Raw genomic sequence first — 72,089 nt, 5'->3', positions numbered from 1 at the left:
CAGATCTCAATGTTTAAACGAATACAAAGGAAAGAACGTCAATTACACCCACAACCAGTTCTAACAAAGAATCTTAAATGTTTCAAATGCAACCGAACTTTTAAAGCCAGGGTTGGACTCATTAGCCATTTATTAACCCATCGTTAGCGTTTAATTGCGAAGACCATCATCTTCGAACACGAGGAATAGCCATCATTAGTGAAAGAGGGGAAAATGTCAGAAATGCAAAAACTTTCGTTTTATTCTGACGTTTGGAATGAATGATATTATTTTAGTTTTTATCATAGCGAATAATATTTGGTTAATATTTGACTGGTGCTCAAACGAACGTGGGTGCGACGCCTCCGGGCCCCCCATCAGCTAAATCCGGCTCTGGGCCTATCAGTTGGGCACTTTGTTTTAGCTCGAGATGGTCGTGTACCAGGCTCATGGTGACAGGGCGGTGTTTACTCATACTTGCCCACGCTATAGCCTATGATTAGCAAACTAGTTGTCAAATGTCGTGGGAATTAATTTGAGAACAAAGTCACAACATTGCGGTGAGTAGATCATTGTGGTGACAATCTTATGTTGGCATTTCCTGTTACTAAGCAACTATGGAGTATGGAGCAACACTTATTGTTTGACATCTAAACTTGTGATGATGTTGTCCGTTGGTAAATTCTCATCGAAATTATTTGGAATCGATAGTGCGCAACTGATTAAAACTGTTTACAATAATGAATCGATTGCTACAAACTGCTAGTGGTTGACAAGTATCGACATGCGCAGTTTTGTGCACAGTTCACATAAGGCCCTTTAGCAAACACCGACCAAATGTGTTATAATTTGTACTGATGTTTACACAACGCAGTTTCAAAATTAAACTAAAGTAAATCAAACATGTGAACGGAAGTGTGTCTGGGTGCTGTCATCTCTATCAGACGGAACTATGTGGGAAGTAACAACTAACAACCTTCATTACCTTAATCACCACCCCTTTTTCTTGGCTCACTTCCAACCTCCTGGTGGTTTGCTTCTTACTTGAGGAGGATATGGATCTGTAGACGGCAAGAGGATACTCATCGGGTCCGATTGTTCTCTTGGTTTTCATACCACCCCGATCTTTATGTCCTGAATATGTGTTTGATATTATATCTTCCAGGCTCTGCAAAGTGTTTATTATTCCAAAGTACAGTTAACTAGTTGAAGCAAAGTCTTGCAATATTAGACTGTAAAATAGCTTAATAATATGCTTTTGCTCTTTAGAAAACTTTCTATTGTTTAGCCATGACGTAGCTAGGTTATGTCACCTTTCATGGCACTTGACCGGAATGTGGCTTCACTCAAAGTAAACAGATTTATATCGTCGCTGTTTGACGAAAAATCAAGAAAGATTTGTATGAGCTCAGTGGAGGTAGTCGTCTCTGTGACCTGGATTTCAGTCATCACAAAGTTTTCTAGAAAAATATGTTATAGTGATGCATGATACCTTTGTTGTCACCGTGGGTTACTAAAGACTGGGTTACTACATTAAATTGAGCCTACTGTAGTTACTAACAAAAAAGTTAAAGTAAGTTACATGTAGGCTAAATATAACCGCATCCACATAAAATCTATTTTAAACTTTTCACTTTTAAAACTTTGTGTTCTTTCGTGCAGTAAATTACAATAGAAATTACAATAAAAATTACGATAGAAATAGCCTACTTTCTGATGAAAAATAATTTTTCCCACAAAAAACATCGGATTTTTAATAGAAATTTTTATCCGAAAGTTTTTCTAAAAACTACAGCCATTTAATCATGCTGTATGTTGTACAGTAACATAGAATTAATTTTTAGATACTGTCAAAAGTTTAATGACAAAATCCGATGAAGGTCATGCCCAGGAGTACGCCTGCAACTATTGCCAGAAAAGTTAGTGATTGCAATCGCCTACTTGTAATGATAAAACAAGTCAAATGTACATCTATAGATATAGGGTCAAGCTGACAGGTATTCCACAGCTGGAAAGGTTGATCAAATGCCGTGGTGTCAAAGCTCACCATATTTGACTTGTGGGTCAAAAAACGATCAGATGAATAACGTAGGTTTCAAAAAAAAAAACAATTCATTCATGAATGTTGCCTGGAGTGTATTGTGAGGGGATTTAAGGAAAGACCTTCTGAAAGTCCACTTCACAGTATTGGCGCATTGTCTATTGCAGGGGTCACCAACTTTTTTTGCATGCGGGCCACTTTGGCACTAAGGAGAGCTGTGGCGGGCCGCACTAATAAAATTTTAGGTAGGTTGATATTATGCTAGAAAAGAACGAATTTCTTACCCAGTATCCAGCGTTACATGTTGTTAATATTTGTTTTAGAATACCGCAGCAACACAATTAGTCGAACAACGCTACTGCCAGGCCAAGCTCATTTAACAACACTTTTGACTTCTTTAACAATGTTTAAATAAACGAGGCCACTTGTTTTGCGCACTTGTAGCTAGGCGAGCGGTTTCCTCAGAATATTCATCGCCAAGCAAGAGTGGTGTTGTCACTTCGCTTCACAAATGATATCTTGCAATTAACAATTTCAGTAAACAAGAAAATGTTTGACACATCGCAATACAAGCAACAATAGTGACCTGCAAACATATCAGCGAAAAATAGGCTCCAATAACATGGAGAAAGAAACCAGGCACCATGAAACAAACGTTTGTGAAAATCACCGAAAAATCGTAATTCATGAACAGTCTTCCCTCTAAAAAGCAATGAGTTGGTTTTTCATCCTTTTTGTGAGAGTCTATAAAACCGTCTTTCTTTTATTATAGACACTGTCACATGCGGTGCTTATTAGCGTGGCAAGAATTTGTTGATTAACAACATTTTGCAGTAGCCTACTTGCTTCGGCAGTACATATATATACTGTACTAAAATTGGAACAATACAGAGAAGATTAGCATGGTCCCTGCGCAAGGATGACTCGTAAAATCGTGAAGCGTTCCATATTTTGCCAATTTATTATAAATTGAGTTGGCACACCGACCTATTTTGCCAACAAAAACTTGCATAAAGAGAATACTGGTCGTGAAACACAATAACGGTTAAACGCACACACTTAACATAAAATAAGCAACCCTATGCTCACAGAAATTCGAAAACAGACGTTTTAATCAACCACTGGGACAATGTGGCTGGACATCGCATTGGAATAAGCAACCCCCACCTAGAACTATAATCTGATTGGTCGGTCGGTGGAATCGTATGCAAAGCGAGAATATGCGAGAACAAAGCGAGAATAGGAAAGTATTTTTTGCCTTCGTGCTCTTTAACTCCTCAAGAAAAGTAACTTATTTTTGGTTATACTTGTACGCTGATACCTTCCGCGGGCCGCAGCGATACAGCGTGGCGGGCCGCCAGTTGGTGACCCCTGGTCTATAGTGTCTTTTTGATATAGCTTTCTCTACAACTACCTCTCGTCGACCACCATCCTTTAGGCCTAAACAACTTTACACTCAATATTGTCGTTGAAGCATCTTCAGCAGCAGTTGTCAGCCTGAGGTTTTCGATTGGTTGTTGCAGCAGAAGCATACCAAGGGCAAGTCAATCTACGTGATTAAACCGAAACAAGCAGACAAAATAGACAGCAAGATTAAAAGGAGTTAAGCTGAGAATCTTAGAATGGTGGCTTAAATCGAAAATACAAAATAACGTTTTGCAGATAGAAACCAAAGACGTTTTTTCAGTTAAATTATTACTTATGATTCAACTTGCTGTTCTTTAAAGCATTGATTATGATTTAACATCAAGGCCCTTACCAGGAGAATGGAGATCAGAATACACAGCGATGGTGGAAAGGGAACTTTGTGACTTTGCTTTTGTGGCAGGTGAAGTCAACTTTGACTTGGAAACAACACTCTTCAAGTCTGCAATGGTTTTCATCATTTTCTTCGTGGAAGTTGTAGATGCTGACGATACTGATTGCTGGTCTTGATCGGATGATGAGGACGGAGCAGTTGCCATCGATGACGATGAGGAACCGCTAACATAGCCGGACGACGATATCACCGACTCAGCAGAGTAACTGAGTGCTGAAGCTGGACGTATCTTCATATTGTTTTTAGTGGATTTTGAAGGAGTGCGGGAGAAAGGCGATGCCGCTTTTGACTCCCGCAAAGAGTCAGCCAGTCTCATTAGAACGTCCTGTTTCTGTTGGTCGCTGGAAAACTTTAACTTGTTCATGTATTCCCATGCAAGCTCAGGTTCCGCTATGTGGCGACCACAAGTACCTGATGAGCGAAATTGTGATGTCAGGGCCCCGTCACTGTCGAGATTGTGTTGCTTGAGCCAATCACATAGGTCGTCTGTTGACCAATCAGGTATCAATTTCATCTGCTTGACTTGAACAAACTTTTTCATCCTGCTTTTCGGCGAAGGTTCTGATGGGTCCAGCCGATTGAATACAACGGAGGAGTTGCTCAAGGGCTGTACTTGACCGGATTTGGCCCGCTGAGACAACTGGTGGCCTCTTCGCAGTATCACCGTCGTTCCGTCTACCTTCAAGTGAGATTTAACTCTCACTGATCGGTTGGACTTCCCTGAAAATTTCACGGCTTTTAGACAAATCAAGTGATTGCAATCATGTTTTGCTAGATATACTTTACTGATTTGGAGCTGTATAAAATGTAATTCTTACTGGCCCATATTGGAAAATTTGAAATAACGAAATATCAGAAAATCTTATTAACAAAAAAGGTATTAACGAACATGACGTCACGTAAACTTACGCTGAAACCGATCTCTTGATACTTCGCCACAAGAAGCGCTGTGTGGACTGTCAATGCTGTTGTCGGTTGCAGTTTGATTTAAATTAAGGGAACGCCTACGTGCCGTGTGCTGTAACAATAAACACTGTGCAGGAATGATGACGTCACAACAAACAAGATTATATTTAAAATAAAGAAACCAAAATTTCAAATCCTTTTCAAGGAATCGATGCAATGATCATAGAAACATAAAAATCCCTCAACATTTCGTTTTTAGCGTTGTTCTACGCTTGTATCGTCATCAAAAGATCATGATCGATTTGTGAACTTCTACAGGCAATGGTTTGGGTCTATACAAATAGAGATATCGCCGAAAGTTACGGACAACAACAGTCATGAGGTGGGAAATGACCTTTTTTGAAATGCGGAAATTTAAATTAATCAAAATGAGTTGACACAAGGCCCGCAGAGAACTATGTTTGATCATCGCCTGGTTTGATAAAGATCGATCTTTGCGTCACTTTGCTGATGCAATGCGGTTATTTAGCTCAAACTCAATGCATTTAGATTAGAACGTTTTACTACCAGTTAACTTGCAATACTTAAAGTTTAAATAAACAAACAAACAAAACCACATAAAATGTGTTGATTACATCGTCAACTGGGTTTCAATGCTAAGTTGTCATGTAGTTATCTGTAGGCTAATAACCATAAAATTTAATTCACAGTTGTCAATGCACGTTAAAATTACGTTGAATTGTTGCGGTTTAAAAGCTAATTTAAACACTAAACTTGAGACAGCTCCTGAGGTCAAAAGTTAATCACCGCATACCCGAAATGTTAGCACAACTCAAATCAAAATGCTCGGTTTTGATTTAAAATGCCAGAAGATTGCTGCTAAATAAAGATGTTACCGTGACTTATTGTATTGAACGGATATTTTTGTCAAACCTGTAGCCTATTAACATCAACAAAATTGTTGAAATGGAGCTTCCATTTTATCTTATCATTATCACAAAATCTCTCGGCCTAGTAAATGCTTATACGAAAATGACTGGTTTCACTGATGGTATTTTGAAATATTCAGCTGCTGCAATCGTTCTCTGAGGTAGTTCATCATCAATCAATTATTTATAGCATATTTTTCAAGCATTTTATTTTTTCCCAAGTCTACATGATCCCAAAGCAACTCCACAATCGTCTATCAACGCTGCAAACCATGGAAAAGAATTTTCGTTAAATTTTATACAATTTCGAAGAGTGACCAGAAACAATATAAAAAAGTCATGAAGCAACTTTTATTCTGTATCAGTTATGCCACAAAAAAGGTGATTAGAACTCCAATACTTTAACAACGTATTGGGAAAGTTACTTGTCCATGTTAATGACACAGGTTCTGAGGTCACACTATTTCATGCTTCTACCAACCCATCACAGAGAGTTTTGTATGACTCACGACATGGTTACCATTTTTTGTGGTTTTGCATCCAACCGCCTTTTGGCTTTTTCTTTAACGATGTAAAATGTGCACGGTGTGTGATGACGTCAACCATATTTCTTATTTGGAAATTTTTGTTATTATTTTTTCTTTGCGGTTATTGTAGAGTTGTAGTGAGATTAATAACAGACAAGCTGACTAAAATAGTAAACTTTAAGGAACAGATCCATGCTATTTTAGAAACAATAAGAAACACTCCAAAACCCATAACTTTGTTTTCGCTTTGAGTTGAGATAAACGGGATTTACAAGAGCCAGCTTGAAAGGGTGTCCATCCATCCAGGAATGAACGATTAAAAACTACCTCAAAAACTCAGGGCTCAGCCATTTTATTTAGCTTGTTCACAGCAACCTACACGAAAGCGCAATATATTTTATAGAACCGCCCAACACAAACTGATGACGCGGATTTACAGTACTTATCGATCAAGATTACGTGCACAAGCAAAAGCACTTAAGCGTTATTGAACTGAATTTACTGTAGGCCTATGTCTATAATATCTTTGTCTGCTGGGTTCTATCAATAAATAGTCTACAACTGCAACGCACCACTTTAATTGCAAAAGTCTGCACTCAAACCCGACAAGCATAGTCCCACAACATTGCAATGCTTTACGTAAACACCTGTTTACCTGTTGTCAAAATGACTAGTCAAGTCTGAAAAACAATTTATTATAGTGTTACCACGATCATGTGAGAATATTGACCGTCATTGGAAGAAATTGATCGGAGAATCATCATTATTATTTTGGTCAAAACAATAATTAACAAACTGCTTTCCTCAAAAAATTCCATTTACTTGACGACAACACAGAAGACATTGTGACAAAACAATAGCCAACAACATCCTGAGCAACATGGAATTATATGATTCCATAATGACTGTCACAATATCACAGGCACACCGCAACAAGGCTACAATTATTAATTTCAATGATAAAAATTAGAAAGTTTCTTTGATGGTGCATAAATCGTTGAGTGAGGTGCCTTTTAACTATTAGTCTACAAAACATTTCATAGAGAGCGGTGATAAAAACATACACAACAACAAATTCTCAGAAACCACCAAAATATATTGACTGGGTTGTATTTTTGCACGTAAATAAATTTAAATCAATAATTTTATGTCTTCCTCTTTCGTTTTCTTTTACACTGTATTTCGCTTGTCTATAAACATTAGGATTAGTCTTTTCTAATAAAACTGTTGCAAAATGGGTAAAGGCGGAACAGTTACTGGAATATCAATAACATTATCTAATCTCTACAGCATGACCCCGAAGTTAACATAAAAAACCTTCTCTCGGTATTTTACAATAAAATATCCCTACTGCAAACTGCCTGCTTGTTATCACTATGATGTAACAATAGCCTGCAGACAACTACACAGCAGCCATCATAACCAAACTAGTCCTCAAACTCAAGTGTCCACTTACCAACAACCACAACCAGTAATTACAACCAAAAGTTTACCTGAAATTGACTATCAAGAAAAAACTTTTTCAAGGCCATCATCATACGACAATATAGTATTAACTAAAGAAGGTTTGCAGAAGCTCGGCCATTGCTAAAGATAGCTTTGAATAAGCTTACTATTTTTGGGCAGTAAGCTATTTTGGAAAAATCGTATCCCAGAAACCTTGTAAAGTGTTTATTAATAGCCATAAAAATACACAATACATGTTCTTCAAATAAACAATTCATAGACCTATTTGTGTTGTCGTACACACCTCCACTCAACTTTCACAAATAATATAATTGTGGACATTTTGAGGTCTACGTTTATGTAATGTACAGTAATTTAAACTAGATATCAATGCCACGTAGAACAAAGAAGCCAGATCCTACGAACAATTAAAACAACACCTGTGTTGTAAGAAGGGTTGCCATCGACATCGAACCCCCTAATAAGGGCAATCAAAAAAAAAATTAATAAGTCTTTGCACTTATACGAGTCATGGCATATTACATGCCGTAATTTTGACAGAAACAATCTGTTCTAGCAACTCCTTGTTCCTACAAAATACTTCGTGCATCTCACGACAGCTCCGGTCTAGGTTTATTTTACTTGTAACAGGGATTTGACTGTCATTTCACTAAGTCTGTTCCTTTCTTAAGCCCACTAAGCCTAAATAAGAGAGAACACTCGCTCCACAAACGCATTACCGGAAGGAAGAAGATGATGCTAACCAACTGTAGAGCAAAGGCAAGTAGTCATCTCCAATAAAGATTTTCATCTACTTATCCTTAAGTTCATCTTTGCAGAACACATTATCTGGAATTTTCTTGAGCAGAACATTAACAGCAGAGATCTCATCGAACAATTCATTCTTCATTGCCATTGGCGGATCAATTTGCTTCACCAACCCCTTAACTTCCTCGTATTCAATTGTATGATCTCTCAGCAATGTCCAGTTGATGTGCGTTGGATGCTTATCAAATCGATACCACTTGTTGATACATTCCAAAGAAAGATAGAAGTTTTGTAATTGTTGAAAATAAGACATAATAAGGACTCAATTCAAAAGCAAGAACATTTCGTAGAAATAAGGACCATAAATTTTTCTTAGACACTACCCTTCAAAATAAGGACAGATCTTAGAAATAAGGACGGTATGGCAACCTTGGTCATAAGCTATGATTTCCTCGTGTTTACAGATTGCACATCCAATATTATTGATTTATTTCATGTTCTTACAAATATATTTTCAGACTTATTCCTTCTTTGTTTGAGTTTCTTTCTCGCTACTCTGATACGATAGTCTATATTTTCCTATTGCAAAGCAAGAAAAACTTATGTCAAACAAGCTGTCTGTCTACGTCATTTTTTGATGTCGATGTGAGTTTTATTAGCAACTTTTGAAAGTGCCTCAATAAAAGAAGGATGAAAAATCACACACAGGAGGGTAAATTTACTTATTACCTGATCTGGAGATCTTTTACCGATCATCGAGTAAAACATTTTTCAAGATTAAGAATTTGTGTTTCCGAAGGGCATCTTCCACTTCCCGGAAGGTTGGTTTAGAGTTTCGATTAAAGGAAACCTAATTGAGAGTTAAGATGAGGATGAAGAATACGAATAATGCACCGGGAAATGAAATGGGAGCCAGTGTGAACCAACAAATAACATTTGAAACTTGCTATAGTGACAATGCACAACTCTGAACTGGTTAGCACCACAGGCCCAATGCAAAAATGATGTTGCAACAATGCAACATACATCACGTTGTCAATTGGCAAAACTCACGGGAGATGATATCCTGCAAAGTCAATAACTCATGTCCCGCCCTATGGGCATGACAATGTAATAAATCCTTAAGTGGTCGGCAAAATAAATGCCAAATGCTTTTCGCGTTTATTCATCACCTTTGACATTTCAGTAAACTTAAGCTAAAGCTCAAGTTGCAACGTGAAATAATACAAACTTTTCCAATATGAACACTGAACCCATAGGCCTACCATCGTTATACATGCAAACAAGGAAAAGGCAATGCAATTAATAAATGCTGTGGACTACTGTGTTGCATCGTATTGTTCATGTGCGCACAATGGCACATTGCACAAGCGTTGGGCAGCACTGCTTTGTCTCAAAGTAGAAAACTCTCGATGAGGCAAATGCAGCTAAAACCAAAGCAATTTGTTTAGGTTTGACTTGCATAGATGATGGAGTAGGCTATTTATTAGACATACTGTAGAACAATGTAGACCTGTACGACAGTGCACATACTAGTAACAAGCATACTAATCACTTTGACAAACCGAGGAGACTACGTTGGCTACAAACATTTCTTCAAACAAATTTGTTCAAATTTGAAATACGGACATATCTGAAAAATGTTTCTATTGTCTCCACACAAAATTCACTTTCTCTCTATGAAGATGTGAAGAGTTCTGCAAGAGTAAGCCTCTAAGTGAAAATAGATATTTTCTTTGTTACTTTAACGTTAGAAGAAGTAGAATCATTGTGAACGAAGGTACTGGATGTTCATCACACAAATCTTAACAAACATCTTCAAGGGATCCACGCATGGCAACCCAGTTGTCAACACGACAGCATCGAGCTAGCAATGGCGTCGCATCAAGGTTGGCTCAACGTACCCAGTCATTGACGCAACATACTGCTTTTGAAAACAAAACATTTGTTTCAAGTGTGACCACCTCTAAGAAATGCAGCAACAACAGCACAGTAAATTTCTTCACCAACGGCTGCAAAAACACCATTAATATGTTAGCGAAATGCAATATCATCAAAAATCTGAAAAACCATGAAGTTGCTTCCATATTGGCAGCATTTGTATAAAGTTTTAACAAATTTCCCAATATGGGCCTGAACTTGTCAAAGCTTATGCGATTACGCGGAAGTCAAATTACAACTCATCAATTTAGCACCGTATTAAAGTCCAACCATTAAAATTTAAACATAAAATAGTTTTCCGATTCTTAGAATGTATTATAGCTTATCAACAAAATACTTTATTCAATTTAGTCTCATTATAATAATAATAATAACAATATTTATATAGCGCCACATTCACAGTCAAACTATGCTCCTGGGCGCTGTACATGACAATGGTGATAATTAATACGGTACTTTCAGTCATAATGTTCATTGAAATAGAACGTTTTCAAGCGATTATGCTAAACTAAATCTCGAAACGTAGCCGGGAGACACCAATTGAATTCAATTATATATCGTTGATATCTGCTTCTTCACCGCGATTGCACAATACACAGCGAACAATACAATAATTCTTTAACAGTATTGTAGCTAACACAACTTTTACGGCCTGGGATACTTCCTTTAACATACCGGTATTGAAAATTCAAAAAATTGTACTAAGGCTAGACAGTTGCAATTAATTTTATACTTTTTGAAGTAGAAGTGATGCTTGTTTGTCTACATATCTAGTTTACACAAATTTAAACCCTTCACTGACAGGTCAGAGAGTGGGTCAATTTCTAAAAGCGACAAGAGGTTACCGGTGACTCATAGCTTGACCGAATTTCTAAGATGCAACAAGCTTCCGGAAAGAAACCACAAAAGTACAATATATTGTTAAAATTACCAAGTTTTTTTGTTTTCTGTGTTGCATTTAATTTTATTTATTGTTTTCATGAGGCAAAGTTATCCATATTCAAAAGCGAAGTAACTGGAAAGCTCGACCAGGAAAAGTTCTGTCAGTATATTGCAGGCCCTGATAAAGTTTACCTGATCCCTTGAAAACTTGTTGAGGCTTATTTACATCAAAGCAAGGAGGAAGTAAATTGTTAATGGTGAAATTGCACTGTAATCCGATGAAAAATCGTACTAGATTGTAGGTCAGAACATAATTATGTTAAATAAATGCACTCCAAGTACTAAGCAATGAACGAACGGACAAAAGTGTTAAAATTACGTCAACACAGATTCAGTCATCTCTTCAAAACTTCTCTATTCACCAGATAAACAACATCAGTGGAAAAAATAACTGTTTTTTAGACAGCACTGTCTGTTAGAAATATAACATAAAAACCTGCTTTTTCACATCATGATGCTTTCAACAAAAAAGAAACAGGTTTCAAAAAAGCTGAAAGTGAAATGATACTTTTAACAATACGGTTTGGTAGGAATAATATTTCTACATTTGCGAAGAGAAATTATTGTCTTTCCAATTTTCGTGAGAGCTTTGCGCGAGTGATGTAGTTTTAAAACATCCAAGGAAGCTCGAGCGCGAAAACCAAAAGATGGTGGAATCGAACCAAAAAGCCAACTTCACATTTCCCAGAAAGTAACACCATGACCACCTCAAAGCGATATAGCAACCGAAATTGTTTGTTGATAACTACTAACTACAATGGTAGTAAACTGGTGCAAACGTATTGCCGAATAATCCACAATTCTAGAAAAATAAACGAGAACTACACCAACAGAACAAACAAATGAGGACCTCAGCAGCTCAGCTGTAGATCATCACCTGAAGCAAGAGAATGACTTACTGCTGTTGGTAACTTTCTGTGCCTCTAACATTGTTCAAACGTAAACAGACAATAAATTATACAAAGATTATGCCAACCTGGATGTGCATGATTTGGGGAGTGTCTATATAAACATCCTGATCATCGACTAACAGTCTAACTATACGCGACGTATAAGACGAAGCACAAAAGCTGGTGATGACCGATTATAACATCGTACCGTTTCCAAATCGTTGCCCTTATTACGTCACAATCAATCTAATGAATAGTTAATAGCGCGATTTCAACGTACACAAGATTTACAAATAAAAAGCATAATAATCAACTAATGGACAGATTGCCGGTGTGGATAATGCGACTTGCGCTTTTTAATGTACAATCACTTCAAAATTAAGTGGAATGTTACGAAACACATAACTACTAATCAGCTGGCATTCTTAGAAAAGTTAAAAAAAATTTTCGATTAAAGCTTTCGTTGTAATGTATTAACATCATGAAAGGTAACTTTCCTGGACATCTTCGTGTAGGTGACAAGTCAGTTTTAAACCGGGAAGCTATGAAATTGTAATTGAAACAAAACCAAGGTTCATTTGGTTTATTTACTTAATTTTCATTTTAAGCTTTTCAAACGATGCTTTGACAGTTCTGCTAATTTAGTCGCAGAATTGTAATGAAGCGTTGTAACTGTTTTATATAAAGTAGACTAACTACGATTGCCGTCACAAAACGATAATTTGTGAAAAATTTCACTTAAGACAGAGTGAAACTGTTCACCAGGCATTTGATAAATAAAATGACGCGCTCTTCTGGTGACTATTTGTCACTTAGTTTCCTCAGCACTTTCCATTAGGCTGTTACGTATTACCACATACAGTATGTGGTTCTCTTTGTTTCATTTTTTGCGGTTTATTTTTTGGGTAATTGTGGCCGTGCTAACTGCAGACATACCCGTCACCATTCAGGACGTTTTAAACTTTTCAAGGTTTTTTACCTTTTCTTGTTAATTAACGCGCTGGTATATCAACTATTGTAGTTCCCCAAACAACAAATCAATCGTTTTTTACATTAATTCAACGTCTGCAGTCGTTAAATCAATGTAAAAAATGGTTAGTTTGCTGTCTGGGATAGCAGTAGTAATGTTTTAGTCCCCAACGCGTTAATGACGAAAAATAAAATGATATGAACTGTATACTAAGACTAACTAAGAATTGTACAACAAAGCATTTGTTTTGCCTTTCCACTAGTAACACTTTCCTCATGAAGTTTTCATAACTTATCAAAACTCTTGGTTTCATAGTTTAACCCAAGAGTGCAGCAAAAGTTTTACCATTTTAACTTCAACAGCGAAATTGAATACGTGAATTCAAAAAGGGCCCAATTCCACATTTTGCCAATTTTCACTTTTTGTGTTTTTTCTCCTCTTCTTGGTGTCCGCTAAATGATGCGTGCAAATACGGCCGATTTACTATAACCAAAACGTGAAAAATGTTCGGTCAATATTTCTACTGAATGCAACAAGGGCCCAACTGGTGGAATTGGGCCCTTGTTACATTCAGTCAGCTAAAGCGAAAACAGTGTTGGCTTTGTGTAGTCTGCGGGACTTTGCTCGTGGGGCTTTTACAGCTGTAGGTAAATATAGCAACAGCTTACTATTTATGTATTGAACATTATTTTTGCATTTTTAGATTACTTTCCTTTGAATAAAGATTATTAATATTAGAATTGGCAGCACTAGTTTAGTTTGTCGTACAGTCTACTGGTCTGTGGTAGCCTACTGGTTGAGTAGCCTACAGCATCAGCCTTGTCGTTATACAGTACGGTAGCCTTCAGTTTATCTCTGATTAAAAAGGTTAATTCCTATAAAGATGTCTGAACCAACAGTTACTGATGCAACTTGTGAAGAAGCTAGTGAAATAAGAGGAAGAAAAAGAAGGAATGAAAAAGAATGGGGTCGGAATGCTGCTAAAAAATTGAGTGCTGAAGGAAAAAGTTACACGAATAGCAAAGGAAAGAAGATCGATGCAAGAAAAACTGGAAACAACTGCAGGTATAACAGTTCGGCATTATCAAGCATATATAACAGAATGACAGTTCGGCATTATCGAGAGGATGCAGAGAAGACGAGACCATGTGGAGTTGTACTCCGGATGGAACGAAATGATACGCGAGCGTTTCCAGCTAACCGTCATAAAAGGAAATCAAATAAAAGATTTCAAAGCTGCGCTGAAAATAACACAGTTCAAAGTTTTTAACTATGATGCTCTTAACAAGCTACAAATCGTAACCTCTACAGATATGAATGGGACGATGGAAAAGATGTTTCGCCTTTTAAAGCCAGCATTCACCCGGGTGGAATACCTCACTGAACCCCTATACAGTGGTCCATGTTCAGTTAATCCTAAGAAAGTAAAAGATGTGCAGTCACTGGCACGATATCTGGGAGAAGAGGGAAGAGAATACATGAAGACCTTGAATGCGCACATGCCTCACAGTGAACCCGAAGAAAATTCCGATTATGAAGAGTGACCATGACTTTGAAATGTTGTAAATATTGCTGCATGATAGTTTTGCCTTTCTCTGTGTAGTTGAATCAATCTTATTATATTCTGTGCCCACTTTCTTATTAATAAAATAGTCAAAAAAGAGTTGGTAACACATACAATCTTGTTGATTTGTAAAAGGGCCCAATTTTGGTGGATTAACTTCCCCAAAGTTTCGTAGCAGAACCTCCCACTGGTGAAATTTTCATGCTTATTACTACTTACCAGTATACCTAAACATATAACCAATATTGAAGTTCCAGCACTAAAATATATGGCAGTAAAAAATAAAACGCGTTTATCTCAAAATCACATTTCTGGTAATTGGGCCCTTGTTGAATTCATGTATTCAATTATTTAATTAAAATTTATCCCTGGTCTACATCAGCCGAAGGAAATAGAAGTGTGGTAAAAAATACGACATACAAAATATGAGGGTTTCTGATTTTCTAAGTAGGCTATTCTCTACCTCACAAGAAACTCGATAGCTAATAAAAATCATTGCCAACTGCACCAATTTACCAATAACAGAAGTTTATTTCAAGAAAACTGCTGTACTTTTACTTTTACATTGTAAAATTTGCTGTCTTTGCATCTCAGACAATGACCTCACAGTCGACATCTGTTGACCACACAAATGGCCAGGCAACAAATTGACAAACAAGATATATTACGAACAAGCTTGGTCAGATCATGTTTTTTCCCTTGCGAATCACAGTCATTGCTTCCCAAAGCACATCGAGCACTTGCCAAGTCTGAAGTTTGAAACAAAATTGTCTAGGGTAGGTCCAACGATTAACTTTTTACCAAAATGAAATTATTCTCAAGAACTTTAACTTGAAATTTGAAAACCCCAACGCTGACTTAGGTATCTACACTTATAAACTAAAAAAAGAACAATTTTGTAACAGGACACATCCACATGCTCACTCGATCAACAGTTTACCACACCGGCTACAATACGAGTAGGCTAGAACCTACAACACAGAACGCACAAGCTGCATGCATATGATGGCAAATCCACGCGAGTGCCAATGTAGGCTGTCAGCATAATACAAACCGATAACGCTTCAACTGTTGGACTGGTGCGATGAAAACAGTAACACGAAACAAATAAACTACTACAATTTACCAACTTTTTGCATCAGTCACCCACTCATGTAACAATCATCCATGAAGATTTCCTAAACTAAAAGTAAATAGCCTATTATACAAAAACAGTTCTACTGTATTATGTGTTGGCTAAGATTTGTCACAAACCAAACTAGCAAAACCTTGTCTAAAATTTAATAATGGTAGGCTTTCTGGACAATCTTATATGGACTTACAGTTTTGCAGACGTCGATTCAAAACATTTGACTCGCATGTTATTGTTCTTATGGCAATCAGACCTGCGAACTTGACCGTAATATTTATGCCTCATTTGCATAACAGAAAATACCTTCAAAACGTTTTGTGTCATTGTTAGTACATCGACTGCAAATTAGAGAAAGCATCCTACTTTCCTGTCCGGTTTTCTTTAAACTACAGAAAATGAACTTCCGCTTTCGCTGACAACTGGCTTTGGTTGCTACTTTATGACGTAACAATACCCTGTTGTCCTGACCAGCTGCTACAGACTATTATTGTGTCAAGACACGGCAGTTTTGGCTGACGTTTTCGTTGCGTCACTTTAAAACAGTCACTTTTTAACAGACACTATCGGTTGCTGGAGTTGACGCGTAATGGAAGCAAACCACTAAACTGATTGGGTAGCGTTTAGTCTTGACTTGAAAATCCGTTAGCGGATTTCTAATTGTTGAGTTGGCGGATTACAACAAACTGCAGTTTTGGTGGAGCGGTTGCTGTGCTCAATCATTGAACTATCAAGTTACAAACCAACAGAGCACGCACAAAAATTTGCGCAACTTATGTTTTCGGTTATTGGCCTACGTCTGTTTAGTTCAATTGTTGTTATTTCTGTCCATCTCAGCGAAAACAATACACGTCAACATAGCAAAGGTCGAGAAAAAGGTAGAAGCGACAAAACGCGAGCATTAAAACCTGCTTGAGACCGAAAAAAGTAATTAAGTTAAAAGAAAATTGGCACAATCACAACACCCAGCCCTTGTCAAGCATCTATAACTTGATTTAGCCCACATTGCACTGAAATAAAAAAATGTTGGAATAGATGACATCAGAAATTAGAATAATGCAATTCAATACATTTTCATTGCTATAAATATTTTTCATAAATGAATAAACTAAGTCGTCGTCAAGGCTCTATCCTTTTACCACTTCCGATTTTTACGTGATTTTACGTAGGCCATGGCCACCTAAACAATAAACATCTCCAGGTGGCCATGCGTAGGCTAACCAATTGTAACATTTTTTACTGCAATGAAACATAAATCAGTTTCTACTGTATAAGCTTGACGTCCCTGGCTTGACGATGTACGAGTAGCCTATATTGTATATCCAACATCGTTTGTATATTTTTGTATTATGCTACAGTAGGCTACAGTACTGTACATGTGTTTTTGCTTAGTACCAAATATTGTTAGTCCTAGTTTAACTAAACTCTGTTTAGGTCTGTAAGATTTCGTGGCATCTAAAAGTAGGAAGAAAAGGAGTAACAACAAAAAAGGTCTTGAAAACTTTGAATTAGTTTCTGCTTTTGGACAAACAGTGACAAGAATACATGGAAACAGAACACATATCTAAAAGTAGGAAGAAAGGGAGTTATGTGTTCTGTTTCCATGTATTCTTGTCACTGTTTGTCCAAAAGCAGAAACTAATTCAAAGTTTTCAAGACCTTTTTTGTTGTTACTCCGAAGAAATGTTGCAATTGTTCGACTTTAGATAATAGCCTACACATCTGTAATAGGCCGTCAGTTAATCTTCAGCTTTATACAAAAAGTAATTTAGTTGGAATTGTTAAATCAAACGATATTTTTTTTAAACCTAAAACTGTCAAGCAATTTAAAGATGCATTTGATTCAGTGCTGATAATATCAAACGCCAATAGTACAAAGTTAGTTTGTTTTTTATTTCTCTCGTAATTTCGTATCGGTTGCTTGTCTTTAAACTTGTGGCGATCAATGCTATCACAAAATAGAGATCTACTGTATAGTGGGACGCCCTATCATTATATCCGCATACTGCATCAAATAATAGCTAAGCAATGCTACACGATTCCATCAATTTTTCAGCTTTAGAATCCAGTAACAACTCAGACTTGTAGAACGTGTTCTAATGACTTAATTTTTGCATTTTCGATTTGTCTAAACTGTTTTCAAAATGTCCAAAAAAACTAAACTCTTTTCACAAATTTTCGGTTTGGCTGAACTCTTTTCTTTGACTAAACTAAACTTTGACTTTTAAAATAAAGTATCGCTTGTGTTGTAGTAACATAGAGTCATGAAATTGTGACGCCATTAATTTCATTGACACTCGGCGCACTTGATGACGTGATATTACACTACGCTGAGTAACCGCATTCACACTCGAAAAACATAAAATAATGTGAATAATAAGCTTTGGTTAGTCCAATACAAAGTATCAATTATAAATAGCGTGCGTAAAGAGTAATTTACTTTTATTTCAATACAGGAAGTATTCATTATTGCAGTCAAAAATTATACAGCCTCCATAAATCTGTTACTGACAGCAAAGTCCGTTATATTTACATTGATTCAACGTGTGTAGACGTCAATGTAAAAAATGACGAATTTTGCTTTCTGAGGTGGGACATGTTTAGAAAATTAGATGAGTTGATAGGAAGTTATTTGGGTGCCAGTATTGTAGCTTAGGTGGTCTACGGCATATTTGCATTTATTCTCAAAGAAAACCTATTAGACTTGCTATCTTATATCCGCGCTGTCAAATAAATGCGTTTTAAAGTGAATGGTTTGATAGGAAATAAATTGCTCTGCCTTCTGTTTATGATCGCGCGGTTTTAGTCATAGCATCAGTATAGCATAGTAAAGTATCATTCTCACGCATCCATCACAACCGAAATGTAGATCACAAGTTATACCAGCAACATGCGCATGGATCACATACTACACTGACACCGTTATTTGTTGCTATTCTGTGGAAGCTTCTTTTCGTGTGAGAAAAAAAAAGAGTTTTTGCACAAAAAGGTGAAAGAAGTACAAATAATGTTTCTCGGCAGTCGAGTGTTGCAAGAATTGACAGCGATGAACACGTGTTTCGCCCATGAGGCTGGGCTCATCAGCATCGCACCACTAATTCATGCCACATAGCTCTCAACCGCTGCTTTTGTCGGTCAATTGAATCGTTACCTTTCTGGAAAGAAAACGACGAGCTTTGAAATGGCGAAAAAAAGCCATATCTTTCCATATCGTTTCAAAACGTAGGCTACTGCTGATGAACAGAAAATGTTCATATTTTTGGATTTACAAAGCGTAATACTGAAAAATCTTCTTGCCACTTATAGTTTTGTGTTGAAATGTTCTTCGATGAAGTTCATTTGAATGCAACGACAGATCACATGTGACTAGTTACTAGTGCAGGAAGTAACACAACATTAAATAGCCTACATTGGTGCAGGTGGCATCCCGTTGAGCGGCCAGTCTTTGGGGTATAGTCCCTCCAACATATCGTCAAACAATGACATAATTGTCAGAAGCATTTCGCTCTCTAGCGCTCTTAGTGGTACTTATATAACCTCAGTTCAGGAATTATTAAACATATCTTATTTTTCTCTCAATAAAACTTTAACGTTTGGCTGCGTTGAAGCAATGAAAATACAATTTTTCTGCTAAAAGGCGCTTTTGTCTTGTCAAAAAGTATAAGAAACATGAATTGGTTGTTTTTGGTGAAGCGTTTCCAATTCTACTAAACAATGAAATTTATTTTTCAAAAATAATTTTCGTGTTTATCCCCTTTAAAATTCGTTTAAAGGGATTTCTCAAACAGCAAAGCGCATGAGAATCTTCGACAGCGTGATTAGTTTAAAGAGAATTTAAACATCTGTTTTCTGTTTTATTTACACACTTCATGTAATAAGCTGGGTTTGCTGTTTTTTTCATTCAGAGTAAACTCATTTTACTTTTACATTACTTTGGTCAACCAGTCGTTTAAAAATCTTTAATTTTACTTTATAAATTTATATTACCATCATATCAATGAAGAGTACACTGGCCTGTCTTGATAATTATTAATTTAATCAATTTTACTCCAAACAATGGTTGATGTGAAAGGATATTAAATGTGTTCCAATTGACGTCGGTGGAGGTTTGTAAATTAAACAATTGAATTAACGGTGAAGTCGTCTAATTCTGAAACACCAGTTTGCATTCTTGCACAACTCAGCTCAAACCACGTTCATTCTCTATTGTTACAAGACATTATAATTAATATTATTAGTGACATCATTTGTTTGCTATTGATCAAAGCCAAACATATAACGATGAATGACAAGAAATTAATGTAATTAGACAAGAAATCAATGTATATCAAAACGCGTTTAGCTACCGCAACTCAAGCAGAACTGTGTTGCTATTATATCAATCGTATGGATAATTTTTGTTGCTTGGAAGTTGAAAGCATCGGCCAGAAACTCACCAAATATTTGAACATTGTAAAAGTTGCTTGGTCTTGCCGGGTTGTTTTCAATCTTTTAAAATCTGAAAAAGTGTAACAACGAGGCTAAAATGGCTTGATTGATCGTTTCCGATAAATCGTCGGTACTTTCAACAACACATTTTAATAAAATATAACATTTTATAGAGGTACAACGGGAATGTTAGGTGAACGTTTCGAATAATCATTTTTAAAATTATATACTCGGTTTTCTTTCATTGATATAAGATACGTGATGCAATCCTCTCATATAAATTTAAATAGTCCAATCTGAAATCCATCTACAGTATTTGTGTTGTGGAAGCAACTACGTGGGCACTAAGATCAAGCATGTCTGGATTAGGAAAAGCATTAAAATAAACAAAAATTTAAACTCAAATTGATACTTTTATATGTAAATAAAGGCTTCGTAGAGTTCAGTGATTACGTAGATGTTAATTATGATGAATAATTAAAACTGAAAATCATGAATTAATTACCTTATTTGGTTGCCCGTCTTTCGATATATCGCTGGGGGTGGTTCTTTTTGTTAATGAATCCACAATCAAAACAGTAAACCAGAATAATTAATCACTTTTGTGAATAGCTTATTGTGAGTTTCTATTAGAAATATTAATGGAATAGTAAATCTTCTCATCAATGTCACGTGATTTGTGGGACCGAACTTTCTTTGCCCGCGGGTAACCCGGGTTCTGACTTGACCACAACAAAGTTTCGTGAAATGAATCACATATTTTCATGAAACCAAGATGGCTTACAATGTCATCATAATACAATAACGGAACGTTTTAACAAAGGTTATGTGAGTTTATTTTTAAGTTATAAGACATACAATTAACAATTTTGTTTTTATGACGATGTTACGGCTTGATTAAACCTAACATTTTCAACAACCTACTTCAAAGTATGGCTTTGTAAATGTCAATTCACATGTTTGAGAGTTAATTGAAAGGAAAGTTATGTACAATATCAACATTGCATTGTAACAGTCTAACACACTTTATTCAGTAGGTTGTCAGCTATCATATGAGACAAAATTCTTCGAATTTAGGAACAAACTTTTTGCTGAAGCCAGCTAAGACATTTTTTGAGGAATGTGTTGCATCATCAAACGTAATCTCTGTTTCGGTTGCTCAGAGCTCTTTTCAAGATTTTTTTTTTTATTTCAAAATAAATTAAATTTTTAAAATAAATTCTAACTTTTGTCTTACCAAAATTTGCTTTCTAAAGAGGTTATATCTTGTTAATTTATAAAGTTGTGAAGGGCATTTAGGTAAGGCAAGTCTTTATATTCCAACTTTTGAAAAGGTAACACATTTTCATTGAATTAAAACTGCTAAACATGAACTGAATACTTTTCTGGGTGCTCATTTGTTACAAAAGTGACTTCAAATTTTATGTTTTGATGTAGAAATTCATGGAAAGCAGAAATGCACCTCAGCGCAAAGTTGCTTCATCAACATTAAGTCAAAACCACGCAATATAGGCTACTCAACCTCAAAGATGAAAATCTGTCGCCGAAACTGTAGCCTATAAATCTTTATTGTGTTGATGAGTAAACATTATGTCCAATCGAGGACAGTTTAAGTTCGAAACGTCTTCGTAATTTAATTTCGTAATTTAATGTTCGAAAGTTTTATGTTATCTAATGTAGAAAGTAACTGCTCACACATTTTTTTTAACCATTTGAAATAATACTTCACTTTTTTCTCTTACTTCCCACCGCACTGCAGTACATAACTTCGTAAATTTTATTTTGTATATGATTCGCTCGGAAGATGCAGATTGTCATAATGTGCGAAACCTCAGTGAAGAAAAAAAAAACAAACAATTTGTATGTTTCTTTCTTACTTTCGCACTCATCAGATAAACAGTGTACTCGCTACTTCTAGAAATATTGCGAATAATGCTACTGCCAGAAATAAGAAAAAATAATAATGCCGGTGAACACCTAAACTTTTCAGTATTCAGGAATGCATTGTTACGTTATGTCATTCAATTCAAAAGACTTTATCAAACCGCTGACAGCATGAAAATACCTTCTTTTTTATGCAATACAACTGTCAAATTTTGTGCATCAAAACTTTAAATAATGTAGGAAAAACTTTAAGCCGAAATTTTGTTAAAAGTATTCTCTAAATATTTGTTCTACAGTAAAATGACTTTACATGTCATTAAAAACAAATACAAATTTTCAATTTTACAACTAACCTACTACTTCTATGTTTTTAGATATAATTTTATTCACATCACTTTTCCAATAAAACTGATAGTTTGCTGGATATACATTTTTTCCACCTCACCCAAGAAACACATCTCGAGCTGTCTAGCAACCAACCCTTACCCACACTTAATTTTAACAGCTGTAGGTTTGTAGGCAAACGAAAAGGATTTAAGGAAGACAAACTTTTCTGCATCTTCAACCATGTCACTCACTTTTTTACCACGATAAACTCAACTGTCCAATGATTTTACTTAATGATGTGAGTGAAAAGCACTTTAAAGTTTAAACAAAGACAAAAAATAGTAAAAACTATTGAGAAAGTGCTAGTTGGCAAGATGGTCCTATTTATTTTAGGCATGGCACTCGCATGATAAACTAACCAAAAACACGTTTAAATTACGCACTGTACAGTAATATTTTCGGATAGCCTATCTACACACAAACTAAGCTTAGCACAGCAACAAATATGAATGCTTCTATACAAACAAACCAACGTATTGTCTCCACAAACTTGTACAAGCTTACAACAACTCAGGTAATTATTACAAGTAAAGCTGGCATGTTATTATTCAATCTAATACATTTACAATTAAACCAACAACATTATGTAACGTTGCATACAAGTAAGCACACGTATTTTTCAAGCTTAAAACATTTTTCTTGCTAAATTAAATTTTTGGAAATCACAACACCATCTAACAACTTGCTGCGAAAACCTTTAAGGGGTGGTTTTACGAAAACCAAGAGCGGTAAATCAGTGTGATGAAAGGCTGTATTTATAAAGGTATAATTTACAAAAAAACATCACGTCATTGATTCAATATTCAATTCTGTGGTAAATTGAATATTATAAACAGAAACACGTCGTTTGTATGGAATGGTGCACCTTATAGTTAACATAATTAGTTTTTTAATGTCTAATGGATAGAATAGTTCCCGGCAACAGAACTTTAACAATCGGAAACTGCACTCTGCCAATCTCGGTGACCGGGCCTGGGTCAGTGATTCAAAGCCTCTACAAGTATGCAAAACTGCCAGGATTAAGCTCTGCAACAAGCTTTCCCTGTCCGAGGATAAAGATTCAATCAATCATATAATTATAAGTCAACCTTCAGGAGAGCTCACAAATTAAAAAAAAATGTCAATACTACTTCGAACATGTTAGTTCACTTTATCCAACGTAAGCCCAATAAACGCAAAGTTCCTTGTGACTTTGTCAACATTTTAAAACTGACAAACGATAAAATAAATTCAATCAAATCCAAATCCTCACATGGGCTCTCTTAGTGAAAACAAGCGTCTGCAAGTACTTTTTTAAAGTTTGCAATTCCTGTAGGGATTGTAGATCATAGGGATGCGAAACTACATTCGCTTTTGGCTTATCCGCAAGACTAGAAGGGTTACGCTTTTTTTCTGATTTACAAAATAATGTACTTTTTATAGGCTACATAAGAAGAGTGAAGTTGGTTTAAAGTAATTTAAGGTTTTTAATAGAAAGCAAGCCAGCAGAAAAGCGTAAAAATGTCAAATTGGCAATTGACCCTTCTAATGTTGGCGGAACAACGGAGTTGCGCGTCCCGTAATGTATTGTTCCTACAATTTCCCGTATAGTTCAGCAAACCTTTCAAACACGGAGCACTTACGTCAAATACATCGATCTCTGTGTTAAGCAGATCATAACATTCTTATTAGATTTCAGAAATTAAGCATTTTTATAAGATGTAGGCGCCATTGATAGAATCAATTTGGGATCCTGTTTCTCAAATATGACAATTTTTCAAAAATAAGAGATTTGCATCCTCAAGGAAAAGAAAATTACTTGCAAGTTCATTAAAGAAAGGGAAAATTTCCAATAAAATTCCAGACAACCGCTTTATCTGGTCTGGGTGTTTACCAGATCCGTGTCTTTACAAGATTTGACCAGATCGTGATCAGATCAAGCTGTTGTCTGGGAAGGAGCTATTCCTAAAAGAAGAATTTGGAATGGATGCAAGCACATCATATTACAATAGAACTTAAAGGAATATGCTGTGCTTATTCCAGTTATCAGATTCAATAGAAAGATTCCGGGATCTTAAAATGTAAAATCATACCAGGTCCTGGGTCAACGGTACCTGTTAAACCCCTTAGTTAACTCTGCTATGTAGATTACCTTACGTTGGCCTTGGCCTGAATGATGAAATAATTATTAAATATACTGAACTTTCGTTCTCCAGTGCAGTCAAATATGTCTATAGTTTCCTATCAACATTGTATTCATACAAACATATTTTCATCTGACGTGACCGCCAGGACAGAAAATATTGCTGTAGATGTAAATTACCAGACTTGGAAGCGAGTCTGCCAAAGATTGAGTTTTTTACGTTTTTGCTAATCTACGATTTGCTTAATTCAACTCAGCAGGTAAAATTTGATTGATTTATCTACCTATCTAACTTTCAATGATTTTTTATTCTACTGACTACTCACCTTTTGTTTACCCAACATAGCAATATATTCTATGACTGAGACAATCAGCGGAACATCACCTACGCGCAGAAATTATTCTTTTGCGTCTCATCAACCGGACGAGCTGTTTCTGACGTCAGCCAATATTGGAGTAACTGACTAAAAAACTTGTCTATTCGCCAGACTATCAAGTTTACGTTGTCCTAGTGACCTTGAAACCTTCGGTAATATCTGAATGTGTTTGCTTATTAAAAGGTAAAAAGGCGGCTAGCCTTCTCATTAAAAAATTCTTTTCATCAATTTTTTTTTTAAGCATCCTTGTCTTGAGATATGTAAGAGGGCTTTGCAAGACTTCTTTGGTTTCAACTCCACGCTACATTTGTGCCGCCTTGTTGATATACCTTACAGGAAGGTATTTATTTTATAAACCATTAAAGCATTACAATTTTCGTCTTATCATAAGTACTGCAGAAGTGGACTCGAATTAAACATCAGTGGGTGGAGTGGTTGCCGCCATGACAAAGCAATTATATAATTAAACAACTGCTTGAACAAACGATTATTGTGATATTGTTCTGGTATTTCTGTTTTTCCATTGTTTGTTAAAGATATTTTTACTTGATTAGTGGGCAACTGATGTTAGGCAGAGGTGTAGCCAAGACAAAATTTCGGGGGGGGGGGTGTAACAGATTGAACGATTAGGCCTATAGCGCCATCTACCATTTGTATATATGTGCGGTTACCATCATTATGACAAAATATATATTCTCACGAGTTACTGATGTATGCGCAAGACGCTAGTTTGATGAAGCTATAATTCAGTATAAGAATCAACATATCTTGAGAGATCAAGACGTTACATGGGGTCAGAACTTACTTGAACCTACGTATTGAAAGAAAAATTATCAATAGTCGTTTTTTTAGTCTTAAAGCATGGCAGATTTTAAGCAGCCTGCCCCGATGAACTTCTCCAGTTCAAGCACAGCAGAAGCATGGTAAAAATGGGAGATGTCTTTCCGAACCTATTATGTAGCCGCTGAGATCAGCAAGAAGTCAGCAGAGACGCAAGTCGCAATCTTGCTACACTGTGCTGGGACTGCAGCACAAGAAATCTTTAGCAATTTTGTCTTTTCAGACAATGATGATAATGATAGCAAAGACAATTACGACCACGTACTGAGAAAATTTCGGTTATATTGTGAACCAAAGAAGAATGAAATTTTTTCCATGTAGGCCTACAAGTTTTGGCATAGAAATCAACTTGATGGTGAGTCTTTTGATTGTTGGATTAATGATCTCAGAACACTTGCAAATGACTGTGCATTTCATAATCAAGCTGTTAAAGAGAGAAATCTTCGTGATCAAATTGTTTGTGGTATTTCAAACCAAAGTACATGTATTAGAGAAAAGCTGATGCAAACTTCAGACTTAACGCTGGCAAAAGCCATCGATTTATGTCACGCTTATGACGCAACAAGAAGCCATTTGTTGGTCATGAATAACACACAACCACAACATATCGACAGCATTAGTAGTAAACGCCAGCCAACCATGACGAACCGCGCAGCCTCTGCGATGCAACCCGTTCCAAAGCCAAGAAACAGTTGTAGATACTGTGGTAAAGTCCACGCACCTAGACAATGCCCTGCCTATGGAAAAACATGTCTCAACTGTGGTGTGCGTAATCATTTTAAATCGGTGTGTCGAAATCCACCTACGAAGCCGATGCATGACATCAAAGCCGAAGAATCAGAACCAACATTTCTACAAGTTTCTACCATTGATGAACAAGAAAGCAGCACGAAAATGCGAACTCGCCTGCTTATTGGTGATCCTGATGGTCACAAATATTCTGTATTGTGTAAGCTTGACACTGGTGCAGCTGCAAATGTTATTCCTTACAATTTTTTTGCGCAAATGTCCGGTCTTGAATTGCAGCAGACGAGCACCAAGCTTTGTGGTTTTGGTAATAGCGTTGTTAAGCCGCATGGCACCACCGTAATTAAATGCTATGATAAAAGCGACAATTGTTTTGACTTGTTATTTTACGTAACTGATGTCATTGATATTGCTATTCTTGGTGAACATGCATGTGCTATTTTAAACCTTGTTAAACGTATCGACGCATACACACAAAATGGCACTGGTACTATTGCAAATATTACCCATGAATATGCTGATATTTTTTCTGGCATTGGAGCTTATGATAAAGAATACCACATGATGCTCAAGCCTGATGCCAAAGCTGTAATCCAGCACCCCAGAAAAATCCCTTATGCTATAAGATCACACTTGCAAGAGCATCTTGAAAAACTTAAAACACAAAAAATCATTGCTGATGTTGATACGCCAACTGATTGGGTAAATAACCTTGTTGTGGTTGAAGAGAAAGACAAATCGTTGCGCATTTGTTTAGACCCAAAACCATTGAATACTTTTATTAAGCGTGAACGTCATAATATTCCCACACCAGCGGATGTCCAATCCCAACTGTCCGGAAAGAATTTATTTACTGTAATTGACATGAAAGACGCTTACTGGCATGTAAAGTTGACAGAAGAATCTTCGTACCTCACTACGTTTCACACCCCTTGGGGTAGAAAACGGTTTCTTCGAATGCCTTTTGGACTGTCGTCCGCATCTGAAATAATGCAGAAACGAAATGAAGAGACATTTGGTGACATTGCCAATGTGCATGTCATAGCTGATGACATCATCATAGCAGCATCTTCTGAGAAAGAACACGGTGAAATTCTCAAAGCTGTGCTAGACAGAGCTCGTCAAAAAGGAGTGAAGTTTAACAAAAAGAAAATCCAACTCAAAGTGAAAACTGTTGAATATATGGGTAACATTGTTTCACAAGATGGTCTGAAGCCGGATGAAAAGAAAATTGACGCTATTGTGAACATGCCCAAGCCCACAGATGTCCATTCTTTGCAACGATTGCTAGGAATGGCGAAGTTCGTATCTCAATATATACCCAATGAATCCTCCATTACAGCGCCTTTACGTGATCTGTTAAAGAAAGGAGTTGAATGGAAGTGGACTGATGCTCATGACGAAGCATTAACTCATCTTAAATTACTGTTGACAAGTAAGCCAGTTTTATCGTTCTACGATGTCATGAAGCCTGTAACAATCCAGTCCGACGCTTCTCAAAAGGGACTCGGAGCGTGCTTACTTCAAGATGGAAAACCGATTGCCTATGCTTCTAGGTCCATGACTTCCGCCGAACAAAACTATGCACAAATAGAAAAAGAGATGCTCTCTATCGTTTTTGCAGCAAAAAAGTTCCATCAGTACATTTATGGAAAAGACTCTATTGTTGTTGAGTCTGATCACAAACCAATTGAATCAATTATGAAGAAGCCATTGTGCAAAGCTCCGCCTAGACTTCAACGTTTAATGCTTTGTTTGCAGCCATACGATTTAAAAATTAAATTTGTTCCAGGAAAAGAAATGTACCTAGCTGATACTTTATCACGTGCTTATCTCAATGTTGTGCCAGACAATGAATTGAATGATGACCTTGTTCGTGTAATCCACACTCTTATAACTAGCCTTCCAGTTACGCCATCTCGCATGGACGAGCTTATTGAGGCTACAGAGCGAGATGCAGGTCTAAAAAAGGTCAAAAGCTATTGCAAAAATGGATGGCCTCGTGCACAAAGAGACGTTCCAGTCGAAGCTAGAAGTTACTGGAATATGCGTGACATATTGCATGAAGCCGAACATTTAATAATGGCCAACGATCGAATCGTTGTTCCAGTCGAGTTACGATCGTTTATGTTGAATTTAATCCATGAAAGCCACTTTGGAATGGAAAAATGCAAATCCAGAGCGCAGGACTTGCTTTATTGGCCTAGGATGTTATCAGACATCGAAAACATTGTTGCAAAATGCAATGTTTGTTGTGCTCATCAACGAAACAACCAACGTGAACCGCTAGTTTCTCACGAAATTCCAGATGGACGCTTTTTAAAAATTGCTATGGACATAATGACTGTTAAAAATCGCGATTATCTTGTTGTTGTTGATTATTATTCCAAGTACCCTGAACTGCTTTCCTTAGCTGACAAGACAGCAAAGACTGTTGTAGAACAAGTTAAAAATGTCTGTGCGAGACACGGTATTCCTGAAGAAATTGTCAGCGACAATATGCCGTTTCGAAGCAAAGAGTTTGTTGAGTTTTGTAAAGAGTATGGTGTTAAGAGTATTACCTCCAGCCCCGAATATCCTCAGAGTAATGGCCAGGCTGAACGCACTGTTCAGACGTTAAAGAAAATGCTCAAAAAAGCTTTTGATGCAGGCACTGACCCTTATTTAGCTTTGTTAGAGTACCGTAATACACCCATTGCTGGTCTTGGTTACTCACCTGCTCAAATTTTGATGAGTCGTCGTCTTCGCAGTAAATTGCCTATTGCTAACACTTTACTTGTGCCTAAAGTTGTTGATGTGTATGCTGATTTACGCAAACGTCAAAATCGCCAGAAGTCTTATTTTGATCGTCATACAAAATCCTTACCTACTTTGCAGAAAGGAGATAAAGTACGTTATAAAACACGTAATTATTGGAACAATGCTGTTGTTTCGAATGTATGCAATGAACCTCGATCTTACATTGTTCGCAATGAACGTGGACCTCTTCGACGTAATCGTAGACATCTATTGCAAATGCCCGCTGATCCGTACTGTCATGGTGATTTCAATTTTGATCCTGATGAAAACTGTATCGCAAATAATCATGACTTGAATCAAAATGTGCCTGATGTTGGAAATGAATCAAGTACTTCTCGACTTGAAAATAGGACAACGCGATCTGGCAGACAAGTTGTCACCCCACAAAGATATCGTGATTGATTTATTCACCGACTTGTGACTTACAAGCATTTGTGTTACTGTTCATATTTCACGATTGTATTTTTATGCTGTGTAAATAATGTTTGCCTATTTGAAGAAGGAAGATGTAACAGATTGAACGATTAGGCCTATAGCGCCATCTACCATTTGTATATATGTGCGGTTACCATCATTATGACAAAATATATATTCTCACGAGTTACTGATGTATGCGCAAGACGCTAGTTTGATGAAGCTATAATTCAGTATAAGAATCAACATATCTTGAGAGATCAAGACGTTACAGGGGGGAAATAAGTATTTTTGCACATGTTGGTCACAGCGGTAAACCATAATCTCTTCGTGGGAAAATTGTAACATAACATTCCCGGATCCGTTCGTCTGTATGTAATGACCGAAAAAGAAACACTCTTCTGAAACGTCTATTCAAAAAGTGTATTTCTGTAAAATTAGCCCGCGGCTATCGAAAATGAGGTGCCACGCGATACACCACTAAAAACTTGTCACTACAATCCAAACTACTTAGATAAAGACGGAATTTTCGTCCAGCTGGCAAGCACTAAGCAAACAGTTAAATATGCGACCGACTTTCAAGCAACAATTTTACAAATGACTAAAATACATTGCTATATCTCAAACTCACGTACGCAGTTGCTGTGACGTCATAGTGAAACATTGTGAAGCAATTCTCAACAGGTGTGATACAAGTCTTACGAACGATGGTGCAATCTTGGCTCATTTTTTAGGAAAAATTCCATGACGTAATACGCTAAGATTCAGTAGACCTGAACGGTTTTTATATGATGTTTGATTTAGTAAACAATTGTCTGGAACACATGTAGGTGAGCTCAGTAACGTTTCACCGAGGACGGAGAACTCACAGGTGGTTTGGGGGGCCCACCCCTGACAATTAAAAAAAAACAACTTAAGATTACGCATTCTAGGAGTATTTTCCCCAAATCAATGGTAAAACTTAGTCAAACGATGCTGTAACAGAGTATGAAGTTCTTATTTAAAATATTTTTGACGTTGCCCCCTGATGTTAGGTATCTTGAGCAACTCAAACAATGTGTGGGAGTACATTCCCATTCCCTTGATCTCATAAAATCCATTGGTGAGCCGCTATTTTTGGCGAAAGCGACTAAACTGTTTACAGTATTGTTTTTCAAGTGATGGGCCGGCCTAAAGATGGACCTTCAAAGCATTAGGCTTGGGCTGTAAACTAGGTTGGAGTAAGTATTTCTTCCTTGTGTCATTTTAGCAACGAATAAAGTGTCCTCATTTCCTATAGGTAAAAAAACTAACATACAGACAACCCAGTAATTTGCAAGAAAATCTTCTAACTACAGCCAGAGCACAATCTTGGGCGCCACCCCGAAATCCACCAATTTGTTCCTTTTTTTCTATTTTAAATAGTCAAAAACATTCAACCGACTAAAATGAGTGGGCCCCTACACAGCAGTGGCTCTCCGGCCGGCGAAATTTTTTTCCCACGAGCTTTCTGTCTCATTGATTCTAGTCCACTGGTTCCCAACCTGGGGGTCGCGACCCCCAAGGGGGTCGCGAAGCTGTTGCTCATGCAACAACAAAAGTGAATGTAAGTAGGACGAGGTACCGGTCCGCTAGTACTATGTGCCAGGCTACGTTTACATGACGTTTCATTGCGCCCAAAATGAAAATTTTCCGTTTCGGTTAGTCTGCTAGACTCGTAGTCTGTTTGCATGCGATGACCGAAATGAGATTCGTGGCGGTCTGGATTTCATGTCGGTAGTTTCAACAGAAATGAAACCGAAATGAAGCGGTTGCGGGTGATGTAAATTGTAAACACACCGCAATGAGATCCTAACAACGAGATTAGCTTTAGTGCTAGTAGTTTGTGGTCTGTTTAAGTATTTATTTGTAGTGTAGGAGGAAGAGAGAACTTGAACATTACATCAGGGCAATAACTTTGTGTTTTTGAAATCATAACGATAGACATTTTCAACTGGGACTGGAATGCTGGTTGTTTAATTTAAGTGAGCAATTAGCAATTGCGAACCGGCAATACAAAGTCACTCTCCCAATTTTGGAGTGAAATGTATGATTCATACCCACAGATTTCTAAGCTGGCTTTTCAAGTATTACAGCGCTTCGCTACGACGTATCTAAGTGAGAGTGGTTTTTCATATGAAAACGAAGGAAAGAAATAGAATGGATGTGGAAGACGACATGAGACTGGCTCTGTCTAACACGCAACCTCGAATTTCACGGTTAGCTGCAGACCTACAAGGTCAACCATCGCATTGATTTGTCAATAAATGCAAGAAAAACATTTTTAGTGCTGCCTTTTGTTGTATTATTTGTTAATAGTATACTTGCATTTAGGAAAGAATACAAGTGGGGGTCGCGGTATCTACGAATTTTTTTAAAAGGGGTTACCAAGACAAAAAGGTTGGGAACCACTAGTCACTCTAAAAGTAAGATTTTCCGAAAGTGTTTTGAGAGATTGGTTGATTCAGATTGCGAAATAGCTATTTTCCAATAAAATTCTGCAATGATAATAAAATATAAGCTTTCCCTAACCCTACTTTTTTTGAAAAGCTCTTGTGCACCGCAAAAATTAATTTAAAGAAAAAAAAAAGTTTGACTTTGACGGGTGTCGAATCCTCGTTCTCACGAACACTAGGTGGAGGATGAAACCACTGAACTAACGAGAAAATGTGCCAACGAGAAAATGTTGCATTCACACGGTTTTAATACAAACTTTTACCAAAATATGCAAATGAGACAGAAATCTCGTGGGAAAAAAAATTTCGCCTTCGGCCGTGGGCAGTTATCACGGCCCTGACTACAGTATAAACTTTGTGTACGTTTTCAGGGGGCACCAAAAAATTTAGCACAAAGAAAACTTTGTGCGAAAAACTGGACAAGGTAAAAGTTTAGGTTAGAAAACTGAAATAGTCTGGCGTCAGCGCTACCCCAATTTTTTTAACAATTTAACCCATATTTTCCTGAATCGGATTGTTTAGTCATATTTTCAAGGTAGCCTTAGATAGCATAAGCCTTGTAAATCACTTAACAAAGAGTTTACCGGCTTCATTTTTTAATCATAAATCAATTTCGCCATCACAGCATCTTCAGTTTGATCATGTCAAAAGCAAAAATAATAATAAAATTCTTCAAAGGTTTCAAGTTTAGGTGTTGTGGCGTAACAATTCCATGTTACGCCATTTCATAAAAACAATTGAACAAAAAAAGTTTTATGAAGTTATTAGTTATTTGAAAGTTTTTATAAAACTGCATACGCTCTGAAATAAGTCAGTTTTGTTGTCAACTAGTAGAATGAGCAATGTTTGTAGGCCTACTTCGAATATTGCATTATTTTCGAAGTTTTTGAAAAGTTTTACTTTTATTTTTTAATATCCACTGCTGAAGCCCTACGTGTGCTCAACGTTACCAAGACAAATAAATTAAGATTGGCCGAACAAAGCTAGCGAAAATATTTTGCAAAAAAGAATGTTATTTTGGTTCGGGGGTGAGGCACAGGCACGTGACCACGTCAAAATGTCAAATTATGTAAATCTGGTCACTCCTGCATATTTTTCAGGACCTTCTGATGATTCCCCTTTTAGGGTGAAACAGGCTGTAGAGCAGTGTTTCTTAAAGTGGGCAAAATCGTCCCCTTTTTCGCCTCCTGGGGGGCGAAAAAATCAAAGGGGACGATCGGGGGGCGAAAATACTAGAAAGGGACAAATTTATCAAACCACCAATAACAGTCCAACGTGCTAATCAGTTCTATGCACTATGACTATGGTACTATCAGTGTTGTACGTTGACGCTGAGGTTAGCGCCGTCAGTTTATTTTTTAGTTGACGGAAGTGATAGCGCCGTCAACTATTTTTCCGAATTTAAGCGTCAAGCGCTATGCGTCATTTTTTGTTTTCATGGAAAATCTCGTTTCACAATGGGAGTTTCACAATGTATTCTGGCAAGCGCGCAACTCATCCGAATTACCTGCTTTCGCGTTGGTTGGAATGGCTCCCTGGAATACAAGCGGAAGAAGTTCGCCAAATAGTAATCACTCATATCGTGAGCAGTATCGAGAACGAGAGATTAGAGAAAGAAAGCGAAAAATCAATGAATGTCTTCGCGGAGGTAGAAGAAACTTTATTTCAAGAGCTCTATGCCCCTGAAAAGAACGATGTTGGTACAGTGGACCTCGTTAAAGTAAGATTTATATAATAAATGCTAAGCCATCACAGCACGCTTGGAATAGTGATACCTTTCCGAATAAACGTTTTCAAGACTTTTTTATACCAAAGACAGGCAAGGCACAACAATAACACAGGGTTGAGCATTACAACATTACATATTTACAAATAGTTCAACATTCAAACGTTTTCGGCTTAACTTAAGCCCTCATCAGGAATCTGCAAATGTTTATAAACTACAATAAATTTCACTTCTTGACAGTGACTACCGTAACTAACTAACTAAACAACTAACTAAAAGCATCGAGAAACACGCAACAATTAAAAGCAATAGAGTGGAAAACATACAGACAGATGAAAAGCAAATTACATTAGGAAAAGGCAACTGCGTGACTAAGTTACAAATGAATTTGCACCACCGGGTACGTGATACACTAGTAAATGTTGAGAAGAATGGAGACGCCTCCCGCAAATAATTGTTTGTTTAAATTTGGGTTGTAGCGTTTGATTAACAGCGCTTCCTGACTTGTTTTTAAAATCAATAAAAAATCAACCAGGTTTGGTAACTACAAAAATTTTTATTATTTACTATTGTTTTTAAAAGACTTGTTTTTGAAATACAACTCACCAATACCATTCAGCGCTGCTGTAGAACGCATGTTTTCGTTTGGAAAGGACCCAAACGCAGCAGATTGTCAGACAAACGTTTTGAAATGCTTGTGTTTCTAGTTCTACAAAGAAATAACTAATAAGGTAAAGCAGCTAATTACAATACAGTCTCAAAACATAACATCTGCTCTTTATTTATAGCTATTGTTAGCCTACACTTGGTTGAAATACTTCAGTTTTGTGAGACCCTGGCTAAAATAGCGCTAGAAATTAGCGCTGACGCTGTCAATTTTTTTAAGAGCTGACGCAGTAATTTACGCCGTAAAGTTTTTAGGCAATTCGCGCTGACCCTGACGCCGTCAATTTATTTCATTGACGCGTACAACACTGTAGTATAAACTATAAAGTTTAATAAACCACAAATTCAATAATGGACATAGACTCATACAGTGCCGGATTAACCAAGTGCGGGGCCTGTAGCAGATTGATTTGATGTACGGTCAGAGATGTACGTATACGCCGCAAATTCTACGCCGCATAGGGGAGAATGAGGTTAGTTGGAAGGCGGGGTTAGTTGAAAAATCATCATTTTTTTAACTCTCGATAACTTTTTTAAATATTTACTGCCAACATGTGAAGTAGTTTATACATACACATAATCCATGTTAGTTTCGATTTGTTGGGTCAAGGTATGCCTGTTTGGCTGACAATTTTGTATTTTCTTACTTTCGAAATAAAATTTTTAGCGTATTAAAAAACATCTTATGCGTCGATATCGTTAAAGATAGGCAGAAGTTTTTTGGTGTGTGTTAGCTGTAGGAGTTCTACAACACTAAGAAATAAACAAATTTCAGTCCAATGCACCATGCTTGAATATTTTAGGAAAATAGTTTGTCATATGCTAATGGGGCTAGTTGGAAAAATAGTTGGTGGGGTTAGTTGGAAAATGTTTTGATAACGGTATGACTACCTATGTAGTATGATACGAGTATATCGTCGTGGTATGATAATAAGTAGTATAAGCTCCAATGTACTTGTTTTAAGCAGACATACATTGTAAAACTTTAATTTGAATAACTTGGAAAGTGCAATAGGCGGCATCACAAGTTTTAACAATGCGTTTATTAAAAAATGTTTTTGCGATGATTTAGTGTAGAATTCATTGCATTTTGATTTTAAAGCAAGTAAACATATTTGCTTACAACCCCATGTAAATGTTTGTTGGTTGAAAAAATAATATCCAGTTCATTAGTAGTCATTAAACTGACGTTTTTCAACTAACCCCAGGCATGGGGTTAGTTGAAAAATCAATTGTATGTTTGTTTATTTTAAATTTTCATTAAAAGCTGAATTGACTCAATACTTATTTTTGGTTGTATGATAGAGGACACCATAGGTGATAAGTTAAGCCGCTTCAAGTTGTTAGGTTATGCACCAATTTTTTAAAATTTCGCTTTAAAAAAAAACTTTCCTACTAGCCCCACTCTCCCCTACTTGCGGCGTAGACTTTTTGTTTGCGCTAACGCTTGCGGCTACATTTTTTTGGGTAGTTTGCGCTTGAGGCTACGCCGTAAAGTTTTCGCGGTTTTTTAGCGCATAGCGTCAACGCATACTTTTTAATGTATTTTTTTCGCTACAACACGCCAATACCTTCCAGCGCTGCAGTTAAAAGAATGTTTTCAATGGGCAAAGACATATTGGAACCAAAACACAGCAAAATGTCAGATGAACACTTTCAGATGCTTGTGTTTCTTCGTGGAAATTCAAAATAAAACTTGTTTGTTTCGAGTGGTTTATTCCGTGTGAATGTTTGGCACCTAACAAACAAAATTAGTTTACGCTAGTGTATGCGCTGACGTTGACGCCGCCAACTTTTTTTACAAGTTGCGTTGACGCATACGGCGTATGTTTTTTCGAACGTTTGCGTTTACGCTGACGGTGTCAATATTTTTTGCATGCGCGTACATCACTGTGTATGGTACAGAATACAGATGATGACTGGGAAGTAATTAAATGTTTTATAGATTTGATTTTCACTCTACAACAACAAAAGTCTAATGTAATGTTTTAATTGCAAGGAGAAACATAAAACTTCAACAATATCATTCAAAGGTCTTTTCGACGCATTTTGATCTCTGCAAATTTGGGCAATTTGGCATTTTGTTAACTCAATTGGTAAAGAATTTAATATGAAAATTAACGCTAAAAAGACCAAATCAATGATAATCTCAAAATCACCAGACACTTCAGTACTCCAAATTATAATTGACAACGAAATTATACAAAAACGAAAATCTTTTTCATATCTTGGTCATTTAATAACTGAAGATGGGAGGTGTGACCATGAAATTCTTAGACGGATAGAAATTGCAAGAACTACATTTGGAAAAATGAAAAATATTTTAACCAATCAACGTTTAAATTTATCAACTCGTCTCAGGATCTTAAAATGCTATATCTGGTCGACCCTATTATACAATTCTGAAACTTGGACAATGTCACAAAAAATGGAGAAACGGATCGATGCCTTCGAGCTCTGGACATACAGGCAAATGTTATAAATTTCATGGAAACAAAAGATCACTAACGATGAAGTACTCTCCAAATTCAATTCAAGCAAAATGCTCTTACAAACAGTCAAAAGAAGAAAATTGAAGTATTTCGGACACACAATAAGGCAAAATTCATTACAAAGATCATTAATAGAAGGGAAGATAAACGGTAAAAGAAGTAAAGGCAGACCAAGAATGATTTGGACAACAAACATCACAAAATGGACAAAATTAACTTATGAATGTGCAGTACGCACAGCTCATGGTCGAGAACAATGGCGCATTGTATCCAACCCTCCATACGAGGAAGGAACAAAATGATGATGATGAAATTTGGCAATTGTTATGTTAGGAAACGTGGTGTCAATATCGTTTTATTTAATCAAAGTGAAATAGTTGAGTTCTGGAGAGAAGCGATCAATAGCAATGTGCTTTACAAATTCTGAAAACTGAGGTAGTTCATCTTTCAATCCGTCTTCCACGTCCTGGGAATATGCTTCTGAAAGTCTGTCAGCACTTTCTTGAATCTGCGCAGGTGTTGGGTCATGCAGATTTTGCAAAAACACTAAACCGTGTGTTCAATTGGGTGTATGCCTTGTGACGTTGCTCCAGCGCAGATTGTAGGCTTTCCAATACTACAGAGAAAACTTCCACCCGGAATCTGTCTTTAGGTGAGTGATTATCCATTGCCTCTGGAACTGAACGGCCACTGCTTACATCCTCATCGCGCCTTCGATTTCGGACAATTCTTCTTGTGCTTGTTGGTCGGTAATCCTTCACTTGAGTCAGCTTCTGCGCCCCTGAGTCAAACTTAGCGAATTGTTCTCTGAAAGTCTGTAGGGATCAACGCAACGAGGCACACAACGCTGAAGCACTGTTGAGATTTTGCTGCTTTGCTTGAAAAAAAAAAAAAAAACTTGAGCTGCCTTCGGAAGCGATCGAGTAGCCTAAAGCTATTCCAAAAAAAGCACTAAGATTCCAGTTTCGCGCAACTCTATTTTCTCGAGGAGTCCATTTGCCTGCTGTCGACATTTTGCATTTTGTTTTTGGTTATTCGAAAGTTTCTCCAGTGCCTCCTTTATTAAAAGAAAACGTTTTTTAATAACCTTAATGGTATCAGCTCCTGCGGACCATCCTGTTGTAGAAGAGCCTCTTCAGCACTCCACCACTTAAACACTCCAGAACTGACCACCGGTGTGTTGAAGCAGCAAAGCATAGCCTACATAGATACAAAGTTTGCAATAATTAGGAAGGGACAAAACGTTGGGACTAGTAATTTAATCAAATAACTATAATATTCTCCTATGCCATTTTAGTTTGCAAGCCAAAAATTACTTACCAACTAGGCTATGGTCGACATTTTTTTTGCAAGAAAAATGTTTTGCTCACCAAGCGCGGGGCCTTGTGAAGCGCCGGGCCGTAGCAGCTGCTACATCTGCTACTATAGTTAATCCGGCGCTGGACTCATAGAGTAACAACATCTCACAATCTTGCAAAAGTTTACTTTATCACTTGAAGGCTGAAGCTATTGAAATCTATAATCAATTCATTGCAAAATTATGTATTATTGCAGCGTCACAGTGCTCTTAGCAAAATGTGAAGTTTGAAACGTCACATTTCTCCTTCATATTCCCAGATATTGCCATTGTTTTGGCGTGCGTTACACAGTTTACAAGAGACAGACATGCGAAATCAGTTGTAATTTTCAGTAGTTTAGAATCAATTTATATTGTTCAACTACTGCAGCGCCAATACCTGAGCTAGGTTATTCACTAGTTTATTCATCAGTCCGAGGCCAGGGCAAAGCCTCTAAGCCAAGGCTTGACCAGCCGAGGCCAGCCAAACTCTAGGCCAGAGGTTCTCAACCGTAGCCCTCGGCCCCCCAATGGGGCCACAGATTGTTCTCAGGGGGGCCACGATAAAAGGCTTCATTGATAAATTATAACATGTAGATATTGCAATCTATTCTGGTCATTCGTAAAATGGTTGCTTGAAAGTTAGTCGCATATTTAACTGTTTGCTTAGTGCTTGCCAGCTGGACGAAAATTCCGTCTTTGTCTAAGTAGTTTGTATCGTAGTGACAAGTTTTTAGTGGTGTACGGTGTTGCATCCCAATTTCGACAGCCAGGTGGCTAATTTTACAGAGATACAATTTTGAATAGACGTTTTCAAAGGAGTGTTTCTTTCGGTCATTACATACAGACGAACGGATCCGGGAATGTTATGTTACAATTTTCCCACGAAGAGATTATGGTTTACCGCTGTGACCATTGACCATATGTATTACTTGACAGAAACGTACAATTGTGACACAAAAAGCATTCATGTAGGCTAGGTGTTAGTATCGTAAAGCTAGCTAAAAGCATAGCTACCATTAAAACGAAAGCACGTAATCGTCTCGATGTGCGCACTGCACAGTGACATTCGTCTTACTGTATCAAAGACTGGACCGAATATCAAAGACTGAACCTTTTATAATAAAAGGCTTGCTAAAACAAAATCAGGCGCAAGTTTCGCACTGAGGTATAAGTCATTTAATCACTCGTTAAATGTTTTCATTGATTTCGTTTCGTTTGTTGTTCTTTAAAGAAATAAATTTATATTTCACTCAAGGGGGCCACGGTCTTTTAGAGCCACAGTCTGGGGGGCATGACTCAGAAAAGGTTGAGAACCACAGCCACTGCTCTAGGCTAAGGCCAGAGACCTCCGAATTTTATCACTGGTTTTCACCCTCGTAAGTTACGATTAAGGCTCGGGTCAGTGCCAAGCGAAGCAGTCTTAAACAGCATGTAGGCTACGGTGGTTAGTACAGTCAGTAGCGTAGCCAGGAATTTTGAAAGGGGGGGAGTTTGACAACCCAGCGGCGGAGGGTCTGAGGGGCCTCCCCCAGAAATTTTTGAAAAATTACTTTGAATTTCGTGCATTCTGAGAGCATTTTCAACAAAAATGTGGGTACGAATATTCCTGTAAAATGGTGCTGTCCGGTGGCATAGCAAAAGGATAAGATCATGTTTTCTTCGGCATTTTTCGGAAATAAAGCTAAATCTCTATGTTTTCTTGTTGCTAATTCCTGGCTGAGATGTTTGGTATTGGCAAAACTCGCTCTTTTAATGCAGTTTTGTTTTAAAATTAGGCATTTTTTTTTAGACTGAAAGCATCATTCTCAGTATCGTGACGTCACACGCGTGCCAAAGGGGGGGTTGTAACCCCCACCCTCCTTGGCTACGCCACTGAGTACAGTAGTTGATCACAAGCAGTGAATATAGTAGCCTAGGTTGCCAGTCAATTAAATGATAACAGGTTTCAATTATAACAGAACATTCTCTGCTGATATAGTTAGAAACGTTCAACAGCAAAAATCGGGGCTAGACTTGTCGGTGAGTTATAGTGGCAGTGGCAGACAAAGGGAAGCAATAAGTGGCTTCATAATTTTAATTTGCTAGAATTCAGAACTTTATCTCCAATTTTATAGTAGGCAAAGGCTGTGACAGAAGTAGCCTATCTTTATTCAAACAAAGTTTGGGTCAAAATGTCTTAACTCAGTTTCCCAATTTGAGCGAGAATGTTATTACAGAAGAACAATGGCAAAAATACTGCTCATATTTAGACATGCTTCATAAAGACATAAAACTTCGCTTTGCAGATTTCGCGGACCTCCATGTTTCAAACTGGGTGGTACAACCATTTTCTACCGAACCCACAGACATAAAAGTGGAACTTCAAAAGCAGTTCATTGATATGCAAACAGATGATGAGTCAAGAGTGAAATTCAAAAATGATCGATACAATTTGTTTTGGTGCCAGGTTGATGGCAAATATGAGCTTCTCTGGAAAGAAGCTAGAATGTGACTTTTGTCGTTTTCTACTTCATATAGGCTAAGCCAGGGGTGTCCAACCCGTGGCCCGCGGGCCACATGTGGCCCGCGAGAACGTTCTGATTGGCCCGCGTGATATTTTTCGAAATGACATATACGGTATAATCAATTCAATCGCCTACGTAATTTATGGCGAACTTACATTTCGAGAAATTGGCATTTATTGTCTGCTTTCTTTGCGTATTATTCTATAGTCCCTAGTGCAGGGGTACGCAAACTACGCAACTGTTCAAGTTAATTTTATTGCATCACGATGCACATTGTTACGCATCACATTTTCCACACTGTTACGTCCACCCTTTTCCACACAATCGTACTCGTGGTTCAAGAGTCAGTCAATTAGTAATATTTCTTGTTTTAATGGGAGAAGTTCAAAACTTTCTATTGTTAAATTTTACAAAAAATTGTCTCTTAAGAAAAATATCAGAGAATCCGCAGATTGGCAGTTTTCGTGACATCATAATTCGACAGCACATACTTGTGCGAGTAAGTTTTTTCGCGGTTGAACCATGTCAAATCCCCTGAGTTGTCACTAATTTCTGACAGCCATATGGAAAACTCGCTTTGCATTGCTAAATTGTCCATTTCAACTCATTTGGCCTAATTTGTTAGAGAAAAACAGTGCCAAACTTCACATGGAAATGTCAACGTGTAGTAAAAACTTTGTTGACTTTACTATGTATCGGTTTGTCTATTGTTCTTATAACTGTAAAATAAAAATAATAGACATTTCTAAGATTAGAATTTTGGTGTGAGGGTTTTAATTAGAAATTATAAGTCAGTCATTTTTAAGATCACAAATTAGCAGTAAATGTACAAGTGGCCCGCGCGATCATTTGTAAACTGCATGTGGCCCTTTGGCCAAAAAGGTTGGACACCCCTGGGCTAAGCTATGGTTGAATGGGGTTTTCGACTGTGACATTGATGCTTTCAAAGCAAAGAAATCGCTTGCTAGTTTATAAACGGGGTGATCTTCGACTATATCTTACCAAGATGTCGCCAAACATTTCAAAACTTTGTAAAAGTCGCCAAGCTCATCCATCCCATTGAACATTATCATGTTAGGCCTATACTGTCAATTTTGTTGATTAAATTCCCAAAACTAAAATTGTCTATCACTCTAGTATCAATGTTTATTTTACTTGACAGAATTAAAGGGGCGAAATTTTATTTCAATAACGAAAAGGGGGCAATGGACTAAAAAAGTTTGAGAAACACTGCTGTAGAGGTTCTAAAGAGTAATAACTATACTATTTGATGTAGCCTAATTTGCTGCTTGGCTTTTTGTTTGGCATTGAGCACTTTTTGAAGTAAGTTATTAGTAGGCTAGTATAGGCCACTAATTGATATTTATTGTTTAAATATGATATGATATATATTTAAAGAAATATGATATTTAAATAAACATAAATATAATAATTTGAATAAAAAAACCAATGTCAACTTCTGTTTGGTTTTTGAATCTTTATCTTCTGACAAAGCCTTGATAGGTTATTCCTGGTAGTTTTGAATACTTGTAGAGGCTTTTTGACGCAAGGCTGTTTACCGATATAGACAGAGCGAAGTTTCCGATTGTTGAAATCTTGTTGCCGGGAAATTATTCCATTCACTAGGTGCTGCTGAATGGAGAGCAGTCCTGAAATGCGTTGCTCAAACGCATACCCCGAGAGTCGAACCAGCGCCGTGTGATCTTGAGCCGAGCGAGTAACCACTGGGCTAACAGAAGAATTTTGAAGCTCTTTTGCAAAATCTTTTTTATGCCTTTGTTCAACGTTGCTATTGTAGCGTCCTGCGGTTTTTCTTATGTGTTTTTTATGTCTTGTTTTAGGTTTTGTGGCCGTGCTAACTACTGATATATAGTTCAGTTCAGTTCAGTTTATTTTTTTGTTGGCTTCTTCTTCTTGCTTATGAGGCAGCAGTACAGGCAACATCTCCTAATTGTTGTAACCAGAGTAATGTACAAAAAGCAAAAACACAATAAACACAAATAATTCGCACAACAAGGATGGCAGCGAAAGACCAAAAGGTCACCAAAGTCAGCTGCTACCAGGGCCGGATTTAGACCATGAGAGGCCCTAGGCTATTCCATTTCTGAGGCCCCTCCCTATTTTTGAGCTCAGAAATTCTCTTTAAACAACATCACATGTCATTGCTTAATGTTAAAAATATGAGTGCATTAAACTCTTCGTTCTTTTCATTTTCCACATTCATGGGTGCAAATTTTTAATTAAAAGAATAAAAATTTAGTTAAGGCAGTTTTGCTTTTAATTTTAATATCTCTGATCAAACAACCGTTACAATAATTGAAAGTTGATTTACGAGCAGTGGCGTATCCAGGAATTTTGAAAGGGGAGGGTTTGACGGCGTATTCGTATTCGCCTAAAACGACACCCAGCAAGGGGTTCTGGGGGGCCTCCTGCAGAAAAATTTTGAAAAATTACTTCGAATTTGGTGCATTCTGAGAGCATTTTCAACAAAAATGTGGGTATGAATATTCCTGTAAAATGGTACCGTCCGGTGGCATAGCAAAAGGATAAGATAATGTTTTCTTCGGCATTTTTCGGAAATAAAGCTAAGTCTCTATGTTTTCTTGTTGCTAATTCCTGACTGAGATATTTGAATGTTTGGTATTGGCAAAACTCGCTCTTTCAATGCAGTTTTGTTTAAAATTAGGCAAACTTTGTTTTAGAAACATAAAGAGACTGAAAGCATCATTCTCAATATCGTGACGTCACACGCGTGCCAAAGGGGGGTTGAAACCCCCAACCTCCCCTCCCCTGGCTACGCCACTGTTTACGAGGACATAAGAAATAGTTACAGCCATCAAATAGAGCAGGGGTCACCAACCTTTTTTGCATGCGGGCCACTTTGGCACTAAGGAGAGCTGTGGCGGGCCGCACTAATAAAATTTTAGGTAGGTTGACTCTTATGCTAGAAAAGAACGCATTTCGTACCCAGTATCCAGCGTTACATGTTGTTCATATTTATGTTAGAATACCGCAGCAACAAAATTAATCGAACAACGCTACTGCCAGGCCAAGCTCCTTTTTACACCACTTTTGACTTTTTTTAACAATGCCTAATAAACGAGGCCACTTGTTTTGCGCACTTATAGCGAGGCGAGCGGTTTCATCAGAATATTCATCGCCAAGCAAGAGTGGTGTTGTCACTTCGCTTCACAGAAGATATCTTGCAATTAACAATTTCAGTAAACAAGGAAATGTTTGACACATCGCAATACAGGCAACAATAGTGATCTGCAAACATATCAGCGAAAAATAGGCTCCAATAACAGGGAAAAAGAAACCAGGCACCATGAAACAAATGCTTGTGGAAATCACCCAAAAATCGTAGTTCTATCGTAATTCATGAACAGTCATTCCTTTAAAAAAGCAATGAGTTGGTTTTTCATCTTTTTTGTGAGAGTCTATAAAACCGTCTTTCTTTTGTTATAGACAACTGTCACTTGCGATGCTTATCAGCGTGGCAAGAATTTGTTGATTAACAACATTTTGCAGAACTTCGGCAGGAGATATATTAAAATTGGAACGATACAGAGAAGATTTTTTGCAGTACTACTACTAAGCTAAATATTTTCATTATACAATCAGAAAAAGTCTTTACATTTATATATAATATTTTGCCAATTTATATTAATTGAGTTGGCACACCGATCTATTTTGCCAACAAAAACTTGCATAAAGAGAACACTGCTTGTGAAACACAATAACGGTGAAACGCACACTAGTGTTTACATGACATTTGCAAACTTAAAATAAGCTACCCTATGCTCACAGACATTTTCGAAATTCGAAAACAGATGTTTTAATCAACCACTGGGACAGTGTGGCTGGACATCGCATTGAAATAGCTTTAAGCAACCCCCACCTAGAACTATAATCTGATTGGTCGGTCGGTGGAATCGTATGCAAAGCGAAAATATGCTTCCCGGAAAGTATTTTTTGCCTTCGTGCTCTTTAACTCCTCAAGAAAAGTATTTTTGGTTATACTTGTACATTGATACCTTCCGCGGGCCGCAGCGATACAGCGTGGCGGGCCGCATGCGGCCCGCCAGTTGGTGACCCCTGAAATAGAGTAAGATTAGGCTACCAATTTTTTTTTCTAGCTTTCGTCAATGCAAAATCATGCAACTTGAGACATTGTCGATCTCAGTTTATTTTTGATGCTTTTGAGCCTTGAGAAAGATCTCTCTCCTGAGCAGTTAGTGACCATTAAGCTTAGAAACAGTCTTAATATAGCTTCCACATATTGAAAGGCAGTGTTAATTTTTTCCTTGCACATAGAAGTTCATCAGTAAGTTTCGGGACTCGGGTCAACATCTTCCAGATACGCTTCCTTTAAAAGTTTTAAACCTTGGTTGTCCATTTTCAGTTTTAGCCAAAACTCTGGTGGGCTAAGGTTATCACTATCATGCAGAGCATTGCACGCTTGAGGCAAAGCTCCCTATTCTTCTTGCAAATCACCTAAATCGTCTTCGTTAACAACAGAAGGAAAGTTGATGCTGCCAGTCTCAAAATTTAAAAAAAAACACTAGATTCTCCAAGAAAACCACTAGATTATTTCATACTGTTTTTTGCAGAGAAGACTGCGGCACTTTAACATAGAAGCTTCCAGCAGAAAGCGCGCAATAATTGCCTTTATTATGATGCAAACGAGTAACGACGTAATAATGACTGTTTGTAACTTGTGTATAGAATTTTCTACTCTGAAAAGCTTGATACATATAGGTAGTACAGGTACTTTAGGTAGGGTTTAAACTTGTCAAGTTTTTAAAAGAATTACAAATTTTGAAATCGAATTTCGAGGCCCCTGGACGTTGAGGCCCTAGGCTTCAGCCTGCCTAGCCTATTGGTAAATCCGGCCCTGGCTGCTACCCAAACATTTAAACAAAAGACCCAAAATTAAGAACATTAACACATATAGCACAATACCAGCACTTTACATAATACATTAACCATGAAATAACACAGGGCAACATAAAAAAACTGTGTAGAGAAATAAGCGGATGATACGTTTCAGGAATGATCATTGCACAAACATTATAGGCCTACGACTTTTCTTTTCTTTCTTTTGGTACTTGATTCCATAGTTTCACTCCATTAAAACATAGCATCTTCTTACCAGAGTTTGACGTTGTAGAAGGCAAATATAAATCATTCTTTTGATTCTGACTGGTTTTATGATGGTGAATTTCCTTTACAAAAATAAAGCAGCCAGCAAAGGCCGGGGCAGCATTTTGTGCACATATTTGTACATAAATTTTGCAGTCTCTAATTTAATAATATCGTCAATTCTGAGCACATTAAATTGGTGATAAAGAACAGTTGTATTTGTTGACCTCGGCAAAAATAAGCAGGATCGAATGAACTTGTTTTGTAACACTTGTAGTGGAGCAAGCAATGTAGAGTTTGCTCTTCGCCAATTTATAATCGAGTATTGGATCTTGGATTGAAACAAAGCATAATATAAAGTTTGTAATATTGTTAAAGGGGCAATGTATCTCAGCTTAAATGCTATGCCGCAGACCTTTGCAAGCTGCTTTCTAAGATTAATAATATGACTATCCCATGTCAATCGCTCATCCAAAGTTACACCTAGATAGTTTATACATTTCTTCCTTTCGATGGATCGGCCACTGATGGACAGACTAAAATTTTCTGCTGCACTTTTTTTGTTGCAGAGGATCATATAGCCTAAGTAGTTTTACTATAATTTAATGAAAGTTTATTGGATTTCATCCACACATCAATTTTTCCTATTTCACTATTGACATTTTTTTGGAGAGATGACAAACATTTGTCTGACATATGAAAGTTTGAGTCATCAGCAAAAAGTGTAGTTGAAAAAGAAGATGCATTTGGAAGATCATTCACATAAAGAAGAAAAAGCAAGGGACCAAGGATTGACCCCTGTGGGACACCACATTTAACAACATTGAAATTAGAATTCTTACCGTTAATTTTTGTACTTTGCATTCTATTTGTTAGATAAGATGTTAAAACGTTTAAAAACTTGCCACGAAAGCCATAATGGTGAAGTTTTTTTTAAAAGTATGCCATGATCAACTGTATCGAAAGCTTTACTTAAATCAACAAAAACCGAGCATGTGTATTTGTGATCATTCAAGTTAGAAAGTAATTCATCATAAATTTTTGTCAATGCTAAGCTTGTTGAATCAATTTCACGAAAACCATGTTGAGCTGGGGTTAAAATATTATATTTGTCAATAAAATTCATCATCCGTTTATATAAAAAATTTTCGAAAATTTTGGCAAAAGTTGGCAATAAAGAAATTGGTCGCAAATCTGTAAAGTGTAAAGGTGAACTAACTTTTGGTACAGGTATTATCAGACTCTTTTTGAGTACATCAGGAAAGATTTCTTGCAAAACACATTTATTGCAAAACACATTATAGCCTACTACATAATTTTTCATTCAGGCACGTTTTAAACCTTTTAAGGTTTTGCCACCTTTTCCCGTTCGTTAACGTGCTGGTAGGTTTATATCGATTTTTGTAGTTACAGTAGAATTCGCCTATAGTGACACCTGAAGGGACCGCGGAAAAAGTGTCACTATAAACGAAGTGTCACTATAGACGAATGATGACGTCGTTGATAACGTCACTTGTGCAGTATCTGCGCATGCGCATTCCATGTTGATTTAATTCAAACCCAGTCAGCAAATCAATCCTTTATGGTTCAACCTCTGCATACGTTAAATCAATGTAAAAAGATGGATTTGCCGGCTGGGAACTGGCGAATGCTGATAAGGACAAAATATGATTCCAACTTAAACTGGAAATACACCGTAAAGTGTCCTTATACGGAAATTTTTGAGCCCAAGGGACAGAAATGTGGTGTCACTGTAAGCAAAGTGTTCTTATACACGAAGTCACTATAGGCGAAGTCATTTCTATGCAAAACATATGGTTTGCAAACGGGACTTTGCAACAGGTGGCACTATAGGCGAAGTGTCACTATAGCCAAAGTCACTATAGGCGAATTCTACTGTAGTATCTTTTTCGTCCCGGACGCATTAATGACGAAAAATAAAATGATTGATGATTGATTGATTGCTACTGTTGTGAAGATGGGATGGCGCAACGGATAAGGCGTTGGCTTTCCAATTATGCAGACCTGGCTCGACTCCCGGGTAAGCTGGTTGTTGAAAACACCTCTCACCTCTACCTAGGGTGTAATAAATTGGGTAGGCATAATTGCTGTAGGAAAATCAGCCGAGAGAAAGGAACTGGTCATCCTGCTCTCCTTAGTGCGAAGGCTTAGTAGCCTACAATGAGAACCTTATCTTCTCATATCCAACAATCAATGGCAATTGGGCTGGAAATTTCAATAAAATCTGGCAACCTTGCCAATGATGCAAACAAGAAACAAATGAAACAATCAGGATTGAGGACTAGGAGCAAGACTAGGAGTCTGCTCAAAAGAAACTGTAAAACCCTGTAACTAATCTGATTTAGTTCAATTGTTGAGCTGTTTCATTAAGTTGCGAAAAATGTTGTTTAAAACTTAGTTAGACGTATAGTAGCCTATACCAAAATAAGGAGTGCAGCTAACTTAAAGACTTTTCCATATGTCTGTGTGCTTCCTGTTGTTTGCTTGTTTTGCATCTATGAATCCCAGTGTAGCGCGTTGTTGCAATGGGTTCAAAATAAAACATAATTATTACACTATTTTGACTTAGATTTCTTTGTACTAACTTAGGTTGGACCTTTCTGGTCTTTAAAACTTAACCAAAGCAAACAGTCTGATTGAAGAAGGCTACCGTAGTTGATTAATTTATATCAGTAGGCTATTAGGTGCATTACAATTAAAATAGCATTAGTTTTACTTTAAAATACAATAAATTTATTATTTGATTAGGCCTATACTAATTAAAGTTGCTGGCTTTTATTGCACTAGACTCAAAAAAGGTTTAAATACAGAACGGTTTTCATACCTTAAATATTTTTAGGCAGTGGCTATTTGACCGGCTCCGGTCTTTGAATCTGAAAAACTATTTGACCGGTCATGACGTCACTACATAAGCACTTTTTTCTTTTTCTCTTTCAAAGCAACAGACGAGAAGCGCCGATATAAGTTCTAACTTCAACACGTATTCTTCAACTTAGTCCGTGGCGCGTGCGTTATGTCTCCGGCTGCCAATCTAGAGGGGATGAGTTCGATACTATCCGGAAGCATTTTTTTTTTCATTTTTTTTTTATCTAAATTTTGACCCGAAGCGCATTTTTGTGGTCAATTTTTAATTTGAGTAGCCTACAGCCCATTTTTTATGTCTTTTCAAATGTGAGTAATAATGTTAGAGTTTTTTTAATTTGCTGGAATTTGAGAATTTCTCTTGGTAATTTTCCGATCGTCATAAGTGAACGTGTGTTGCCGAACGACCCTACATTTTTCTCTCAAGTTAGTTATATACAATACTTCTTTAAAAAATGGTTTTACCATTATCATTTCTTTTAAAAGAAGTATTGTATATAACTAACTTGAGAACTATTAACTAACTTGGACTGTAGGCTACTCAAATTAAAAATTGACCACATAAATGCGCTTCGGGTCAAAATTTAGATAAAAAAAAAAAAATGAAAAAAAGATTGCTTTCGGATATTATCGAACTCATCCCATCCAGATTGGCAGCCGGAGACGAACCCTACGCGCCACGGACTGAGTTGAAGAATACGTGTTGAATTTAGAACTTATGTCGGCGCTTCTCGTCTTTTGCTTTGAAAGAGAAAAAGAAAAAAGTGCTTATGCAGTGACGTCATGACTGGTCAAATAGTGTTTCAGATTCAAAGACAGGAGCCGGTCAAATAGCCACTGCCATATTTTTAATTTGATGTATCATATATATGTGTTTTTTTGTATTCACAGATAGATTAGTGTTGTGCTAAATTACTCATAAAACCTAAACCACTTAATACTGATAGGCTACTTGTTACTATTTTTTTGTTGTTTCAACAACAGTGTGGTTCTTGCTTTGAAAAACAGAAGAAAAATAAATCAAGCTGTCTTTGCATTTGAAATGGTTAATTTGATTGAAAGTGTGCAATTAAAATACGCAGAAAAGTCGAAAAGAGGTGAGCAGCATATTTAGCTTATTTTATTTGAATAAAAACTGCAAGTTCATCAGTTAACAGGGTTTTGTAATTAGTCCACGTCCACGGAGCTATTCATCTCCCAATTTTGTCCCTTGACATTGACATGGTTGAAGAAAAAAATTGAGCAACATCAAAGTTCCTGCTCAGACTTTTTTGCCAAATGGAAATTCATAACTTTTCCAGGAAATGGTGATTGTCAATGTAACTTGCTAATCCTTTTCAATTGAAGTGGTTTGCCTGTCTACACACCTGCCTGTATGTGTAGTTAGATATGTGGTCATGTTGAGGCTAACTGGATGACTGCTTAGTGCTTATGGTCTGTCTTAGCCATGCCAAATTTTCGTTCTGTTGCACAACAGCTTTATTCACTTATTTATTAGGCCTATACTGTGCCATCGAACTCAAATAAATCGGTTTGACTTGTTGAAGCTTTTCATCTCACTGTGGTAACACTTCACCGTCAGCATATTTAGCTGGACAGGTTATTTGGTATAAAAAATGTGATTAAGTTTCAGTTTCATGTGTGTTCTAAATCACTTTTTTCTTTCAAAGTGGCTATTTTTACACACTTGTTGCCATGGTTACAATCAGGTGTTGTCAGAGTTAGGATGTTTTTGACAGCTTTAAATAAATTAGGACAGAATTCCTTATTTGGCAACAGTATTTTGCTTCAACTATAGGCTATAGTGTAATATAGCTTCAACTATATAGTGTAAACATAGGCGCCTAACTATTTTTTGGCCGTGGGGGCGAAAGCGTGTTTCATCAACAGCAACATAAATTCATCAAAATGTCACTCAGATGGATGACATAATAAATATCGCAACTTATGATTAACCTGCTTTCAATTCACTGTAAAACACCCGTTTTCGTGTTGCAGATGAAACAAAAGCGTTTGCTCATATTCCCGCCTTTGATCGGGTTTTTATGCGCAAAGCGGTTTGTACCAGTCCTTGTTGTGTTGGTCATCGGGCAGAGACTTCATTTTCACAGCGACCGATTCACTGCCGTGACTATTCACAGCAGGGGTTTTTCACTGCCGTGACAATTCACTGCAGCGGTTTTGACTTTCGAAAGGCGTTAAACATCGAGATAGAGTCTGTTTGCAAGCGCATGAAGCTAAACGCACACTGTGTCTACGCAGCAAATTGTGTTGTTTGTGGGTGCATTCAACATCTGATGACATTGAATCGACACAAAATGGTAGATTTTTGCTACGTGGGATTGTAGCATCGCTACTCGCTCTAGTGATTATTTATCGCAAAGTTGTTGCGGTTTGCATTAGAAAATGTTTTCCTGCTGCTGATCGCTAGTTCATCTATTCTTTTATGTACCAATAAGTTTAATGCCTGGCACCCATGCCCCCACGGTTTAGGCGCCCATTTACACTATATAGTATTCACAGTATAATATAGCCTCAACTAGGCTATATTATACATATTGTGAATACTATCATATATATATAGTGTAAACATATCCTCTACTAGGCTATATAGTGTGAACACTACATAGTGTAAATATATCCTCAACTATATAATGTAAATATAGCCACAGCCATTTTCTTTTGCAAAAAGTTTTCAATTAAATTTGTTTATGGCTTAAAAAGACATGAGAAGACAAACCATTAAGCAAAGCTAAAGCTGTCATTTTAGCAATTACCACAAAAAACTGTGAAAACAAAAAAGAAAGTTATTTTTCCACTGTAAGTTTTTTTTAAAAACCCCGCTTCTGTGACCAAAGTTGTGAGATACCATGTTAAAATTGCTTGATCTACAAATAAATGTGTAAAATATAGCTGAAAAACAAGCTTAGAGCAAAGTTGCCATTTTCAGCACAAGTTTGCCTAGCAAAATAAAACGAAAAAATAATAATAAAAAAGATTACTTCTAACAATTTTAGTTGTTGCATGCTTGAGTACATGCTTTTGCAACCCAGATAAGCCATTACAACAAGAATTACCCCCTATACAACAAAATTTACAACAAATAATTTTCAGTTAGCTCATGACATTTTGGCAAAGTTGTACCGTTTTTTTCAGTCCTTGAAAAAAGATAATCACAAATACGCATATGGACTATAATATATCTATTAATTGCCACATGATTTTCTAGAGTTTTATAAAATGGATGGAGTTCTATAAAAACCAGGCCAGCAATTAAAATAATAATTGTTGAATTATTATATAGTATTAGTTACCACATTCCATTAATTTCAACACAGATTATGTTCTCATTGTCTTTCATAGAAGTTTCATGAAATAACTGCATGGGACCATGGGTGCTTGTTCTTAATGTACTAATAATACAGATATTTTTACAGTTGATTTCAGTCGCGTTAATGAGCTCGCCAGCATCCATCGAAGAACAGGTCGTTGGAAGCCAGGCAGGGAAGCAAGGTGCTGTGCCTTCTGCAAGACTGGTCGAAGATTTGCTTGGACAACCGGTCATGGTGTTATCAAAGTAATTAAATACGATGCTGGCGAAGCAGCAGTGGAAGGTTTCTCTACCCAGAGCATTAATAGGTATTTTTTTTCTGTACTTTACTCTTTGCCAATGAATATTTATCCTCACTTTGAAAAATCTGTCAATAGGCATATTTTACTTGCAGCCCACATTGTGCTGACCACCTATCTAGGTTAACAAGGTGCTTAAAGTGTGTTCCCAACTGCACACCTTGAGGGTTAAATCATCGTCGTTTGTGCTCGTTTGTTTGTCCAATTTTTATCAGAAAATTGAAAAAATAAACCAAAGTACTACAAGGTACTTAAAACAAACTTCAAATTAGGACTTTAGGATGTGATTGTGAAGGAAGTTTCCAAAGATAAATTGAAAACACAGCGGATATTTTTGTACACAAAAATCAAGTAATGCCACCTTGTACTACGCTAAAACTCATTTATAAATGCAAGAAGGCCTCATAGTTAAACAGCCCTAGTGCATTATTTTATTGAGTTATGCCAGCATGTACTGTGAGTGAGAGGCACTTCATTGGTAAAAAGTAGTATTTGAGGTGAAATAAGCATGAATCTACCCTTTTTGCATCTTTTTTAAATAAACCCCAAAAAAACCCATGCGGGTTGGGCTTTTTTAAAAAACCCGGGTTTTTCTCAACCCTGTTTTTTGTGGATTACTCTTAAGGAACAAGCCTATCAGAGTGTGTTTTAGTCGATAAGTTCTAAAGGTTATATAATATGTAAAATTCTTCTTCAAAAGCAGGAAGACTATTGATACTGCTAATTGTAATTTTGTTACCAATTTACAGAAGCAAGGTTTTAATACTATCACTTCTACATAAACAAATGTTGACCAACTTTATGCCTTGTTGTTAGATAGCTCATTTGCTATCTAATCATGTGACAATTTTGTGTGGTTTCTGGTTTAAACAAGCTCTGGCCAGAAGGTTGTATTTGTGAGGACGCAAGTATCTCAGTAACAAATGTTGATCTACACACAGCAGGGTATTGACAGAATTTACATAGATTTTTATTTTGCAATGATCTCCAACTTGAAATGAAATCTTGACAAGTATTTGTAGCAGTAATCAACCGGTTGCTACGTTCGCTAGTGGCCGCGTGATTGACTGTGGCAGTGAAGTGAGGTCAATGGAGTTCGCACCTGTGTTCAAGTCTGTCTCTTTTCGCTTTCCTACTACGTCATTGTTGGCTGTTGGTTTGAGTGGTGGAGCAATTAAAATATGGAACGTGGAAACAGGTAAAAATATATGTTTAAGCTGGACTTAAAATTACCTTTCTTTCCGTATCTTACAATTAAGCTGCCTCACCAACAACAACAAACACTGATGAATGGGAAATTTCAATTATCTGGTTCTTCAAATATTTAACACCGATTCAAAGGCAGTCATTGCTATTAAAAGTGTAAAAGTGTTGATGCACATTTCTTAAAAGTTCGACTTGTTTTGTGCTTCTTTGTTAGGCTTGGCGAGTGTTAGTTGATGTGTATACTACTGCACCAGCACGCTTTGGAACGTGTTGTAACTCACGTAGTTTTTATACCTTGCCACGGGGAGGTTATTGCGCGGCTCAACCAGACGTTATTGGTTTACTTTATAATGTTACTTGAAATTGCAAACCTCTTGTGTCGGAGAAACCAGCCTCCGCTTGTGTGGAGACATTTCAATTGCGTATAAACATACCACGCTTTGTAGTATGCCAAGTTCAGAACGATTAATTTACTTTAAAAAGTTCATCTCCGCATCTACACCAATTTCTAATCTGCGTTACTGACTTGCATTTGTTTTTCACTAATCTTGATGTCGATAAAAAACAAACAATGTCTGAAACTTTTCCTGCTGTAAAATAAAAACACAAAAAACGGAACTTTGTGATACATTTTTTGTTTTGTCTCTTCACAATTCCTAGTAACATACTTCACATCATACGTCACGCATTTAGATGTTTTGAGTTTAGTCAGTTAAGTTTTATACCATCAACTCACGAGTTTAACGAATTTAAAAAACCCTTTCCTGTTCTTTAGAAGTTCTTGTATTCCACCTATCTGATCACCAAGCTAGTGTCAATGGGTTGGCATTCTCCTCCTGTGGTGTTCCCATCCTTGTGTCTTGCTCCGGAGACAAAACGTTAAAAGTGAGTGTCTCAGATCATTGTGTTTGATCTTCAATTCAGTCACTGTGTTTTCTGTTTGTATAAGTGCTGTGATGCTGTTAGAGTTTCCATGTAAAGTATCATTTTAAAGTTTTTTATGTTAAACGGTTCTTAGTGCTCAGCAAAGCACATTTTTCAACTGCTCACGAAGAACCAAAAGCTGTGTTTTAAGAAACCATCAGATTGTTAAACACTTGTGAATGGTCGTATATACTGTTTTTAATGAATTTGCCGAATAGGATAGAGTAAAAAAGTTTTTTTCTCCTATTCAGAAACTAGATGTGTTAGAAGTGGCGTGTGGCTAAGTGGCCCGAACGGTCATGTGAACTTCAAAATCGGCAAAAATTTCATAACTTAAAAATCGGTTAAGCTACCGTAGTAAGCTTGTTTTTGGTTCTCCTGGTTTGTTTGCTAAACATGTTTTGCAAATGTACAGTATGTGATTATACTTTTCTATCAGCCATTAATGTAGTAATGTTATAGACGCTCAGCAGATAATGAAAACATGGATCTTCAAGGAATTTTTATCTAAAAACCATTTGTTTTAACCAGTGAGTGCTGAATTGTGTTAGACATGTCCCCATCAGTTCAATGTATTGTTCATGTCCCATTGAACTGATGGGCAAACTTATTAAGTAGCACGAATCAGTGATCATGCACAAGCTGCATACATAACAGCTCAATTTTCGTTTTTTTATATATAGTCACTGGCGCCGACTTACGGGGTTACGGGGTGGCCGCCACCCCGTTTTGGTTACCTTACTTACTGCAAATAAATGTAATTTGAACGGACGTTTAAATCTTTTTTTGATCATTGGTTTTAGCTTCAAGTCAACGTAAAGCAAGAGGGTAACCAATACAGTATTGCGAAGAAAATGATTGTTTTTGTCACAAGCATGATGCTCGCGTAACATCAAGCAAGCTTCCTGAAGATTATGCAACACGTGGCTACGAGTTTTTTCCTTGTTGTTGTTGCGATCGGTTTATTTGTTACTTGTCATAAGTCATTGTTACATTTGTTAGGTTTACAATGGGATTTATTAATCAATAAAATACAATCTTTCCATTGTCTCCCTCAAAAATCTTTTTTGATAATTTTTAACCTACTTGCGATCTACCATGACGCAACAGCGATTGAACCACGTCCTAATTTTAAATGTTTATCAAGCTGAAGCTTCACGGTTACAACTTGACCAGTTGATTAACAGTTGGATTGACAGAGCTGCTGTTCGCAAAAATACTTTGTGTCAGAGCAGTGTCAGTAAGTCAGAGCAGCAACGTAACAATCAAATTCACGACATACCTCCTGTGCTTTGTTTTAAAGTTGCTTTGTAAATTATCGAGCTACAAATCAGGTGTGAAAAGACAATTGCATCTACGAAACAGGCTTAGTAAAAATCAAGCAAAAACATGCAGTTTGAAAGTTTTTAGGTTGCCATATTGTGCTATTCGCCACCCCGTGCAAAAATAGAAGTCGGCGCCTATGTATAATTATAGTGTAACATAATGAATGTATAATACTTAAATGTGTATCGTTGTACTGGCCTAGCAGTGGTATAAAATAGGCTGGTAAACGCACACCTGTATAGTGTATACCGTATACAATTCTTTTCTTTGCATTGTAGCTGATATTTAAGAAAAAATGTGTTTTTGCCAATTTGTGATTAACGTGGTATAATTAGAAACAAAAATCTTCTAATAGCAGGTATAAACATGGACCTTCTGAGCATTATAATCCAAGAACCAGCATTCTAGCTAAACCAGTTCTCAAGTTATGAAATTTTTGCCGACTTTGAAGGTCACGTGACCTTTCGGACCATTTAGCCACCTGGATACAGGTGGAAGATGACCCAAATTACTTTAGAAGTTGTTTTTACACCTAAACGCCACTTTTAACACATCTAGTTTTTGCATACATTTTTTTTTTCACTACACTCTGTTGCCAAACAGTTTTACTGAACGAATGTGTTTTTTTTATGTTTTTTTTAGTTTTAGCTTTAGTTAGTTTCATGTAAAAATGGTGATCATGTGATTTATACGGGTTCATAGTTTTAAATGACTTCTAAGATTGAATGACGCTAACAAAACATTCATACCTGTTCGAAGGTATGGGACTTGGCAGATGATGGCAACATGACTTTGACCATGAAGGGCCACAAATGGCCTGTCCTAGACTGTGCATTCTCTCCTTCAAATAACCATCTTCTTGCATCCGTGGGAATGGGAAAGTCGGTAAGATTTAAGTTTTTACTTTTTTAGCAAATGTTCTTTTGCTTGATTATGCTTTTGATGGTCAACATTGGCCGTCGGTTAACAACTTATATTTGTAAAACAATTGAACACAGTTTGAAGCTTTGCGTACAATGGTTAGATGCCAGGCGCACGGGTGATTCGGCTTAGAAAATTATCTTCTGTTTCTTAATATTACAAAATATAAATAAAACCCAAATATCTTGGTCATTCGCTTGTTCACCTGGCTTGCCCTGAACGCAGTATCAGGTTAGCGCTTACAAAACATAGTGATAGCACATGCAGTTCTATTGCTGAGCTGATCATGTGGCTGAATTGTGAAACACTACGATACTATGAGCAACTGCAGGCATTTGTGTGACGCACAAAATCGTGCGTTACTGCAAAGATCACTGCTGGTTGCTGCCAACAGGCTGTGTAGTGTATATATGATGCTGTATAATTACAGCAGAAGGGCATACGGGGTAGTAGTCGTGTTTTGTTTGCTATAAATACCCAACACCAGCCTAGATTTTGTGCTAAACGTTTGTATAACTATAAAGTCACACAAAATCTCTCATGCGAATTGAATTCTGAGGGTCATTAAATGGGCTAAGATTGTTTCACATGATCACGTAATCTATTACACTGCATGCTGGTTCACAAATTGGGGCTCATTGGGAATGTTAGCTCAGGACTCAGGAGCCGAAAATTCCAGGTTCGAATCTGCGCAAGCTCCTGGGTTTGTTTTGTTCTTGTAGCAACCTGTTCTGTCTTATTCTTGTAAGGTAAATCATCAGTTGATTCTTGATCGTGAGCGATGATCAAAAAGCGTTTCTAGACATGACGCAAACGCCCTTGGGAATACCGGAGCAGCTTTTCGTTTTATCTTGTCGACAAAGGCTATTTTTGTACATTGATCAGACATCGGAAAGGGTTAGCTTTTCTGATTGAGCGCCATGTCTTCTGTGGTTAAGCTGTGTGCACTGATCACTAAAGCAGTTTCACTTGTGTGTTATGGATGCATTGGCAGATCACCAGTTTGTAAAAGATGTCAATTGATATTTAATAAAAACATGTTGTTTTGATCAACATAAAACATGCAAAAATATTTTTTCAAAAAAGTCATGTTTGCCAACAATCTGTGAAAATTAAAATGATGAGACAGAATTTTTGTAGTTTTGAAATTTGATTTCTGAAATTGACAAAGAAAGACATTTCACAGTTCTAACTGAGTAGAAACTAACCTGATATGTAGAAAGATATAATCAGCAGCTATGACTTCGCGTTTTTTATTTCATTTTCAAACCTTCATTACCTGAAAAATGTATGAAACGATTGCAAACAGTATGCTGTAAAAAAAACACTTAAGAGTTGAAGACTAAGACAAAACATTTTTTAACATCTGTGTCAGACTCGGTCACTTGCATTGGGCCCGACAATGAACGAAACTTTTGTTATACAGATATTCTTGATTTGTATTAGTAAGTTTATTTTTTTATGATGGAAAGGGTGTTGTAGAATGGAGAATAGGATAAGATCATTCGTGAACCTGGACGAGATGCAGTGTGGATTTATGCCTAGCAAAGGGATGACAGATTCCGCTTTATTTTGAGGAATATCGAGACAACGGAAAGAAATTACTTATGTGTTTTATGGACATGAAAAAGGCGTTTGACAGAGTTCCGAGAAGAGTGATGAAATGGGCGATGAGAAAAAAAGGGGTACCAGAAGCACTTGCGCAAGCAACAATGAATCTTTATGACGGAGTGACGGTGCAAGGTCAAGAGTTCGCATTGGGTCTGTCCTCTCAGACGAGTTTTCAGTGAAGGTCGGTCTGCACCAGGGTTCTGTCCTTTCTCCTCGGATTTTTTCCATCGTGGTTGATGTGATCACCGAACGCGCAAGGGAAGATTCATCGATGGAGATACTGTACACCGATGATTTGGTTTTGTTGGGTACCATGATGGAAGATCTGAGACAGAAATTTAAGAAGTGGAAGGAGTCGCTTTAATAGTCGCTTAGGAGTCGCTTCAATACAAAGGAATGCATGTCAATATCAGAATGACAAAGGTGGTGATAAGTGCAACAGAAGGGGAAACTACGATGAGCAATATTGACCCTTGTGGTGTATGTGGAGGAAGATTAATGTCAAATTCTGTTATGTGAACGAAATGGAGGAAGTAGGTACATGGAAGATGTGCAAAAATAAAGAGGGCAACATGCAGATCTACGTTATATTTCTCATGTTAAAGTTATAATCAAGCTGTACCTTGTATCAATACAGTAACTGGCCATTTGGTGCCTGTGTATGCTCTAGTCTAGGGCATTCCATGTAGGCTCGGCTTGTTGTTTATCTTGTTTCATCTGTTAATATAATCGTCTCTTGATCAGTAACGCTGTACCTTTTCTGTAATCATTTTATAACGGTAATTTTTGGGTTGTTGTTTGAAATTGAATGTTTTGCGGCAGTTTGGATTCGAACCCATGAAGCGTTGTTGTGATCGAATCGAATTGATACAGTAGCATCGCTTTCAGCAGTGGTGTCAAAGTCCGCTCCATGGGGCAAATCCGGTGTAGCAGTCCAAGAGTTACTGCATGCCAAAAGTTACAAGAGTTGCCAAATATTTCATTTAAATTTTATTTAATTTTGTTTCCAAAAAATAATTAAATTTTTAACCTCTCAAAAGGTCAGATTAATAATTATAAGTATTTTGTAATGTTAACTGAAAAGCTTGCATTAGTTTGAGAGCAATGAATTCATTACACTTAGTTAAAACAATTTTCGCTTTTCTATCGATTGTGAAAACGCCTGGCACCGCTGGTAACTTTTGGACTGACAGTAACTTCCAGACTGCAACGCCGCAGAAGCAGTCCAAAAGTTACTGCTATTGTAAGTGGGTGTGCTTTTTCGAAATTCTTTTGGGAAAACTTGTAAATGGACTGAAACTTCACTTGGTCAGTAGATTAAACCCTCTGCAAGTGTGCGAAAGATGAATCCCAAGGATAAATATTCTCACTACGAAACCATAATTCTAGACTTTTAAGTTTTGTGCCACGTGTTTTCGATGGGAGTCCAACGGAAATTCATTGGAATCTCAAAGTGTTCAACACTTTCGTAAAAGCTAAAGCCTTCCCCGCGTGTGAGACTGTGATAGCCTACTCACTGAAGGTTGATGGCGTTTTGACTACTGGTTGGCCTACATGTAGCTTAAGTTACTTTATGTTTCTTCAAAACGGTAGTTTGAAGAACCAGACCAAAAATAGGCTCAGTGCTTCATTCACTAGAAAACTTTGGTTTTAACTTGCATGAAATAGGCCTACATAAAATATAGTCAAAGACTATGTTCGTCAACTACAACTCAACACCAGCGGCTAACAAGTCAGCCTTCAAATGCAAACTTTGCACGATATATTAAGGCTTGTTGCTGTAATGCTGTATAGCTTATTAAATGCCACCGATTCACGTATAGCCCGATTTAAACTTTGAAATGTTTGGAGCGATGAGCAATTAAATTATTTGTTTCAACAGAGCCATATAGCCTACAATGAGTCAATAAAACACTCATAATACGGTACTACATTGTAAATCGTAGGTTGCATTACAGCACAATCAGGATGACAGCAAAAGACTATAGGCTAAGTGGTCATCTAGTCAATCACCTCCCCATGCAAATTTATTTGCCAACGCACGTAAGGCACGGACACAACTTCAAATGGTATAATACAAACAAATCAGGTTAAAATGATAGCCTACGTAAATTGTTAGGTTACAAATTCAAATTTCATTCCAAAACAGCAACAATTTCTGGTACAAAACTCATCTTTTAACTTTCATCTTATTTTCGCTTCATTCCCAATTACGTTTCTGCGGTAAATCATGTTAAGATGCAATGGTGGATAAGTCTTCAAGTTCAACATGTTTCCAATGTTGAAATCATTTATACAAATCTGCTGCAAGCGTCAAATCTGAAAACCCTGTTTTAGTAACTTCTGGACTGGCAGTAACTTTCAGACCGCGTATACGCGGTCCAGAAGTTACGGTAACTTTCAGACCGCAGTAACTCCTGGACCGTTACACCGGCCTTCGATACGTGTTTGTATGGCCCGCGCCTGTTGTTCCACAATGTGTTCTTTTTGGCCCCCAGACATACAGAAATCATACAAGTTCAATTTATATTTAAAAAAAAAATAGATAGTATTTTGTCACAGATATCGAGCATTCATTCATTTTCTTGCTAAGAAATTCAACGACTGCTTTCAAGATTTTGCCGCTAATTGTATTGTAAGGACTTATTGCCATTCACTTCTTTCTGCTTGAACCCTGATGAGGCTCCAGCTCACCTGTAGCTAATTAAGCTTCTCTGCGAAGCCTACAACAACATCTTTTGTGCTATTTTACCAGCAGCTAGATAAAAACAAACTTTCTGAAATGCGAAACTTTGCAAGCAAATTGTTGAGCTTGTTCGGTTCGTAAGTAGACGTTCTTGGTTATGAACTTGAACAAGGACCGCTTGAGATCAAAGCTGAGCGACTCCCACCTACGTCATATTTTACGCTTGACTGCCATTAACCTCGATCCGGACTGGACCAGGGTATATAGGAACCAAGACGTCAGTTACATCCTTCACATTAACACAGCTGTGTTTTACAAAGTTTCTAATGTGTTAATTTCCGATGAAAAAAAAACTAATAGTCACCACATCTATCATATCCCGTAATATAACAAAATACTTCCATATACATAATTGCATATAGCTTTGTTGCACGAAAGTGACATTAAATTATACAACATTACCATACATATTACATGCATTTTCACGCAAAACAAGATTGTTAGAGAAGGCTGTTGGCTCGCATGCACTTCCGTGTTATCAAATCTGGCCCGACTGAGAAAAAGTTTGAACACCCTGGCTTTGAGCATCGATTGTTTCATGTCAGCCCGATTTTGTCATTGACATTCGCTTTCCATTTGAATCAAAACGGGTTTAGATTCGTAGGCCACGGTTTAGATGTTTTGTTGTGTGTTCGATAGGTGAAGTTAGGACAGACTAAATTGTGTCTTGGATTTGGAGGCTAAATTATGGCTGAAATTTAAATTAGTTCAGCAAGGGTTGTTATTTTGTGCTGCTTAGTTCAATGGAATAACAGTTGAGGCAAATTTAAATTTTCTGTATTCTAAACACTTGCCACGTTTCTTGTCAAACGCAAAGTTTCTGACTAAAGACCAACCAAGCAAACAAACAACCGCCTTACGCCTGTGTTATACTATGGCTATACATACTGCAGTATTCTTTCATCAGTTTCACATCCAGGCCTCGAAATTCGTTTTTGTTGACGGCGGACAAACGTGTCCGGTCTGAGCAGCTATCTCGGCGGACAAATTAAGTCTCACGGCGGACACACCAGTTTTTGCGTCGATCGTCATGCTTAATCACTTTATCTTGAAAATTCTTCGCCATTTGAGAACTATAGCTACGGTTTAGAATGCATTTTAAAATTTCAGCGAAGTCACTCTGAAAGACGTGCGCTTGAAGAGTCAAAGCGCCGTGTACCTGCTCAAAACGCCGCATAACTGATTAACTTCTACTGAACGAGGTCGTGTGGCTTCTTGCGTCACAATGCTCTAGGCACGAGTCAGAAAACTTCTACACTAACGCTACTATTTTCTGCTGTGCAACGTTTCACAGGCTTTTTTTTAAGTTTATTTTTGCGTGTCATGTGAGCGAAAGTGAATTTTCCCTGGGTCTTTTCTTATTGTAATACCAAAACTTAACAAATTTTGCTGTAATAGCCTACCGAACTCGTATAATCTAATTTTGTAACCAACCTTGCCTTATCAATATTACTCGGAGATCAAAGCCAGACATTGTGAGGTAAAACTTGAACAAAGTTGCGCTGCTTAGTGTGGAAGTACCGGTACTCCCATCGATTGTTAGCGAAGAATTCACCTTTGTTACGATGATTCAATGTCATCAATCGTTGAAGCAACCTATGAATCGAAAGTTTTCCTGCTTGAATGGAAGCGACCCAGTCAACAAATTTATCCTTTTTACATTGATTCAACGTCTGCGTCTACATTGAATTAATATAAGAATGATAGATTTTGTTGTCTGGGTGAGAGATACAGTATTCACATTTTCTGGATGCGCGCTAGAATGCGCGGGAAATTATATTCTCGCAGCAATTGTTAGTACTATGCAATGACGATTTGTATCGCTAGTTTCCGTGTTATTTCTCGGCGGACAAATATGACCGATCTAGATGGTGCTTCCCGCGGACATCACATGCTGTGACGGCGGACATGACCGCCGTGTCCGCCGTGAATTTCGAGGCCTGCACATCAATGGATGTTTCTGAGCTGCAATTGCCTTAAGTTGTACCACACTATTATTTTGGCGTCGCAATGTAAATATTTGATGTTTTTTTGCGAAAGAATGTCAGGTTTTCCCGTTCAAAACAATTTTAGCTATCTGTGTTTCTGGAAATGGTTCAACCTGAGTTCACTCTTTCATAGTACTGTAATTGTATTAAGTATAACTTATTGTATATAATTCTTTTTTTTTCTCTTCATGGTCAACTTAATTTCTCATCATTTCAAGCTTTCCATTATCCAATGTAGTTATTGCATATAAGAATGTGGAGCTGAACTTTCCATTATGGCACAGCCGAGATGTTTGATTGAGTTCAACATAGTTTGATTTGGTTGACATGATTTGTAAACTACAAGGTTTTAACATCAAATTGCATGTCCACACACAGTGTTCTGCAATTTCTATCACATTTCCTCCAAACAGGGAAAAGCAAAAAAAACTGAAGAACTTCATAAATATTTTGTTACGTGACCAACATGGTTGCTATCGCTTGATATTTCAGCACTCGCCATTTGTGCGACGTGATTGGTTGAAGTTGCCACGCCTCTTATGACGCGTAAAGTTATGTTATGCCAGGTGGTTGGGCCATAGTGACTGGTGAACACGATTCATCATCCACCGTTGGGTTAACGTTTTTGCGATGGTGCTATGTATTTGTTGAACACTTTTACTTGTGATTAACCAGCAGATTTTTTGTGCCCGAAAGCATTGAAACGTTTCAGTTCACATAAAATACAAAAAATTGTACCTAAATCTCTGGTACTGCGTGATATCAAACAAGCCATCGCCTGGTGAAGTGAAAAGTATCGATTTGACAGCTTGCCAAGTGCACTACTGCTTTGTAAATGTGTTGGTTTGTAATTGTAAATCACAAACAAATACGCTACGTTTTTGTTGGGTTATCATGGCCAATCCAATTCATGCAAAAGTGCAAGTTACCACGAAGGTGTACAGTACACTGTGCAAGCATTATAGCGTACTTGTGAATGAAAGCACTAGAACAAAAAAGCTGTTGCTAAATGCCGTTTAATAAATTTTCTCACAGCAGCTTTATAAACCTCCCAACTTCATTTTGTCAACGCTCTTTCATCGCAATTCGTGTACTGGTGTTTTTTGGCTGACCAAGGTGATCTGATCTCGCTAAAACAAACGTCTGCAGACATTTCAATCAATGTAAAGAGGCACTAGTTTGCTGTCTGGGATGTAAACATAACATTTCACCGTTGTACTGCATAGTTATTAAGCTGCTTATGATTTAACTTGAGCAGAGAGGTAACTTTTTTAAACCATAAACAGACAAGTCTGTTTATGCTGATGATATATTTCTTGCCCTCAGGTCATAGTTTGGAAGATGGATCACAAACGAAGTTGTCAGGCTTGGAAGTCACTGAAAGGCCACAACAACGATGTGGTATCCTGCTCCTGGTCACCAGATGGCGCATTATTGGCCACGGCCTCCCATGATACGACGGTTGCGATATGGGACCCTGATTTGGGACAACGAATCATGCTGCTGGGGTAAGTTGTTTCATTGGATTAGTTTAGGCGTAACAAAGTGCCGCTTGAAGGCTGGGTGCACCAACGTGGATATTTCTTGTGATGTATGCGGCTTAAACTTTTAAAACTAAATTTTTATAGTTCTAAAATAAAACCTTTAAAACTAGGTTCCAAAACAAGTTGTAGCCACTTGTTTCTTTTGCATGGTGTATCATATTGTTTCATTGAGAGTAATGGCGGCACACAGCGTCCCTGTTTCGACCTTCTGGTTCTTGTGGTTATTTATTGCAGACCACATGCGCCACATTAATGCATTACTCAACGATGCGCTTCCTATTTGAACTATGTTCGAGTATGCTGTGTATTGCCGCATCGTTTCTTATATTCAGTTCATGATTTACGACTTTAACTTTGTCACCGTCATTTGTGTCTGATCGACATATCTGATACAGTTCACAGACGATTTGTTCAACTATATTCACACAGGCACCAGTACCCTCTCCCTAGCGCTATATATGCAGGTGGGGCGAACGGTTCGTGGGTGACATCAGTGTCATTCTCCAGCGATGGCTTGAAGATTGCGACTGTGTGCGAGGACAACCGGTAGGTCGATCAGACTATAGCTTTAGATAAATTGCTTTTATAATTATTTCTACTTGTTGTTCTACTTTTATTACTATCTACTATCATTTACTATCTACTTATTTTACTTTTACTAATTCTACTTTTAAATTATTTCTTCTTGTTGTTATTGATAAATTGAGTGCCTTTTAGATTTAACATAATTAATTTGTAAACTGCTAATTTTTTCTTCCGCTTGCTATACAATGTGCATTTATGACGCGCAAGTGATTATTTAAAACGTTAAAAAGTACCAATTTATCATTAGGGATGGCAAGGAAGCAGCTCTTATATTTTCATGTAACATATGAATTGGCGCTGTTCTAGCGTTGGGGTTACCGCCATACTACCGATATGCCTGAGTTGAATGTTAAAAAGTGTCAAGTATTCCCCAAGGGCTCCATAAAAACTTTATCGTATTTTTGGATCAGTGTTTTCGTTCTGCACACTATTTTACCTCTGCCTTACATGCAATCATGCATAGTTGCAAGACACTTTCGTGCGTATCATGCCATACATAGTAGTTGTTATGCTAATACACTTGTTTTCACACAGAATATGTTCTTTGGCTTAACATTAACAGCTTGTAAAGTTTTTGTATGAAAACTTTTTAATTGAAATAATTTGTTAATTGTGGTTGTTTTATGTTATCTTCTGTGTGAAAGCAAGCGAATAAGTTCATGTCGGTTATTGCTTTTTCAAGTAAAATGCGAACCTGTTCAATTTCCGTGCGGTCCAGATCAGACATGTGCCAATTGCCAAACACGTGACCCGCCATGTTCTAGCGATCGGTGTTATTTCCAGGCTTCATGTTGAAAGTTCTGTATTATAGAGAGTCTTCATTTCCCAAAAACCGCTGTTGATCTACTATAGTGCTTACATGCTTGAGTCACCATATGCTTCCGTCGGCATTTGCTGCTCACCGACATAGGCGGCCTACTATGGAACCTGCTATCGCTCAATTTTTCTCTGTAAGGCTCGCTTAAGGTAACCTGTGATTCCTGCGGTGTTGAACAAACGTCTGTTGGTGATACTTTGTTGTGACTGCGGTGTACGGTAAAACCCAGATAGCAAACTCCGTTATTTTTACATTATTCAACGTTTGCAGACGTTGAATCAATGTAAAAATGACAGATTTTGCTCTCTGGGTTTGATCAATGCAACGACAGGTTCGCTAGTCTTACTAACATCAACCGATGAGCTGGTAAAGCTGGGTCGCTGATTCCGGTGATACGCCTAATATTTTCTGAAACCATTTGCGAAGTCTAAGTTGTTGAACAAACATTTGGAATTGTAGACTGTGAACTAGAACTAAAATATCTTTTGAATACAGTTGTTAATAAGTTTTAACTTTTAACTAAGCAACTGTTTGCAAATTTTTCGAGATTTTTCATCTCTTTTTAAGATATTTAAATGGTCGTGTAAATGTAACTGCTGTAATTGCTTGCTAAAATAATTCACACTAAGTCGTCAATATTCAATATCATATTTTGTTCCACACCAACAAAGTTGGCCCATGCCTGATCTAGACCTGAACCACAATGAATTGCGCAGGCACGCATTATATTGCACTGTATGCCGTCAGTGTGGGGTTATAGTTTACAAAGCGTAATAAGGGTGAATGCTGAAAGCCCGACTGTTGATCAGTCTGCCTAGCCTAGCTAGGCATCTAACTACTAACTCCTCTCAGACTGTCTCGGATGGTTTCGGGAGCACTGCTGAAGCTAGTGAAGTGGTATGCATGTGCTGAAACTTTCAATATTATCTCTCTTGCTTTTTCATAAAAGTTAATCACAGTTTTGTGTCTTCATCTTTATTGCGTGAACTGAATAGTGATGTTATTAACATAACTGCAATGGCAGCATAAATTTGTTCATACAGTTTAAGTTAAAATCGAGTGGTTAAATAAATTCCCGTTATGGAGTTGTTCTTATGATGTTCTGAAATCAAAGACGTTTTTACCATAGGTTCATCTTATTGATTTTTTTCAGATTCCGGCTGTGGAAACCCTGGAACCGAGGCGCTCCCATTCAAGAAACCACCTTGGACAAGATTGGATACCAATGTCGCTTCTCTCCTGATGGGAGAATCGCTGCTGTCGGGTTAGTGGTCAACTGGTCATTTGTTCAGCAACATTCATTTGTAATATTTGATTTATTTTGTCAAAAAAATTAAACGTCGCCATTTTAGATTGCCCTGACGTATCCCCAACCTAAACTTGATCGCCCTAGGTTGCCTTATAGTAATGGTATCCCCAAACTTGACTTTATTTTTACAAAAAAATGTACTTATTTGAATAATAAGTATGCGTGTTTTATTGGCAAATTTTGCATTATTCCATTGCGCTATCTTCTGTAGTAATGCTTTGTTGAGCATCACTTTTTATATCCGACATGACAAAATAGACTGTAAAGGTGGTTGTTGTTAAAGTCAAGGTGGCAACCAAACTATGCTGGATCATGTCTGTTAGCCAGGAATGCTCTTGTATTAAAACTTCTTTCTATAGCAAATGGAAGGACAGTACCATACATCGCAGAATGATGCAAATCGTAAGTTGGCTATGCCTTAATGTCCCGGTACTTGGACATTGCAGAAATATCATGTCTCGAAATCATTGCTTTTCATTCACAAGTGAGCCATTATGACGTTTTCTTTAGGAAACAAGATGGAGCGGTGACGTTGGTAAGCAACCCGGACGGCAGTGTCCTCTCCCTCAAACACATTTGCCGTGTTGCAGCTAGGAGAGCCATGTCCTCCCACGTCATACAATCACTTCCTATGCCTCAGCCAATCAAGGATTTTCTAACCTACCGCTCTTCGCTTGACTGATTCCATGGAAACGGCGAAGAGACAATAAGTCACGTGACTTATCTCCGGCAGAACACAGAATACACAAAGAAGTAGCCTTTCGTGGTGAAATTTGTACGAACTTGATTTTATTGAAAAGAAATATTATTTTCACCAATTCTGGTGGGAAATATCGTTTGCGAAGATTACATTGTATTACACGGAAATGTGGGTAACTGGGTATCCTTTAAAGCGGAAGCATGGACTTTTGCTTCATTACCGGTTGACAGACAGTTCTGTATAAAAATTACACCACCATTGCGATTCAGAGACATTCATCCAAACAGGATGAACACAAGTTGATTATTATTAGTTATGACTTTTGATCTAAAATTTTCATAACAAGAAAATGCTGTGTTCTACTTTCTCGGGACCATATTATAATAACTTTTAATGGTGTCCAGGTAGAGGCGATTAAACGTGTGACTTCAAAATACGCACCTGTATTTGCGTTTATTGGCCTCGTGCTTATATGACATCATTGTATTGTTTGCCAAGTTGACAATTCAGAATATTGCGTCATTGAACGATGTAGTTGTTCACGTCAGGTGTGGACAAACACAGCACGGCGACTGTTTGTGGAACTCTCGTTTCAAGTTTCTTTCATTTTGCATTCGCAGTGTTTCAAACTGATGTTTGTACATGTTGCCTGATCATCGATCATCGCTATTGTGTTATTTCGTTTTTACGAGCAGCCTCATGCTGCCAAGAGGCTGGATCGAGACGCCGAGTGTTTGCCAAACCAAACTGCTTTCTCAATGGTGGCGATTATTAACCTGTTTGATTTTGCCTTTCTGTCAAAACTAACGAACAACAAACTTGTTTGGGATGAATCGGGTAATAACACGATAAAGGGCATGCTTTTACAGAAGTCCAATTAATCAGACCACACCGGTCGAAACCAAGCCAGGGTGGTTCGGTTAAGTGGAGTTGACTGTAATTGCACAAGATAAGTTCCTCTCATGCAAATGTCCTTGTTTCAAGGATGCGTCTCATTTGAGCAATAGATATAATATGTTGCTCAAGTCAACCTCGCATTGACCGGCCGTATTTTGTTATGTATTGTAGCTTTTGTGGTCTGACTTCGACTCGCCTTTATTTTTTACAACGCTACAACTTCCGCAAAAGGCTAAAGGGTGTTAACTGTTTAACTATCCTTGTACTTCTCAATGCGTCTCAGTCGAATATTTGGAGAATAGAAAAGCGGTTCCGATACTTTTTCCAATATTTTCAAGAATTCACAGAGTGAGTTGTATATCAAATGCTGCAGTTGTTTTCTTTTTTTATTTAAGTTAAAATCGCATTTTTACATCTGGCAATTTTTGGAATGTCGGAGAATTGAAACTAGACTTTTCTGGTATTCGAGGTCATTTTGTGATACCTCATTCTTTTCAAGTTTGGTGATCTAACCGATTTTATCACTTAAATTCTATTTTGCTGCACTGAACGTACTGTCAAATAGCTACCAACCAAACGAGCACGGGCTGTAACATTTCTAAGACGTGTACTTGTACCTAAGACGATATAGGGTTGAATGTCATTGTTTTTTTTTTTTTATCAAATTAATTAATAGTTTGACACTACGTCAAGTCTTTTTCGATTATCTTGCTGTGTAGTATTAAATATTGCGTTGTTCTCTTTCATGTGCCTGTGATACACAAAATACAAAGCTAGCATTGAAAGATTGTGTGATCTTTACTTTGGTTTGTCTTAAAACTCATGCAACGATTCATTAGGGAACGTTCAAATATTACGTAACGCCTTCGAGGGGGAGGGGGGGGTTTATGCAAAGCGTTACGTTAGCTCACATCGGGGGGGAGGGGGTTCAAGCAAAACGTTACGTAACGCTTTCGAGTACGGAATGGTAGTTTTTTGTGCTGAATTTGTAGTAAAAAAGCGTTACATGGGGGAGGGGGGATTGAAAAAAGCGTTACGTTGGCGTTACATGGGGGAGGGGGGGGGGTCAAAAATTCGGAAAAAAAGCGTTACGTAATATTTGAACGTTCCCTTACTGGAGTTTTGTTTTAGGGGAGAGTTGGGTCAGTTAAAAAGTTTTTTGTTTTTTTTAAGTCATCATAATCCATCGTCGGTTTGTTCCCCACTAGTAGGGGTGGCCGATTGTTTCCGCGCAGCAATTGTTTTAATCCCTTTTCTCCATTTCACTCTGTCCCTTGCATCTTCCTCCTTCAGTCCGACTTTTTTAAATTCATCCCTCACTTGTTGTTTCCACGTTTTGTTTGTTTGTTTATCTTTATCCTGCATTGCGGGAAAGCGGACTTGAGCGCTATGCATCGGTGTACGCCTTCCGACGTACACCTGACCCACGCTGCAGCCGACTGCAATGTCTGTTTCCGGTTGTCCACTCTGCTAATGACTTAAATTTGGTACTACCCATTACTCGAAATCGATCACTGGGTAGAGGCAATTATCGTAAAGTTTCTTGCCCAGAGAAACAACAGCAGTGCGGGTGGCTGGAATCGAACACGCAGGCTCTCGACTGCGAGCCCAACGCGCTAACCACTCGGCCACTGGTGCCGACGTTTCTTCTTGGACGACCGCGTTTCCTCTTCCCATCCACCTTTAGATCTAGTGCCTTTCTAAGAAAACTTCCTTCCTCCCTCCTTATCACATGTCCATACCATCTTACTCCATTTGCCCTTGCCATTTGGTCTATGGTCTCTCTCATCTCAAGCATATCCAACAATTCTTCAGTCCTTTTTTCCTTTCTCGTTTTCACCCCACACATTGCTCTCACCATTGACCTTTCCGTTCTTCTCAGGATTGCCAGTTCACTCTCTCTCAATACCCATGTCTCGCTACCATATAGCATTGCAGGCCGCACACAGCTCCGATATACTTTTCCTTTCATCCTTAGTGAAAATTTTCTGCCATACAACATTTCCCCACATTCCCTGAACTTTTTAAGTGAAATTTGAAACAATTGGTGCATATTCTGACAACTTGAAGCGGCTTAAATTATCACCTATGGTGTCCTCTATCGTACAACTAAAAACAAGTATTCAGTCAATTCAACATTTCATGCAAATTTAAAATAAACAAACATGTAATTGATTTTGCAATCAACCCAATACCCGGGGTTAGTTTAAAAATGTCAGTTCACTGCACATTACTGAACTGGCTACTCTTTTTTGAACCACTAAACTTCTGCATGTGGTTGTAAGCAAATATGTTTAGCCTACTTGCTTTGAAATCAAAGCATAATAAATTCTTCACCAAATTATCTTAAAAGTTTTTTTTAATAAACTCATTGTTGAAACTTGTGATGCCGTACAACGTACATATACCACTTTCCAGGTTGTTCAAACCAAAATCTTACCAGTATGTCTGCTTAACGCAAGTATAATATTAGAGCATATAGGCCTACTACTATAAAACCTTTTCCTGCTAACTCCATCTACAGTTTTTCAACTATCCCCTTTAGCACATAACAAACGATTTTCCTAAAATATTATTTAACCATGGTTCATTTATTAAAGTTTGTTTATTTCTTAGCGTTGTAGAACACCTATACAGCTGACACCAAAAAAACTTCTGCCTATCTTTAACGACATCGACCGGTATGACTTACAGAGGTATTCTGTTTTCATACCTACAAAAACCCTGATTGAACTTTATCTGAGTTGATCGACAATATTTCTCACTTTGATTGAAAAACTCTCTTTTTAGGAATCTTGTATGGTCAA

The 72,089-nt window shown here is 37.4% G+C and overlaps 2 protein-coding genes and 1 pseudogene across 4 annotated transcripts in view; 2 read left to right on the top strand and 1 right to left on the bottom strand.

Annotated features, from left to right (window-relative positions):
* LOC145772630 (uncharacterized) overlaps window positions 1–4,483 on the bottom strand; it is a 14,422-nt gene extending 9,939 nt beyond the window's left edge. Inside the window, exons 1-3 of the mRNA XM_082584496.1 lie at window positions 3,780–4,483; window positions 1,293–1,439; window positions 965–1,113 (exon numbers count right to left, since the gene is read on the bottom strand). Coding sequence (XP_082440622.1) covers window positions 965–1,113; window positions 1,293–1,439; window positions 3,780–4,380 — 897 coding nt within the window. The 5' untranslated portion in view covers window positions 4,381–4,483. The remainder of the gene's footprint in view (window positions 1–964; window positions 1,114–1,292; window positions 1,440–3,779) is intronic.
* Window positions 2,877–2,974, top strand: LOC145773066 (U6 spliceosomal RNA; annotated as a pseudogene).
* A 45,491-nt stretch (window positions 4,484–49,974) lies between the features above and the next one.
* LOC145772014 (WD repeat and SOCS box-containing protein 1-like) lies at window positions 49,975–70,061 on the top strand. Of its 3 annotated transcripts, XR_014289270.1 has the most exons (10): window positions 49,975–50,175; window positions 52,516–52,717; window positions 53,731–53,906; window positions 54,690–54,799; window positions 56,924–57,049; window positions 64,757–64,938; window positions 65,404–65,520; window positions 67,229–67,273; window positions 67,530–67,640; window positions 68,196–68,214. XR_014289270.1 is itself a non-coding variant. In XM_082583818.1 (9 exons), the coding sequence occupies exons 1-9, from the start codon at window positions 50,121–50,123 to the stop codon at window positions 68,365–68,367; spliced, it is 1,221 nt and encodes a 406-aa protein (XP_082439944.1). In that variant the 5' UTR covers window positions 49,975–50,120; the 3' UTR covers window positions 68,368–70,061. The 3 variants fall into 3 exon arrangements, 2 of the variants coding, with proteins under 2 accessions (XP_082439944.1, XP_082439943.1); XM_082583818.1 differs by lacking the exon at window positions 67,229–67,273 and having other exon boundaries at window positions 53,761–53,906; window positions 68,196–70,061; XM_082583817.1 differs by lacking the exon at window positions 67,229–67,273 and having other exon boundaries at window positions 68,196–70,061.
* Window positions 70,062–72,089: the final 2,028 nt, after the last annotated feature.

The sequence above is a fragment of the Aplidium turbinatum genome, chromosome 6 (assembly GCF_918807975.1).
Source record: "Aplidium turbinatum chromosome 6, kaAplTurb1.1, whole genome shotgun sequence".
Lineage (NCBI taxonomy): Eukaryota > Metazoa > Chordata > Ascidiacea > Aplousobranchia > Polyclinidae > Aplidium > Aplidium turbinatum.
This window is presented reverse-complemented; position numbering and strand designations above follow the sequence as displayed.

What these genes read in the sequence shown, in the direction of transcription:
- LOC145772014 (XM_082583817.1), top strand. Translation starts at nt 50,121, where the DNA reads ATGGTTAATTTGATTGAAAGTGTGCAATTAAAATACGCAGAAAAGTCG. An exon ending in TCTACCCAGAGCATTAATAG is followed by an intron (nt 52,718 to 53,730) that starts GTATTTTTTTTC and finishes AAGTATTTGTAG; the next exon opens with CAGTAATCAACCGGTTGCTA. An exon ending in GGGAGAATCGCTGCTGTCGG is followed by an intron (nt 67,641 to 68,195) that starts GTTAGTGGTCAA and finishes CGTTTTCTTTAG; the next exon opens with GAAACAAGATGGAGCGGTGA.